This window comes from Mobula birostris, chromosome 10 (genome assembly GCF_030028105.1).
Source record: "Mobula birostris isolate sMobBir1 chromosome 10, sMobBir1.hap1, whole genome shotgun sequence".
NCBI lineage: Eukaryota > Metazoa > Chordata > Chondrichthyes > Myliobatiformes > Myliobatidae > Mobula > Mobula birostris.
In genome coordinates this window covers 130,291,301-130,363,389 of record NC_092379.1, presented here as the reverse complement: position 1 = coordinate 130,363,389, position 72,089 = coordinate 130,291,301, and the positions used below count along the sequence as shown (strand labels likewise).

Below are 72,089 nucleotides of genomic sequence, written 5' to 3'. Positions count from 1 at the left end.
GGAGAGGCTACACCTTGCCCAAGGGTGACCTGCAGGCTAGCGAAGGGAAGGAGCCACCCGCACAAGTAGCCGAGGGGTGTTTAGCACACTGGCCTTCAGCCAGGGCATTGAGCATAGGGGTTGGGAAATTACATTTTAGTTGTCTAAGTCATTGGTGAGTCATTCTCCAGGGTAGGGAGGAGTCCAAATTGAGAGCATATAAATTGAGAGTGAGGGGGAAAAGATTTAAAAGGGACCTGAAGACAATTACTTTTTCACACACAACACGGTGAGTATCTGGAACGAGCTACTGAAAGAAGTGCTTGAGGCAGGCCCAATCATCTCGTTTAAGAAGCACTTGGACAGGTACATGGAGAGATAGAGCCTAGAGGAAGCTGGGCCAAATGCAGGGCTTTGGGACAAGCTGGTTTGGGTGCAGTGGTTAGCGTAGATTGGTTAGGCTGAAAGGCCTGTATCCATTCTGTATATAATTCTCTGTGATTCCATGAACATATCAGACATGCCAGAAGCATATTTACTCTGTCATTCAGTAATTATGATATCTGTATACCCAAAAGTCAGTCCTCATAACACTAGTTTTGAATGTCTGAGATTTCTCTCCTCAGAAGTTTTTAGACCATTCATGTGAATTACCTTGTCCCAGCAGATGTGTTTGAATATTCAGGTAAGTCATGAATATAAAACGTAAGTCAATGGAAGAATCTGTCTCCCTCAAAATATTGAAGTAAACTCTGTAATTGTAACTATTAAGATAGTATTCGATCAACTGTTATTACCTTTGTACATAAGAGTATAAAGTCTCAATGTATTTTGAGTTCAGCAGGATTCCACTGATTTTCCCAGGAGAACATCTTCTGTGAGGTCTCTTCCTGGATGTCCACTTGTGCTGAATAAAGCCTTTGTACATCTGCCGCTCCACTTTCTGTGTGCCTCATTCACGGCCACGGTGGCAAGATGCTGGTGAGTCAGCGTCGGGAGCATGTCAGTTCAGGGCCAGTTTCTTCCCACCACTACCATTGGGCAGGAGCTACCTTGGGTCCCACACCACCAGGGTCGGGAGCAATCAACCGTCCTGCAAGTATCAAGCTCCCGAACCAGTGTGGATAACTTTTCTCACTACAACACTGAAATGATTCCACAACCCATGGACTCTACAACTCATGTTCTCAGTATTATGTATTCATTTTTATTTGCACAGGCTGTCTTCTTTTGCTCATTGGTTGTTTTAAAGTCTTTGTTTATGTATATTTTTAAATAAATTCTATTCTATTTTTTATTTTCCTATATATAACTGTAAGAAATGAATCTCAAGATAGTATATAGTGACATATGTCCTTTGATATTAAGTTTATTTTGACTTTGACTGGTACAAGTATGTAATGGTGCAGTGAAAACCATACTTGCAGTCACATCAGAGGCAGCATATAAGCAGCATTCACAAGAACAACATAAATTAAAATTACGCACTATTTTACAAGAAATAACACAATTAGGACTAAATAAAATGAAGTCTATTTAAATTTAGTGCCCAGTGGTCACATTTTGGTCTGCACTGCAAACGTATAGTTTTAGTCTGTATGTTTAAGGAAGGTTGTACTTGCTAAGGAGAAAATGCAGAAATGTTCCTTAGGTTGATTCCTAGTATTAAAATGTTGAGAAACAATGCCACCTCGAGCAGGTTTGGCGTGTTTTGGTTGGAGCTTAGAGGAGGATTAATAGGGTGAGTACAGAGAGGGAAATTCCCCTGGTGTGAATATCGAGAACGTGGGACATGGTTCCAGAATAAGAGGTTTCCATTTATGATGGCGGTGACAAGTAGAGCAGCAGAGTGGTGTAGTGGTTAGCACAATCGCTTTACAGTGCCAGCGATCACTGATCGGGGTTCGATTCCTCTCTCTATCTGTGAGGAGTTTGTACGTTCACCGAACGACTGTGTGTGTTTCCTTCAGGTGTTCTAGTTTCCTTCCCCATCCCAAAGATGTACGGTTAGGGTTAATGAGCCGTGGGCATGCTATGGGTTAGGGTTACGGTTAATGAGCTGTGGGCATGCTATGGGTTAGGGTTAGGGTTAATAAATCATGGGCATGCTATGGGTTAGGGTTAATGAGCCGTGGGCGTGCTATGCTGGCACTGGAAGCACGGTGACACTGTGGGCTGCCCAGCGCAATCCTCGCTGATTTGATCTGACGGGAAACAAAGCACATTTCACTGTATGTGTTGATGTACACATGACTAACAAACAAAGAAAGCTAGTTTCTTCTCTCAAAGGGTGGTGACTCTTTAGGATCCAGAGTAACAATCATTTTGTTCTCCTTAACACATGTGTACTGAAGAATGATAATAAGCAACCTTGTACCTTGAAACTTGAGAACGTGGTGGAGGAGGACGTACTGAACGTATTCAGGGTGGAGATTATTAAGCACTTCAGCTACAGAGAGTCAAAGAACATGGAGAGAGCAGTGGTGAAGCTAAAATGGGATCAGACATCATTGCATAGAAGGGTTGAATCGGATCAAAGGGCCAGTTAGCTACTCCTGCTCCTATGGCTCATGTGGCAATGGAAGTCCACCAGAATGATTCTTGGGAGTGGGGATTTGCCGTTCAATGGGCATTTCTGTAAACTTTAGATGAATGAGAGGTGATATCATAAAAACTTAAAAAGTTCTTAAAAGGCAGGTGTAGACAGAAATTTTCACTTGGTAAGAATTGTCCAGAACCAAGGGTTATCGCATCTACAGAAAGGGATAGGCCATTTCAAACTGAGTGAAGGAACAATTTCTTGGAATTGGGATTGGTTTGTTATTGTTACATGCACCGAGGTATAGGGAAAAGCTTGTCCTGCACACTGTTCATACAGACCAAGTGGTTACATAGCGCATTGACGTAGAACAAAGTTAAACAATAACAGAATAAAGTATTACAACTACAGAGAAAGTGCAGTGCAGGTGGACAGAAAGGGTCATAATTTCTCAGGCAAGGACATGTTTGGCACAGCTTTGTGGGCTGAAGGGCCTGTGTTGTGCTGTAGGTTTTCTATGTTTCTATCAGGATGATTATGAGGTCAAGAGGCTAACATATCATTCGAAGGAACTATGTCTGTAAACTATGCGGGGTAAAAGTTGTCCTTCAACCTGATGGTAAGTGCTTCAGGCTTTTTTTTTTTATCTTCTTGCCAGTGAAAAAAGGAAGAAGAGAGAATGTCTGGGGCGTGCTGGGGTTTTTGCTTATGCTGGCTGCTTTACTGAGGCATTGGGAAGTATATCCAGAGAGCACAGCTGTAACGGGTAAACCGTTGCTTGTCATATGCCTTGCAGTTGTCTGCGTGCTCCAAAGCCAGAGTGGAGAGCCTGTGAGTTCGCTGTAAATTGTTTAATGTCATTTCCAGTACACAAGAGTAAGGGGAACGAAATAATTGTTACTCTGGATCCAATGCAGCACAAAAAAAACCCACAAAAGATAAAGAACACGATACAGTAATAATAATAAAACACACAATAAAAATAAATACATAGTATTGTGGTGAGCATTTGGTCCATAATGATTGAAGAGGAAGCTTGTTGAACTCAACAACCATTTTATTGTGATAGACACAAAACAGACTGGGCACCAACACCCGGCGAGTGAACCTAACCTGTCTCACACCGACGGGGGAGGTGACACCCTGGTTACAGTTAGGGTGACCCACAAATACACAAGCTAATAGCTGTATAACCCAAGCTAAAATGTAACAAAAATGAACCTGAACTTCCCACCAGAATCCCACAAAAGCATTTTAACACAGGAACAATAAACAGTACTGGTCATCAGAAATGTAGGGGCGGGCTGTCGGCTTTGCCCCTCCAGAGTGTCACACTATGTTTTCTACTCATAGATTGATCATATGTCCATAAAGTGACACTAGGCTGCACATATGGTGACTGATAGCAAATAATAAAACAGTGGAGGAGTTAGTGGGTGGAGGTGTTGATCAGCCTTACTGCTTGGGGAAAGTTACTATCCTTGAGTTTGATGGTCCTGGCGTGGATGCTACGTAGCCTCCTCCTGGATGGGAGTGGAGCAAGCAATCCGCCTACAGAGTGTGTGAGATCGTTCATGATGTTACTAGCCCTTTTCTATATGTTTGTCCTTATTGGTGGCTAAGCCGGTGCTGATGATGCGTTGGGCAGTTTTGACGACCCGTTGTAAAGTCTTCCTTTCTGCCGCGGTGCAGTTTCACCCCATGCGGTGGTGCAGCTTGTTAGGATGTGCATCTGTGGAATGACCTGAGTGTGGATGTGCAAAGTCCAGCTCTCTTCAGCCTCCTCAGAAAATAAAGGCACTGGTGAGGGTTCTTGACTGTGTAGGATGTGTTCTGAGACCATGAGACATTGTGTGTGATGTGCACTCCCCGGAATTTGAAACTGCTCAGTTTCCACTGTCGCCCAAATGGCATAAATGGCAGTGATCACTCCCCAATGAGCTCAATGCCTGTTATATATGCATTGAAAGGGAGAACAACACCACACCTGTGTGAATCCCCACAACACCTGGTGACCCTGAGATCTCCGTCTTGACAGCTGCGGTCCGAACATCCTCCAAGAGGGTAAATCCTCATGAAGCACCAGGCCCTGATGTTTACCTGGCAGTGTACTGAAAACCCGTGCCAGCCAGCCAACTGGCTGGAGTGTTCAAGGACATCTTCAGTCTCTCAGTGTGGTGGCCTGAGGCTCCCTCCCATCTGCTACAATAGTTCAGCAATCGTTCCGGTGCCCAGGAAGAGCAGGATGAGCTGTCTCAATGACTATCTCCCAGTAGCAGTTACGTCTACTGTAATGAAATGCTTTGAGAGGTGGGTCATGGCTAGAGTTAACAGCCGCCTGAGCAAAGACCTGGACCCACTGAAATTTGCGTACCACCACAACAGGTCAACAGCAGACATGGCCTCATTGGCTCTTCACTCTGCTTTGGAGAACCTCTGGAGCACCTAGACAACTGTGAGACATGTATTAGGGAACTCATTGTCGACTACAGCTCAGCATTGAACACCATCCTTCCCTCTCTACTAACAACCAAGTTCCAAAACCTGGGCCTCTGTACCTCCCTCTGCAACTGAACCTCATCAGGAGATCACAGCTAGAGCAGACCAGTAATAAAATATCTCCCTCACTGACAATCAACATAGGTGCGCCTCCGGATTTTTGTACTTGATTATGGAATGGGACCTCAAACCTGAAATCACTGCCTCAGAGGCAAAAGTGCAAACAACAAGCACAGACGATTTAATTGATTGTCCAAGATTGGAGTTCTTCTTCCAAAAGTTATACTTCATGTTGGATCTATTTTAGTCTTAAATCTGAGATTGGTAGGTTTTAGCTCATGCAATCCACTATGTGGCCACTCTGTAAGGTATACCTGTGCATCTGCTTGTTAATGCAAATGTTTAATCAGCCAATTATGTGGCAGTAACTCATCAGAACATAAGAACATAAGAAATAGGAGCAGGAGTAGGCCATTGGGCCCATCGAGCCTGCCCCGCCAATCAATAAGATCATGGCTGATCTGTCCGTAAACTCAGCTGCATCTACCTGCCTTTTCCCCATAACCCTTAATTCCCCTATTATGTAAAAATCTATCTAACTGTATCTTAAATATATTTAGTGAAGAAGCCTCAACTGCTTCCCCAGGCAGAGAATTCCACAGATCCACCACTCTGTGGGAAAAACAGTTTCTCCTCATCTCCATCCTAAATCTTCTCCCCTGAATCTTGAGGCAATGTCCCCTAGTTCTAGTCTCACCTACCAATGGAAACAACTTTCCTACTTCTAACTTACCTATCTCTTTCAAAATTTTGTCTGTTTCTATAAGATCCCCTCTCATTCTTCTGAACTCCAGAGATTATAGTCCCAGGTGACTCAATCTCTCCTCATAAGTTAACCACTTCATCCCTGGAATCAACCTGGTGAACCTCCTCTGCACTGCCTCCAAAGCCAGTATGCAGACCTTCCTCAAGTATGGAGACCAGAACTGCACACAGTACTCCAGGTGCGGCCTCACCAGTACCCTGTATAGTTGCAGCATGACCTCCCTGCTCTTGAATTCAATCCCTCTAGCAATGAAGGCCAACATTCCATTTGCCTTCTTAATAACCTGTTGTACCTGCAAGGCAACTTTTTGCAATTCATGAACAAGCACTCCCAAGTCCCTCTGCACAACAGCATGCTGCAATCTTTCACCATTTAAGTAATACTCTGTTCTTCTATTATTCCTTCCAAGGTGGATGATCTTGCATTTACCAACGTTGTATTCTATCTGCCAGACACTGGCCCACTCAGTTAACCTATCTATCTCCCTCTGCAGACTCTCCACATCCTCTGTACAATTTTCTTTTCCACTCAGTTTAGTGTTACCAGCAAATTTTGCTACTCTACACTCAGTCCCCTCTTCCAAATCATCAGTGTAAATGGTAAACAGTTGTGGGCCCAGCACCGACCCCTGCAGCACCCCACTCACTACTGACTGCCAACTGGAGAAACACCCATTTATACCAAACTCACTGCCTTCTATTGGTTAACCAATCCACTATCCATGCCAATACACTTCCTCTGACTCCATGCATCCGTATCTTATTTATAAGTCTCTTGTGCAGCACCTTATTGAACGTTTTCTGGAAATCCAAGTATACAACATCCACCTGTTTCCCTCGATCCATTGCACGCACTATGTCCTCAAAGAACTCCAGTAAGTTTGTCAAACAGGACCTGCCCTTTCTGAATCTATGCTGCGTCTGTCTAATGGAACCACTCTTTTCTAAATGTTTCGCAATTTCTTCCTTAATGACAACTTCAAGCATTTTCCTGACTACAGATGTTAAGCTGACTGGCCTATAGTTGCCCGTCTTTTACCTACATCCTTTTTTAAAAAGTGGTGTGACATTTGCTGTCTTCCAATCCGCTGGGACCTGCCTAGAGTCTAGAGAATTTTGGTAAATGATTACCAATGCGTCTACTATAACCTCCGCCAATTCCGTCAGCACGCTGGGATGCATCCCATCAGGACAGGGGTGCATCTACCTTTAGGCCCTCTAGTTTTCTCATCACTATCTCTTTAGTGACAGTGATCTTATCGAGGTCATTTCGTCCATAACAACATTCTTTGGCATATTAGGCATGTCCTCCACCGTGAAGACCAACACAAAATAGTCTTTCAATGCCTCAGCCATTTCCTTATCACCCAATATCAATTTCCCCTTCTCAATGCATAAAAGCATGCAGACGTGGTCAAGAGGTTCAGTTGTTGTTCAGTTGGGGAAGAAATGTGATCTAAGTGACTTTGATGGTGGAATGACTGTTGGTGCCAGATGGGGTGGTCTGAGTATCTCAGAAACTGCTCATCTCCTGGGATTTTTAATCAGAATAGTCTCTAGAGTTTACGGAGGATTGTGCGAGAAAGAGTTTTGTGGGTGAAAATGTCTTGATAATGAGTCAGAGAAGAATGGCCAGTCTGGTTCAGGCTGACAGGAAGGTGACAGTAACTCAAATAACCACACATCAGAAACATGTGCAGAAGAGCATCTCTGAACACCCAATGCATTGAACCTTGAAGTGGATGGACTACAGCAGCAGAAGACAACAAATGTACACTCAGTGGCCACTTTATCAGGTACCTCCTGTATCTAATAAAGTGTCCTCTGAGTGTAGGGCAAAGGTGAGGATGAGAAGATAATATCTATAGATTTCCCATCTTCTCAGCTGCTGCTTCAGACGTAGTCAGTTCCTGCACTTTAGAAATCCATATCACCTCTCTCTCCGATTAACTCAATCTTTAAACAATTCCGTCTTGTTTTAATTCAGGATGTGTTCAGATAATGTCATAATTATTTTAATTTCCTGATGAATGATGTTATACAGACTGGTTTCACTTCTACTTTCTTAAAATGCTGATTGAAATGTCTTGAGAAAAGACTTTTCAACAATGCTTTATGTCCATTTAATCACTTCCCATTCACATGACAGCCTGTCCAGAAGGGGAATTCACTCCCTTTAGATTCAGGTTCATTTCTCTATCACATGCACAAGATGATGAGAGGCACAGATCAAGTGGACAGCCAGAGACTTTTCCCAGGGCGGAAGTCACTAATACAAGGGGAAGTAAGTTTAAGGTGATGGATTGGAGGAAAGTTTAGGATGATGTCAGAGGTAGTTATTTTTTACACAGAGAGTAGTGGATGCGTGAAACACACTGTCAGGGATGGAGCTAGAGGCAGGGAGACATTAGGGACATTTAAGAGACCCTTTCATGGATGAAAGTGAAATGGAGGGCTATGTAGGCAGGAAGACTTAGATTGATCTTAGTGTACATTAAAAGGCTGGTGCAATATCATGGGCTGAACTGTATGTACTGTGCTGTAATGTTATCTGCTCTATGTACATCAAAACATACAGTGAAATGTGCCATCTGCATTAATAACCAATACAACCTAAAGATGTGCTGGAGGCAGCGTCTAAGTGTCACCACACTCTCTGGTGCCAACACAGCAGAATAACCCCGAGCAACAACAAATCAAACCCCTTTCCCACCCACTCACAGACACAGACCAGCCTCCAATCCCAGGACAGGCCACAACTGTGTTCTAGGTCCATCTACATTATTATCGACAACGAGGGATTCTTGTGGTGAATGAGAGCACATAGTTACAAGGTTTGGGGCAGTCCTTTGAAACGGAACTGTGTGGGAATATCTCCTGACAGAAGGTGATGAATCTCGAGAATTTTCTACTCTGGTGGGATGTAGATGATAGATCATTGTAGGTACATTTTTGAAAATCAGGGAATTGAGGACTCTGGAGCAGAGGTGCTAAGATGATCTATGATCATACTGAATGATGGGGCAGGCTTGAGGAAGCAGATGGCTTCCTCCTCTTGATGGTTCCTTGGTTTCCAAGTATTCCAAGTACTTTTAGTTGGGAAATAGGTGGACTTAGGAAGGGGATGGGGAATTTCTGTACAATTTTGTGTTGTGTTTTTCATTACTCCATAAGTAGGTATTGTTGGTGTGTGTGTGTGTGAGAATACCAGTCTATCTATTGTTTAGCTTATCTAAGTTTAAATCTGTATATGCCAGATTTGTGCAACAACAACCAAAAATGCTGAGAACACTTTGCAGGTCGAGTAGTATCTCTGGAGAGAGGAAGAGTGTAATTTCAAATCGACTGGTACCTGATCTGTGGAGTCGTTCCACCATTTTTGACTCGTCTTTCATTCAATTCTCCCTCGCAGTCAGGTCACCTGGCTATAACTGGTGCTGATTCCTTTGCATCCAAGAGGACCACAATCCAGAGTTGGGTTTGGAGGCTTGTGTGCCTCAGAGACCCGGAGAGCTATGTCGGCTGGAGTCAGGGCTTTATGCTTGAGCTTTTGGTCGGGTCACCCATGCCAAGCAGGTCATAAGGGTAGAGACCAGATTAAGAGCTGTTCTCTGGTCTTCCAAAGTTAAGGGGATCAGCTCAGGACTGCTAAAAGAAAACTGTTCCGGAAACTGCAATGAAGAATCCTTCTACATCTGAGTGGCCAAACACAGACGGAGATGGAGGGCCCTTCATTGCTGCCCTAAACGCCAGCGGTGTAACGGGCAGCAAGAAAGTAAGCGACACAGACGGAAACCACACTAGTAACAATAGGAGAATGATAAAAAATAATCTGCCGTTTACATCATCGACTGAAATGAAAAGAATACACATTAACTTGTTTCCAGTGTTCTAATCTAACTTTTTTAATCGGTGCTCTTAACCTTTAAACCTTTAGTACATTCCATGCATTTTGAGGACTCCGCCGAACAATGATTAGATATCAGCAGCACTGGACTGACTACGAGTTGAAGTCCTGATGCTGGTTTGGGCCCGGGATTCCCAAACTTCTCTTGTGCCATGGAGCCTTACCATTAACGGAGGATGGGAGCCCCTGCCAGATGCTGCCTGACCTGCTGAGTTCGTCCAGCGTTTTGAGAGTATTGCGGGAGAACCATCGCCTGCTCGTTGAGATCAGTCTTCTTCCTGCGCAGTTCATGATGAATTTACACAAAGCAGCCCCTCCCCCCCAACAACTGGTCTTATAAATTGTTGATATGGTTTTATCTTGAGATACGAGATTGTTGACGGTGACATGGAGATTTATTTTAGAGCTGTTTCCTGGACAGGGCATCTGAATGAATTTTCAGTTCTGCTTTAGTAGAACTCTCGTGACCGGGTTCCTCTTTAAAGAGTCGGGGGTTATTTTAAACTTATGTTAATGTCACGGGAGGGGAGCTTAAAGCAAAAAAAAAAACTGTTGGGGGAACTCAGCGGGTCAGGCAGAATCTGTGCAGTGAGTGTTTTATTTCAAAAACATTTTGTTCATAATAATACATGTATGGAGGAACAGATAGGTTACAAATCCCTTTACGTTCTTGGTGTCATTTGGTTGATAAGCTCAGCGGTGTTAACGCGTTATTTTTACCTATCGCCGTTGCCGCTGATGTGGATGGGAGCGGACGTTTGACAATACGGGTTGGAGCCCCTCATAGGGACTGAAAGCAGGAGGGAACTTCCACCAGCCAGGCCAGGCTCTCTTCTCGCTGATGCCATCGCGAAGGAGGCTCAGGAACCTTGGATCCCACACCGCCAGGTTCTGGAACGGCCATTACCCTTCAACCATCAGGCTCCTGAACCGGTTTCGCTTACCACAACTCCGAACAGATTCCACAACCCAGGAGCTCGCTTTCAAGGGCTCTACAGCTCAGATTCTCAATATCATTTATTTACTAATTTTTAAAAATTATTTTTGTATTTGCAATATTTGTCTTCCTTTGCACGTCGGCTGTCATTGATTATGTGTAATTTTTCATAAATTCTGTTGCATTTATTTTCCTGTAAATGCCTGCAAGAAATAAATCTCACGGTAATATAAGATGACATATATTTACTTTGAACTTTGGAACGCGGCCAGTATAAAGAACGTGAGGGGAAGGAGCTGAGTTTGGAGTTGGGAACAAGGTTCACTGAACAGTCGATATAAACACTCCCAGGATTCTCTCTCCCTCTTTCCTCTCTCTCTCTCTCTCTCTCTCTCCTCCCTCTCTCTCTGTCTCTCTTTCTCTCCTCTCTCTCTGTCTCTCTCTCTCCTCCCTCTCTGTCTCTCTCTCTCCTCTCTCCCCCTCTCTCTCCCTCTCTCTCTCTTCTCTCTCTGTCTCTCTCTCCCCCCTCTCTCTCCTCTCTCTCTCCCCCCTCTCTCTCTCTCTCTCTCTCAGATTTCTGAACGTTTCCTGAAGGGTATAAATGGTGGTGATGGATTCTGAAGGAGGTAATGTATCTGGGAAAGGAATAAATGGAAAGATGAAAAGGTGACAGGATTGGGGCTGAGAGGAAAATGGGATTAACCATGATAAAATGACAGAGCAGACTCGATGGGCCAAATGGCCTAATATGCTCCTATATCTTCTGATCATAAACACTACAACCCTACCTCACCGTTCCATTCTATTGCACTGTTTACTCAAGTTGTAGTTTACAGTAAACTTCCTGCAAAACAGATTTATCAACAGTGTCTTATAGGTTCAGTAAGGGTCGGTATCAATATATTCAATATCGAATATTGAAAACGCCGAGACAGAGTGAAAGTGGGGTGGATGTTTCCAATCGTGGGTGAGTCTACGACCAGAGGGCACAGCCTCAGTATAGAAGGGTGTCGCTCAGAAAAGAGATCAGGCGGAATTTATCTGTGGAATTCATTGATAAGGACTGTTGTGGAGGCCAAGTCTTTGGGTATATTTAACGCGGAGGTTGACACGTACTGTACTTGATCAGTAAGGGCGACAAAAGGTGCGGGGAGAAGGCAGGAGAATAGGTTTAAGAGGGATTAAACAATCAACCGTGATAGAATGGCAAGGCAGATTAGATGGGCCGAATTGCCTTATTCTGCTCCTATGTTTTATGGTCACGGGCAATAGACCCAGATATAAAATAAGATAAAATTTCATTTATCCCAAAGTAAATTGTCGCAAGGTTGCTCAGTCAGAAATATAAGTTAGCTGTCTACAACAGTAACACAGTACGTTGCCACTCTGCGTAAAGAAAAAAAAGATCTCCTTTAAACTTTCCCCCTTTTAATTTAGATGCATGTCCTCTAGTTTATGAGAAGCAGAAAGTAGAAGCGAGAGCCGATTTGAGGAGACCAGCGGGTGCCTACGCCTGTTTGGCCTTCCGCGTGATGGAAATTCCGCGGGGGGCGTGCCGTAGCGCAGGGTGCAGCGAGCTGTGACTCAAGGCTCATTTGTTCGCTAATTCATTTTGGACTTTGGACTCTCCGAGCACGATCCTTACGCGGTAGGACTCCAGCGGGCTCGGGATGTTTGAGAAGATCGAGGCGAGCCGCGGTCGGTTCCTTCCAGCCACCAAGGGAGTACACCTGGCTCAGACCCCCGAGGGAGATCGGCTGGTGGCTGCGGACCGCGACTGGGACACGCTGCCCACCAAGGGCAGCGACCGCCACTGTCCGACCTACGGCCGGGTCTTGGAGGACGTCAACCGCCTGTCCAACCTCCTGGGTCGCTTCTTGCAAGCGACGGACGAACTGGTCGGCGCAAATGCGGCGCGGACGCAGCCGCTGACGGGGTCGCTCGCAGCTCGCCGGATCTCCCGCCGGATCTCCCGCCGAAGTTTGCGGCTGGAGCGGTGCGACTCCGGCGTGAGCGCGGGGGCTCGGGCGCAGAGCAGGAAAGTAGCGGCAGATCAGCGGCTGGATGGAGAGGACCCGATGGACGAGGGTCTGGCCGAGCACGAGTGGATGATGGCAGCGGCCGGAGGCGATCTGGAGAAGCTGGCCGCTCTGCTGGACTCGGTGCCCGGTCTGTTGAACAGGAAAGATCCGGTGACGGGGCTGACGGCGGCGCACTGGCTCGCCAAGCAGGGAAACGACGGCGCGCTGCGGGAACTGGTGCGCCTGGCGGAAGATCGCGGCTTGAGCCCGGACCTGAACTGTCGGGCCGGGGGAGGGGGTCACACACCCTTGCACCTGGCGGCCATGCAGGGACACCAGATGGTCATCAAGCTACTGATCGGCGCCTACAACGTCGACGTGGACGCCCGTGACTTCGGCGGTAGGAAAGCCTGGCATTACCTGGCCAGCGGGGTCCCCGGCAAATTCCGGGAGCTGGTCGGGGCGGAGAACCGGGAGCGCCCGCACGGGACGGCAGACCACTCCAAGAAGTGCGCCCGGTCGCAGGAGGCGGAGGAAACTCAGGTGGACGGTCAGTTGAAAAAGCCCCAATTCCCTGTAATCGCCTCATTGCAGAGAATCTTACAAGCAAATTATCGGCGTTGGTGGAAACGCACCTCGTTTTAGACTGCGTACACTATAGACGCGGTGTAGACTGAGAACCCGGCACTACTAGATTTTCTATAGCACCAACCATGTTCCTATTGACGGGGCACCCCGAAGCACTTTACCTCTGCGAAGGAATCTCTGCCAGACAGCAAATGAGCCAACGAACATTAATGTCTAAAATTTAACGTGACAGTGCGTTTGAATTGCGTTCGAGCACAATTATTTGCTCTCGAAATAATGATATATTTTCCTGACATTTTATAACATAATGGTTTCCATTTTCAAATGGTAAATTTAATCAAAAAAAGCTTTTAAGAGTCCTTGCACGATGAGGTGTCACATCTATACTTCCCACAAGTAACTACAGTATGTGTTCTGGGAGTAGTACTGGAATTTCTTAGTCGTTATTTTTATGTGCAATTTATAAATAAGGAAAATAATAGATTTGGTACCTGGTGACGATGGTAATTGTGTGATGATGCTACTGAATTGATAAGATTTAATACTAGATCTTAGACTATATTTATTTTCCCCACTCACCTACCTTGTCCCTTGCCTGGTTTCGCCTATCACCTTCCAGCCTGTACTCGTTCCCCTCCTTCCAGCTGCTTATTCTGACTTCTTCCCCCTTCCCCTCCCGTCCTGATGAGGGTCAACTGTTCATTCTTTCTACAGATTCTGCCTGGTCTGCTGAGTTCCTCCAGCATTTTGTGTGTGTTACTCAGGGTTTTCAGCATCTGCAGAATCTCTTCTCTTTATATTTATTTTCAGTATGTTTTCCAAAAAATCGGTTTAAATTTTACTTCATTCAGGAACTTTTGTACTAGAAATCTCTATTTTGTACCATAAGTGTGTAGCTGACGATCTTTTTCAAGATGGCTTATTACTATGTGTAATTTGATTGTGTGATTGAGTATCAATTATAAAGACTAGGATTAATAATGGAGACAATAAAAGCAACTGGAAAATGAGATTTATTGTGAAATATTTTGTTTAAGCTAGTTGCAAAGTGCTGGTAGAGACATTATATACTAGATCTGAAATAATACAATACTAAATTTTCAAAATATTGTGGGAAAATTGTAGTTTCACTTTCATATTGGATACAAACATACTGAAAAACAGGTTTTAAAAAATACCATCACAACCAATGGTTTACTATTTCTGCTCCACTCCACAGCCCTCTGTCCTGAATCTTGGCCAGTAATTTCTGATTCGTCGTGCTTCAGTCTGTTTAATTTTGCATCGAGTGTGGTGTTAAGCAGCTTGAAGATATGGGATGCAAGTGATCTAATAAACAGAGCAAAACACACAACATGCTGGAGGAACTCAGCAGGTCAGGCAACATCTATGGAAATGAATCCATGGCCAAGGCTATTCACCCCAAAATGTCGACTGTTTATTCCTCTCCAAAGATGCTGCCTGATCTGCTGGCATTTTGTGTGTGGGGCTTTGGATTTCCAGCACTTGTGGAATCTCTTGTGTTTGCAATTTAATAAACAGCTGGTTTAACTTTTTTTTCAGTTTGATAAAGGATATGCTAATTAAATTTGATCAGTTTTTTTCGTCCATTGTATGCTGAAAAGTCTCAATTGTATTGCATTTTCTGATTTTTAATTTCATTTTTTTTAAATTTAGAGATTCAGCTCAGGACTGGCCCAGTTTTCCCTGCGTCTTAAACTTTTTACAAAATTCCCAACCAGGGTGCAACATTTTTGATAGCTATCCATGTATCACATTAAAGATGAAAGATTAGCTTTATCTGACACCTGTGCATTGAAACATACTGTACAATTTGTTGTTTGTGCCATTGACCAACACAGTCGGAACATTGTGCTGGGGGCAGTCCGCAAGTTTCAACACGCTTCCAGCGCCAACATAACATGCCCATAACTATTAACCCTAACCTGTACGTTTTCGGAAGGTGGGAGGAAACTGGAGCACCCGGAGGAAACCCACACAGTCACGGGGAAGAACATACACACTCCTTACAGCCAGCGCTGGGAATTGAAACCCGATCATGATCACTGTCTCTGTAAAGTGTTATGCTGACCACCACGCTACTGAGCCACCTGGAACGCTGCCTATCACCCTCTGTCCTACATGCTGAAAAACAGGGAACATGTGCTTAAATCACAAGTGTACTTGTTGCATTCAAGAATGCAATGGGTTAATTTTGAAGAGGCCAGTTGCCAAGCATACTGGATGATTTGCGACATAAGCATTTCATTCAAACGCAGGATGTGGGCATCATTGACAAACCCAGCATTCACTGTAAATCCCTTGTTGCACTTGTGAATGTGGTGGTGTGCCACACAAATCCTGGAAGGTTCGCAGTGCTGTTGAATGGGAATCTTGTTTTTACTTCAGACGCAGTGAGGCAGGAACAGATTCCTATTTACATTTCAGGATCTTATGACTTGGGACATTACCAGGTGCTTATCTTTCGAGTGATCTAGGTTGTGGGAACTGCAGTTGAAGAATGAAATAAATACAAGCCCTGTGTATTTACATTACAACTTCTGCACTGAGATGCAAGCTACACAACAATTCTATCTTAAGTTCGTTTCACTTTAGCTAGGTTTCCCAGGCGAGCTGTATGCACCTTCGTGCAGTACCGCTGGCCAATAGTTAAAACATTTAATGATTCTTGCCTCTTCAAAATAGTTATTCTATAAAGACTGGTGTTAAATAAGGATAAGCACTATATTCGAGAAACACACTGCTGTTTCAAACTAGATCCGTCTAATCACAAATAGCTACTTCATACAAGTGATCGTAAACATGGCGCCATGGTAGCGTCGCGGTCTGAGCGACGAAGGGTCTTTGTCCCGTGATTAGGTCAGGGTTTCATCGGGGTTGTGGAGTGCGGAAGAACCTACTCCGTGGAATGGAAAATGTTTTGCATTGGTGCCAGGTTTGGAACATCAATAACTTCGATCACTCCAGCCATTGCAATAAGATTCTGCATTAGTTGCAAATACCAACTGACATTTATGGATTGAACTGACAGGACCATTTAGCCACTGCTAACATTTCAGATATTTTGGACTTTCTGTCTTGTGACTAAATATTATTGGTATTCAATGGATATGTTAGTTTCAAAAATGCTTTTATGCAAATACATTATGAAATTAATTTAGTTAATATTTATTTAGAGACACACACAGGTCCTCCCAGCCCACTAAGCCCACATCACCTGGTTAACCTACCAACCCTGACATCTTTGGCATGTGGGAGAAAACTGTAGTACACAGGGAAACCCATGTGGTCATGGAGAGAAGCTACAAACTTCTTACAGACAGGGGGAACTGAACCTGGGTTGCTGGTGCTGTGCTAACCACTATGCCTTATTACCAAACTGACCAAAGAAGCATCCTGCTCTGTCAAATATTTATTCAGCTCCACTCTAAATACTTGCAGTGACCTAGCTTCTATCACCTGCTGGGACACAGAATTTCAGAGGTTCACCACCCTCTGAGGAGTGAAAACAAAGATGAGTTAAGTGAATCCATAAAACCATAAGATATAGGAGCAGAATTAGGCCATTCAGCCCATTGAGTCTGCTCTGGTATTCCATCATGGCTGATCCTGGATCCCACTCAACGCCATACTCATGTCTTCTCGCCATATCCTTTGATGTCCTGACCGATCAGGAAACGATCAACTTCCGCATGGCCCCCACTGCAGTCTGTGACAGAGCATTCCACAGATTCACCACTCTTTGGCTAAAAAAATCTTCCTTACCTTTGTTCTAAAAGGTCACTCCTCAATTGTGAGGCTGTGCCCTCTAGTTCTGGATACCCCCCACCAGAGGAAACATCCTCTCCATATCCAGCTTATCTGATCTTTTCAACATTCCATAGGTTTCAATGAGATCTCTCCTACATTCTTCCAAATTCCAGTGAGTACAGACCCAAAGCTGCCAAACACTCCTCATATGTTAACCCCTTCTCTCCCAGAATCATTCTCGTGAACCTCCTCTGGACCGTCTCCAATGACAGCACATCCTTTCTGAGATACGGGCCCTAAAACTGCTGACAATACTGTGCTGCCTGACTAGTTTCTTACAAAAGCTTAGCATTATTTCCTTGCTTTTATATTCTATTCCCCTTGAAAGAAATGCTATTATTTTCAATGGAGAGAGACTGCAGAATGTTCCTGACATATGTGCCTGGCAGACAAGAAGTAATTTGAAAGGCAAATGATATCTTTATCCTTATCCATCAGCACTGGTGCACCAAAAGGCTGTGTGCTTAGTCCCCTGCTCTACACTTATGACTGCATGGCGAAGCACAGCTCCAACGCCATATTCAAGGTTGCTGACAACATCACCGCCATAGCCAGAATCAGGTGGTGATGAATCAGCATATAGGAGAGAGACTGAAAATCTGGCTGAGTGGTGTCATAACAACCTCTCACTCAGTGTCAGCAAGACCAAGGAGCCGACTTCAGGAGGAAGGGACCAAAGGTCCATGAGCTAGTTCTCCATAAAATTAGTGGTAGAGAGAGTCAGCAGCTTTAAGTTCCTGAGTGTCATTATTTCAGAGGACCTGTCCTGGGCCCAGCATGCAAGTGCAATTACGAAGAGAGCACAGCAGCACTTCTATTTCCTTAGAAGTTTGTGAAGATTTCGCATGATATCTAAAGCTTTGACAAACTTTTGTAGATGGGTAGTGGAGAATACATTGACTGGCTGCATCACAGCCTGGTAAGCAAACACCAACGCCCTTGAATGGAAAACCCTAGAAAAAGTGTCCATACAGCCCAGTCCATCACAGCTAAAGACCTCCCCATCATTGAGCACATCTACATGAAGTATTGTCACAGAAAAGCAGCATCCATTATCAAGGACCCCCACGACCCAGGACAAGCTCTCTTCTCGTTGCTACCATTGGGAAGGTGGTGCAGGAGCCTCAGGAGTCATACCATCAGGAACAGTTATTACCCCTCAACCATCAGGCTCTTCAACCAAAGGGGACAACTTCATTCAACTTCAGTTGCCCCATCATTGAATGTTTTCACAGCCTAGGGACCACTTTCAAGGACTATTTCATATTCTCAATATTTCTTGCTTATTTATTTTTATTATTATCTTTCTTTATTTGCACAGTTTGTCTTTTGAACACTGATTCTATTATGGATTTAGATAGACATACTTTATTGATCCCGAGGGAAATTGGGTTTCGTTACAGTTGCACCAATCAAGAATAGAGTATAAATATAACAATATAAAATCATAAGTAATTAATATGTAAATTATGCCAGATGGAAATAAGTCCAGGACCAGTCTATTGGCTCAGGGTGTCTGACCCTCCAGGGGAGGAGTTGTAAAGTTTGATGGCCACAGGCAGGAATGACTTCCCATGACGCTCAGTGTTGCATCTCGGTGGAATGAGTCTCTGGCTGAATGTACTCCACATTGATTGATTATGTCCACAAGAAAATGAATCGCAGGGTATTTATAGTGACATATATACTTTGGCAACAAATTTACTTTGAATTTTGATTGTAAAGGGGTTAGTGTATAAAAGTAGGTGGCACACTATACTGAATTTTGAGATCACACCTAGGGAACTGTTTATACGCAAAGGTTATGGAGAACAGAAGAAAGAGGAGTTAAAGCTAACACCAAGGAGACCTGCCACTAGAACACAGCATCCATCCAGAACCCCCACCATTCAGGCTATGCTCCATTCTTATTGTTGCCATCAGGAGGGAGACACAGGGGTCTGAGGCCCTATGGGTTTAGGAACAATAAGATCATAAGATATAGGAGCAGAATTAGGCTGTTTGGTCCATCGAGTCTGATCCACCATTTCATTATGGCTGATCCATCTACCTGTCAGTTCCAATTTCCTGCCTTCTCCCTGTAACCCTTCATGCCTTGACCAATCAAGGACCTATAGACCTCTGCCTTAAATATACCCAATGACTTGGCCTCCCTGTGGTAATGAATTCAACAGACTCACTACTCTCCAGCTAAAGACATTCCTTCTCATCTTCATTTTAAGTGGGCAGTACTACATACTCTCCACATCCACTCTATTGAGCTTTTCAACATTTGATCAGTTTCAATGAGGTCCTCCTTCATTCTTCTGAATCCCAGTGAGTACTGGACCAGAGCCATCAATGAGTTCTCATATAGTAACCCTTTCATTCCCGGGATTATTCTCATGAACTTCTTTGAATCCTCTCCAATGTCAGTACTTCCTTTCTAAGAAAGGGGCCCAAAACTGCTCACAATGCTCCAAGTGAGGACTTACTAGTGCCTTATAAAGTCTCAACATTACATTCTTGCTTTTATATTCTAGTCCACTCAAAATGAATGATAAAGTTGTATTTGCCTTTCTCATAACTGACTCAACCAGTAAATTAACCTTTAGGGAATCCTGCACGAGGTCTCCCCAGGCCCTTTGCACCTTGGATTTTTGTATTTTCTCTCCATTCAGAGAACATTTTAAATCCTTCTGCAGCCTCCCTTCTGAATCATCCACATTATCTACCCCTACACCTATTTTTGTATTGTCCACAAACCTCACCACAAAGCCATCAATTCTGTCATCCAAATCATTGACATATAATGTAAAATGAAGTGGTCCCAACACAGACCCCTGTTGAACACCATTATTCACTGGCAGTGAACAGAAAATTCCCTCTTTCCCATGGGCTCTTAACTTGTTCAGCAGTCTCATGTGTGGCACCTTGTCAAAGGTCTTCTAAAAATCCAAGTACACAACATCAGCCAATTCTCTATTGTGTATTCCACTTGTTATTTCTACAAAGAATTTCAACAGATGTATCAAGTAAGATTTCCTCTTAAGGAAGCTATGCTGACTTTGGCCTCTTTTATCATGTGCCTCCAAGCACTCCGAAACCACATCCCTAACAATCAACTTCAACATCTTCCCAATCAGAGGTCAGACTAACTGTCCTATAATTTCCTTTCTTCTGCCACTCTCCCTTCTTGAAGAGTGGAGTGACATTTGCAACTTTCCAGTTCCCAGAATAATGCCAGATCTATTGATTTTAGAACAATCTAATTAATGTCTCCACAATTGCTTCAGTCACCTCTTTCAGAACCCTGGGGTGTACACCATCTACCTCGGGTAATTTATCTACCTTCAGACCTTTCAATTTTCCATGAACCTTCTCCTGAGTAATGACAACTTCACATGCTTATGTCCCCAACACTCAGACTTTTGGCATACTGCTAGAGTCTTCCACAGTTCATCCATCATTTCCTTGTACCCCATCTCCAGCAACATTTTCCAGTAGTCTGATATATATTCTTGCCTCTCTTTTACTCTTTATATTCACGGTTATGCCATCCTCCCTTTAGAACACTTCTTTGGGATCCATCTACCCTGCGCTTTCCAAATTGCTCCCAGTAATTCCAGTTATTGCTGCTCTGCTGTCATCCCTGCTGGGGTTCTCTTCCAATTAACTTTGGCCAGCTTCTCTCTCATGCCTCAGTAATTCCTTGTACTGCACTGTAATACTGATACATCTGACTTGAGCTTATCCCTCTCAAACTGCAGGATGAATTCTTCAATATTATGATCACTGCATTTTACCTTAAGCTCTCTAATCAATTCCAGTTCATTGCACAACAGCAAATCCGGAATAGCTGATCTCCTAGTGGGTTCAAACACAAGCTGCTCTTAATAGCCATCTTGTAGGCATTCTATAAACTCCCCCTCTTGGGATGCAGCACCAACCTGATTTTCCAAATCTACCTGTATAATGAAACACCCCCATGACTATCGTAACATTTCCCTTTTGAAACACATTTTCTATCTCCTGTTGTAAACTTTGTTGCCCACATCCTGGCTACTGTTCGGAGACTAGTATACGACTCTCATCAGTTTCTTAGCTCTACCCACAAGGATTCTACACCTTCCAGTCCTTTGAGACCTCTAAGGATTTGATTTCATTTTTTTTTTTTTAAAACCAACAGAGCCACGTCAATCTCTGCCTACCCGTCTATGCTTTTGATAAAATGTGTATTCTTTGACATTAAGCTCCTAGCTATAATCTTCCTTCAGCCATGACCAGTGATGCCCACATACTTGCCAGTCTGTAACTGTTCATCTACCTAATTCCATATACTGAATCCACTCATACCTTACAAGGCACAAAATGGAAGACTGTGTGGTGCGCCACTGCTCACACGGACAGTAGATGGCCGTTGACTCACAAAGAGTTCATCCGCCCTTTGACAGGTTTTGTTTTTAGTCCTGCTGGGTGCCTACACACCCTCCTCCCCTGTTAACTATAGTGCACCGGGGGTGAGCTGGTTGAGTCACTGACAACCCGACCAGAGACAGGTAGTACTGGGCCACGTGGTACCCGTAGCAAGGCAAGGCCTGAGTCGACGTAGTAGTAGTAGAATCCACTCAGATATAACATCTTCAGTCCTGTATTCATCACCCTTTTCAATTTTGTCCCCCAGCCTTTTACATTGCAACTCATCCCACTGATTGCAATTTTGCCCCATCATCAGCCTGTTCTTGCTAGCAGTATCACTATACGCTGCCGATTTGTATACCAACTGTCCCATCCCCCTTCCAAATTAGTTTAAATCCTGCCTGCTAGGATATTGGTCCCCTTCAGGTTCCTTTTGTACAGGCCGTACCTTCCCAGAAGAGATCCCAGTGATCCAGAATCTGAACCCCTGCTCCCTGTACCAGCTCTTCAACCACACATTTATCTGCCAACTGCTCCCATTCTTACCCTCACTGGCACATGACACAGGCAGCAATCCAGAGATTACTACCCAGGCAGCCCTACTTTTCCCTTTCTACCTAGCTCCTAAAATTTCTCCTCAGGACCTCCTTCCCTTTCCTACTGATGACATTGGTGCCAATATGTAGCAAGGCTTCTGGTTGCTTACCCTTCCCCTTTAGAACGCAGTGGACCTGAGACATTCCTGACCCAGGCACCTGGCAGGCAACATAGCATCTGGGTGTCTCTGTTCCTCTAACTATGGAATCTCCTATCACTATTTCAGTCCTCTTTACCTCTCTTCTCTTGTGAGCCACAGTGGTAGACTCAGACCAGAGACCCAGCTCCTCCCCATTAGGTTGTCCCCCCAACAGTATCTAAAACTGTACTTAGAGGAAAATGGCACAGGGGTACTCCATACTGGTTGCCCATTTCCCTTCCTTCACCTAACAGTTATCTAGTTAACTTGCTCCTGCAACGAGGGGTGACTACCTCCCTGTCTATCACTTCCTCATTCTCCCATATGAGCTGCAGTTCCAGTTCCTTAACACATTCGCTGAGACGCAGATGTGGTTATCTAGGAAGCTGTAGGTCTCCCCGAATTCCCACATCTTACACAAAGAACATAACAATGCCCTTGGAGTATCTCTCACTCCTCCATGCCCAACAGATGAGGATTGAAGAATAAAGAAACTTACCAGATACTTACCTTGCCCGAGCCTGATGAGCTAAAACCCCTGCCTTACTTTTATTTGCCCTTGCTAATAAATCCCACTGATTAGCCGCAGTTCAAACTCCGAAAACTGCCATGAAGCGCTGCTTTTTAAATCTTCAATCGTGGACCTATGTGACATCACTTCTGCTGCTCACGCTCCCGTTCACTGATTGGCTGCTGTTCAGGTTCCTAGGTTCCTGAACCAGCGTGGATAACTCCACTTACCTCAACTCTGAACTGATTCCACAGCCTACAGATACAAGGACTCTGTAAATTACAATCTCAGTATTATTTATTTATATTTGCACAATGTCTTATTTTGGCATATTGGTTTGTTGGTCTATTTTTTCCTCTCTGATATCGTATTTCTTTGTTCTACTGTGAATGCCTGCAAGAAATTGAATCTCAAGGTAGTATATGGTGACATATGTGTATTTTGATGATACATTTACTTTGAACTTTGAAACCAGCTTTGATCTTCCAATGATTAGCAGACTCAATGGGCTAGCTGGTTTAACTCTGCACCTGCTTTGATGTTCAGAAACACAGAAAACATGCAGCACAATACAGGCCCTTCGGCCCACAAAGCTGTGCCGAACATGTCCCTACCTTAGAACTAGCTAGGCTTTACCCATAGCCCTCTATTTTTCTAAGCCTGAGGAGTTTATTCAAGAGGAAAGCACTTCCCATAAGAATTTACTTTACGAAGAGACGTTTCTTCATTTTCACCTTTAGTTCTTTCCTCAAATGTTTTAAATTAATGACTTCTACTACAGAAACTTGCTTCATCATATTTGCTTATCAAATACTTTTACCACTTTGAATATTTGCTTTATGATCTTGTCTATCATCTCATCTCTCTCTCTCTCTCTCCACCAGGCTCAACTCCCTCATCCCTGATGTAATCCCAGTAAATCTGAGTCTTAATTAGAGATTTGTTATGGTTAAGGAACAATAAACAATAATAATAATAGTTTTTTCAAACACCAACTGCGAAATGCAGCAGCAAGTGAAACCACATCGACACTATTGATCATCAGCAAGAGAAACCCATCATTAAGATAACTGATAGACCACAAAGGAAAAGCTATCAGTCAATCCACTAAATTGCTCTACATTCTGAGAACTGTAGTCTGCAAGGAATATCATTCCCCTCCTACTACAGCTAGTTTCAAACAAACCTTAAATCAGTCAATTTTACAGATGACGTCAATGATTTTAGTTTTAATATTTTCTTCCCATTGTCTCTTAATGCAAAGGAAAAGAAACATTACTTGCTTTTTGGGAAGTATGTTTTTGATTTTCAGAACCACAATATCTGCAACATGCTAAACAAAGCAGCACCTGAATTGTGTTGTGGCTTGCGTCTCTCTGAAAGAATCCAGTCACAGGAGTTGGAGATTACTGAGAGTTTAAAAAGGGAGAGTCAACCACATTGGCTGGTCTAGTGTGACAGACAGGCTGGAGACAACAACGATGTGGATTTCCTTTAGGAAAGGGACATTAGATGTTGTTTTAAGCTTAGATGGCTATGTGGGAAGGAAAGGCTAGATTAATCTTAAGAGTAGTTTAAAAGGTTGGCGTAGCATCGTCAGCCAAAGGGCCTGTATTGTGCTGCACTGTTCTGTGTTGTAACTCTGGGTAAAATCAGGCCATTTAAGAGGCAGAGGTGGCTTAATGATGCATGCAACTAGAGATTTGGGCTTCCGTCAGCACAAGGTGATTGGGTTGGCTGTAGGCAGTCAGTTCAGGAGCTAGCAAACCAATCAGCACTTTCCAACTAGAACCCATGGTAACCACCAACAGTTATCTGGAGTAAATCTGGGGCATAAAATTTACAGTTCCCTCCACAGAATATCAGGAGTGAAAAGGACACATAACTTTGCAGCAGGTGGTATATTAAGAATACATTGATGAGATTCATTGTATAAACAGGAACTGCAGACTATAATATCTAATTCAATGTCAAACAACATTTAGATGTTTCACAGTTGGTATGACTGACACTATTTTATCTTTAAATTCCATATTTATTTAATGATGACTTCAAAACTACCATGGTGGGATTCAATTTCAAGTTCTCTGGATCAATAGTCAAGACTCCCGGATCCTAATCCCATAAGAATTACTGTGTCACCAAACTTCTCTGCCTAATGAGATCTAGGTATGATATTCATACAGGTTTATATGTTTCATGATATGAGTGAAGCAAGGCATAGTCGTGTGGATGATCAGTCTTTTCCCCAGGGAAGAAATGTCAAATATCAGAGGGTATAGGTTTAGAATGAGGGAGAAGCTTCAAGATTTGCCAGCCAAGTTTTAAAAAAATGGAATGGCAGGTCCCTCAAACCACCAGCAGGTGAAGTTATAGAAGCAGTTATGATAGTATTTAGACAGGTATAATAAAAGACAGGGACTTGAGGGATATGGATCATTGCAGACGGAGCTAGCTTCGCATTATGGTTAGCACAGACAATGTGGCCTGAAGGGCCATTCATGTGCTACACTGTTCTTTTGTGTAGGGGACAGTTAATAGTATCTGTACAATAGTTTTCAAAACAAAGTTCATTGGCTTCGTTAAAAGATCCTTCTGGAGTCTTTCAGGAAGTGTTTTGCAAGTTACTATAGAGATAAAGACTGTATTATGTGCTGGGTATTACATGGATCACCAGGTGCTAGGATTATTGCACTGCAAACTTCTATTACTGATAACCCAATAACCTTTGGCTTCAAAGGATTTTGATAGAACAAATACGGAGAAACCATTTTCACCAGTAAATGGATGGGAACCAGAGTAACAGTTTTAAACAAGTGGACAAAATGCTCAAATTCCTTTACACTCAGGACTGGAATACTACAGAAACAGATTTCACAGCAATTTTACAGTATTACTTGAAGGAGGACTACTTTCAAAGGCCATAGGAATAAAGTCTATAAATGAAAACAGCTCTTTAAGATTAAGGTATATGCTGCCTCCTTTTGCAAGATTCTATAGTAGTCTAAAATGCCATTAAACTACTGAGGATTGGATAAATTAAGACTCAACACCTTGGCATGGGTATTTATTGATCGCAAGTGTTCAACACTATTGAAAAATACAAACAAACACACAAGAAACAATAGGAAAGAATATATTGCCTTGAGAATGTAGTAAAAGTTTCAGCTTTCTATAGATGGAATTATTACAACAGCTCTGTTCTTGGAATGTACAAACAGATTTGCAACATTTGTTTTAAAAGTAAAGCCAAAAAAGTTTGATACAGGCTTAGCATTTGTTTTTGATTTCACCAATACCTCAGATCCTGAAGAACAATATCTATGAGATACTAAACATGAAATGATGGAACTGGCAATGTTACAAATCAGGATCAAGAAACAGGCTCCAAAATTTTCTTTCTCATTTTACTACACATGATCCAAATCCATTTACTTGGTAAATCACTAACAATCTTAAAGGATTAGTTACCAAACAGGTTTGTTCTTGTTCTGTCAGCCACACCGCTCTCTCAAAACAAAAACTCAAATCAACATTTTCCCAACTCAAGGATCTGATTACCATTCTAGCAACTGTTTAAAAAGCACACACACACACCCCTCAGATTTCCTAATACAACAGACTCCTGGTTACCAAGCTTACTGGCACCCTCTATCGGCTGACTAGGGAACAACATCGTAGGGGACTTCCCAAGGCACAGGAAAGAAAGAGGAAGTTGCACAGAGAGCAGATCGATTCATACTTGTCCCTTAATGAATCATCGTTTTCAACTACCCTCACGTTCATGATCGAACACAATTTGGATCATGAGCACTGGACTGGCACAGCAATACTAAAGTACACTTAGATTTTAAGCACAAATCACTGGAACCAGTTGATTAGATTTAAAACTGAAGTATTACATGATCTCCAATACAAATTGCAACTGATATACCTTAGACAGGTAGAAAGCTAATGATACAGCACCTATGACAAGTATGAAAGAACAATTTTATTTTACTCCCTTGGGCCTTTTCATTGATCTTCCCACCACAGATGGAATCTATAAGGCCACAAAGAATTTGGTCTCTCATATTCTAACCTGCAATGTGGAACTAAAATTTATATCAACTTACGGCTCAGGTAAGTTATTAGCATTTTCTGGTGTAATTCTGCTGTAGCCACCAGAACACATCCTTTCTACTTGCCTCCCCTGAAGTAAATAATGGGATATCATTAGCTCATTATCAAAGCTGTTGGCTAGTACATTTTCAGAGTTACTAGCATCAGTCTAGTAAGCACATCTAATTTACATCCCAGTTATCTCCAACTGTAGCAATCTTGCACATCAGTAACCTGTCACAACTGTGATGGCAAAAGAAACCTCCATTCTTAATATTGGGAAACTACCAGTTTCAAACGTTTTAATCTGACAAGCAAAACGCACCATTCTCACTCTCCAAGCTCATCTCCAATAAGGGCACTTTTGAATTTCCCCATACGGCTGGCATACTGTGATTTCTCAATCACTGAATGGGCAGCAGCCTTTTCATTCCTCGCTTGCCTTTTCAGCAATGTTTCCAGAAGCCTCAGGCTCTTTTTTCTCCTCGCTTTCTTCTGCTGGCTTTACGCTGCTTTCGCTAGACTTTGAAAACGCCACTAAGCGGCTGCGGCTCCGCGCCCCAGGCTGGTACAGCTGCATGGTAGGGCGGTCCTGGAAAGAAACAAAAGACATAAAGCACAGAACTTGAATCATTAACCGTTTCTCCCTTTGTAGATGCCACTTGATCTGCTGAGATTTTAGTCTTTAGCCCAATATTGTAAGAACTATTTGCACGTTTTATAAAGTGTTTACTCTGTACACCATCCTGCAAAATAATACAAGTCCAACTGTTTTGTTCATTGTAATGGATAAAAACGATTTAGATAAATTTCCTACAAAAGTTATGGCAGAACTTTAGTAACGGAGAAGCAGTAAAAGGACCACGTGAGTTCCAATGAACTCAGTTGACTGATCTGTGAAATTATAGCAATATTTCAGTGGTTTGATGTTCAATTCCTAGATTAAAAATCCATGATGTAAAGACTGAGTTACATTAGAAAATATTCAGAGAGCTTATTCAAGAGAAATATTCAAAAGAAAGTTGATAAATGTCACTCAGTATTGTAAGTAGAGCTATGGCCCATTAAAAGCATTCTGACTGGTTGCATCATGGCCTGGTATGGAGACTCCAATGCACAGTTTCTTCACTCACGCTCTCCCCACAAGGACATATCCAAAAGGCAAGTGTCTCAGGAAGATGACATCCGTCACCAGGGACCCCATCATCCAGGTGAAACCCTTTTCTTGAAGTTGCCATCAGACAGGATATACGGGAGCCCAAAAACCCACACATCAAAGTTCAACAACTTCTTCCCCACTGCCATCAGGTTCTTGAAATGAACTGACCTGAAAAAGTCCAATTCTACTTAGAATTATATTCCTGCTCTCTCCCACAATGTACATGTTTATTTTGTCATGTATGGATAATTGATGTCAATTTAAGGTCATTAACTTGTGTAATGCACCGTGCTGCTGCAGAAAGCTGATTTTCATGGTGTTTATACCCTGTCTATACAATACAATAAAAACTTGAGTGCAAACCCTTGGTTTTCCAGGGGAATTCATGCTTGCCTTTCATAGACAATAATAAGCACAGTGAGTGTTATTAGCTGGAGGAACTGAAACAGCATCTAACCTCACTGAAGTATATCAGAATTACGTTTAATATCACTGACACAAGTTATAAAATTTATGTGACAGTATTACAGTGTAATAAATAAATACTAAAGAAATATACACAAAAAATAAGCAGTGCAAGAAGAACAAAAACAGTGAAGTGGTGTTAACAGGTTGGTCCATTATTCATTTAGAAATCTGATGGCAGAGAATAACATGGATGTCACAACAGCAACCAAGTATAGGTAGAAATAATGGGACCTGGTTTGTGCAGGAGGAATGAGTTCCCAATGAATTTTACATTCAAATTGGTATTCTTTACTCGCAAGGGCGACAGCTTCTCTGGGAGGTACAGCCAAAGTCCAGTTCAGATCCAAATAGGTGGGTCAGCTGCACTCATCAAAACCAATTGAAATCAGACTGAATTATCTGCAGTCACAGACGTGCCAAGTTGGCATGTTGCTTTTCTGGTGCTGGGGTGTGAGCTGTGTCATTGAACAGTTGCACAACATTCTGATTGGAGACAGGAATCAGCCAGAGGCACAGCGCCTACAAAAAGTATTTCAGTTCCCTTGGAAGTTTTCATATTTTATTATTTTACAACATTGAATCATAGTGGATTTAATTTGGCTTTTTTAACACTGATCACCAAAAAAAATCTTTCATGTCAAAGTGAAAACAGATCTCTACAAAGTGATCTAAATTGATTACAAATATAAAACACAAAATTGCAGAAGAATCTACCCCTTTAATATGACACACCAAATAATCACTGGTGCAGCCAAATGGTTTTAGAAGTCACATAATTAGTTATATGGCCATCTGTTTTTGGAGACCCGTGTACAGTCAAGGTGTTTCAATTGACTGTACTAAAAATACACCTGTATCTGGAAGGTCCAACTGCTGGTAAGTCAGTATCCTGGTAACAATTACACCATGAAGACAAAAGAAAACTCCCAGCAACTCTGCGAAAAGGTTATTGAAAAGCACAAATCAGGAGATGGACACAAGGAAATTTCTGAGTCACTGAACATCCCTTGGAATACAGTCAAGTCAATCATCAAGAAATGGAAAGAATATGACACAGCTGTAAACCTGCCTAAAGCAAGCCACCCTCAAACTGAGTAACCATGCAAGAAGGGGACTAGTGAGGGAGGCCACCAAAAGACCTATGACAACTCTGGAAGAGTTGCAATCTTCAGTGGCTGAAATGGGAGAGGCTGTACATAAACAATTGTTGCCTGGGTGCTTCACTAGTCACAGCTTTAATTGAGAATGGCAAAGAGAAGGCCACTGCTGAAAGAGACTCAAAATCTTGGCCAGAATTTGCCAGAAGGCATGGGGGAGACTTTAAAGTCAGCTGGAAGACACTTCTATGGTCTGATTAAACCAAAATAATGCTTTTTGGCCATCAGACTAAACATTATGTTTGCCATAAGCCAAACACTGCACGTCATCAATAGCACACCATCCCTACTGTGAAGCATGGTGATGGCTGCCTCATGCTGTGGGGATGCTTCACTGCAGCAGGCCCTAGAAAGCTTGTGAAGGTAGAGGGTACAATGAATGCGGCAAAACACAGGGAAATCCTGGAGGAAGAACTGAGGCAGTCTGCAAGAGAACTGCAACTTGGGAGGAGATACGTTTTCCAGCAAGTCGATGACTCCAAGCATAAAGCCAAAGTTACACAGGAATGGCTTACAAACAACTAAGTTAATGTCCTAGAGTGGCCAAGTCAGAGTCCAGACCTCAATCCAATTGAGAATGTAACCTGAAAAGGGCTGTTCACTCATGATCTCCATGCAATCTGATAGAGACCTATCCACACCAACTCAAGGCTGTAATTGCTGCCAAAGGTACATCCACTAAATATGTACTTGAAGGGGGATGAGTAACTATGCAATCTATTTTGTGTTTAATAATTGTAATAAATTTAGACCAATTTGTAGAAATTTGTTTTCACTTTGACACGAGTCTTTTTTGTTGATCAGTATCAAAAGTCCAAATTAAATGTTCAGGGGATACTTGTGTGGAGTTCTGCATAGGTATATTCCAATGAGACAGGGAAGTTATGGTAGGGTACAGGAACAGTGGTGTACAAAGGCTGTAATAAATCTAGTCAAGAAGAAAAGAAAAGCTTACAAAAGGTTCAGAGAGCTAGGTAATGTTAGAGATCTAGAAGATTATAAGGCTAATAGGAAGGAGCTTAAGAAGGAAATTAGGAGAGCCAGAAGGGGCCATGAGAAGGCCTTGGCGGGCAGGATTAAGGAAAACCCCAAGGCATTCTACAAGTATGTGAAGAGCAAGAGGATAAGACGTAAAAGAATAGGACCTATCAAGTGTGACAGTGGGAAAGTGTGTATGGAACCGGAGGAAATAGCAGAGGTACTTACTGAATACTTTACTTCAGTATTCACTATGGAAAAGGATCTTGGTGATTTCAGTGATGACTTGCAGCAGACTGAAAAGCTTGAGCATATAGATATTAAGAGAGAGGATGTGCTGGAGCTTTTGGAAAGCATCAAGTTGGATAAGTTGCCGGGACCGGATGAAATCTACCCCAGGCTATTGTGGGAGGCAAGGGAGGAGATTGCTGAGCCTCTGGCGATGATCTTTGCATCATCAATGGGGGCGGGAGAGGTTCTGGAGGATTGGGGGGTTGCAGATGTTGTTCCTTTTTTCAAGAAAGGGAGTAGAGGTAGCCCAGGAAATTATAGACCAGTGGGTCTTACTTCAGTGGTTGGTAAGTTGATGGAGAAGATCCTGAGAGGCAGGATTTATGAACATTTGGAGAGGCATAATATGATTAGGAATAGTCAGCATGGCTTTGTCAAGGTCAGGTCGTGCCTTACGAGCCTGATTGAATGTTTTGAGGATGTGACTAAACACGTTGATGAAGGAAGAGCAATGGATGTAGATACGGATTTCAGCAAGGCATTTGATAAGGTTATTAAGTAAGGAGGCATGGGATCCAAGGGGATATTGCTTTGTGGATCCAGAACTGGCTTGCCCACAGAAGGCAAAGAGTAGTTGTAGATGGGTCACATTCTGCATGGAGGTCGGTGACCAGTGGTGTGCCTTAGGGATCTGTTCTGGAACCCCTACTCTTTGTGATTTTTATAAATGACCTGGATGAGGAAGTGGAGGGATCTGTTAGTAAATTTATTGATGACACAAAGGTTGGGGGTGTTGTGGATAGTGTGGAGGGCTGTCAGAGGTTACAGCGGGACATTGATAGGATGCAAAACTGGGCTGTGAAGTGGCAGATGGAGTTCAACCCAGATAAGTGTGAGCTGGTTCATTTTGGTAGGTCAAGTATGATGGCAGAATATAGTATTAATGGTAAGACTCTTGGCAGTGTGAAGGATCAGAGGGATCTTGGGGTCCAAGTCCATAGGACGCTCAAAGCAGCTGCACAGGTTGACTCTGTGGTTAAGAAGGCGTACAGTGTATTGGCCTTCATCAATCGTGGAATTGAATTTAGGAGCCGAGAGGTAATGTTGCAGCTATATTGGACCCTGGTCAGACCCTACTTGGAGTACTATGCTCAGTTCTGGTTGCCTCACTACAGGAAGGATGTGGAAGCCATAGGAAGGGTGCACAGGAGGTTTACAAGGATGTTGCCTGGATTGGAGAGCATGCCTTATGAGAAAAGGTTGAGTGAATGTGGCCTTTTCTCCACAGAGCAACAGAGGATGAGAGGTAACCTGATAGAGGTGTATATGATGATGAGAGGCATTGATCGTGTGGATAGTCAGAGGCTTTTTCCCAGGGTTGTCACAAGAGGACACAGGTTTAAGGTGCTGTGCAGTAGGTACCGAGGAGATGTCAGGGGTAAGTTTTTTTACTCAGAGAGTGGTGAGTGCGTGGAATGGGCTGCCGGCAACGGTGGTGGAGGTGGATACGATAGGGTCTTTTAAGAGACTTTTGGATAGGTACGTGGAGCTTAAAAAAAAAAAAAAAAAAGAGGGCTATAGGTAAGCCTAGTAATTTCTAAGGTAGGGACATGTTCGGCACAACTTTGTGAGCCGAAGGGCCTGTATTGCGCTGTAGGTTTTCTATGTTTCTAAATCCACTGTGTTGTAAAACAATAAACCATGAAAACTTCCAGGGGGGCTGAATACTTTTTATAGGCACTGCACCAATGACTTAACCACAAAAGAGAATCAATAAGGAAATTAGTTTGCTGGAAAAGAGATTCAAAAGGACAACTTCAATAAAATTCAAATATCCATGAGTATCCCATGTGTATTAGTGGGGCAACAGGAGAGGACGTATATCAAAACATAGTGAACTGCATCATTTGCACCAGCGATGTGCTGGGAGCAGCCTGCAAATGTCGCCAACATAGTCTGCCCACAACCTCACACATCTTTGGAATGTGGAAGGAAACCTGAGCACCCAGAGGGAACTCAAGCAGTCATGGGGAAAGCAAACACCTCACAAACAGTGGCTAGAATTGAACCCCGATGTTACTGCTAGCTGTAAAGCATTATGCTAACCGCTACCCTTTCATGCCGGCCAAGGATAGCACAGATGAAGCTTGCAGGGAAGAGGGCATCAGATTCCTGGACTCGTTTTGGTCAACAGGGGTTGGGAGAAGGGAAAATAAACTGGAAAGTCTTGTATCTGTACAAGGTGGACACCCTTGTAGGTGAAAGGGTATCAATGAGAAGTTATTATGGTGGTTGAGGGTGAGGTATAAAAGCTCTGTTTGGACAAAGCTAAAACTTTACCCATATTGCATGTAAGATTAAGTAAGAGTGAACAGCCTTGCGGCAAGTCAATGGTCGAAAACATTCAAGGTGAAGAGTAAAATCTGTTATACTTTTACACAAAACAAGTTAGAACTCCCAAAAACCAATGCCTGGAGGAGCACATTGTGTCCACTTTATAAGATACAAGAAAAACCCGTATGGCAATGGGAAGAATGTACAAACTCCTTACAGATAGCAGCAGGAATCAAACTGATCGATGATCACCAACATTGTAAAACACTTCCCTAACTGTTACACTATCCTGCTATAGTTGACTATAGCTAAATTAACAACAGCAAGGACTTACAAGAATGATGCTATCTCAGTGCAGAAGGCTCAAAGAATGTTTAAGAATTTTACAAGGAGTGTTGAAGGCCAGCTTTGCCTACACTGGGAAGGGTTTGTCGACAACAGAAGGTCCAATGTGATTTAGTCAAGGGTACAAAACTATGAAACTTACTTAGGAAAAATGGTAAGAACACCCTAGAAGTAACAAAATTCACACAAATGATTGTTTCTATTTATCAGGCCCACTCATTTCATTTAAAACACATCTGGATGAGCATTTAGTATCACAAGAGCTGGAAAATGGAATGAACCTCACTGGCTCATTTTCAGCCAATAATAGCACAGGTCAAAATACCAGAAATTCATACTAGGTCAAGAATTTCCAACCTTTAGAGTACCAGGAGGTGCATGTTTTACCTGTCAGTAAAAGAAATTATGCTGTACCTTATTTCTGATTCGTTCTTTTTTTATTGTAGTTTCCTCCTTCTTATCCTCTTTTCCCTTCTCTAATTTGTCGTAACTTGCTGTAATTTCCAAGCTTTCCCTTTTCCTGGCTTTTTCATTTGACTGATCCTTCTCCTTCTTTATATCTTCGTCTTTTTTCCTGAAAGGCTTGTCAGCCTCACACCGTTCCCTCAGCTTCCTGCGGTCGTCCTCTTGGCGTCTCGACCGTTCTTTCTCCTTCAGCCTCCTCTCGCGTTCCCTTTCCTCTTTCTCTCGGTACTCTCTTCCGCCATCGTCCTCAAACCTATTGGGTCCGAACAAAGCAAAATTCATTCAAGTCTCCAAAACAAAAACTTCTAATTAAGAAAACAGTTATTATGTGATGGTGTCAAAATGGTTGCTGTGTCACGTTTGGTGTGGTAGCATAGTGGGTAGTGCTTGTCACTCTCACTTCCAGCTCCACTGATGGCTAACAGCCTCATAAAAAGGTGAGCCGAATGTGTAAATCTCTCCCTGCTAGTACACAGCCTCTGCAACAGTAAGCGTCATCGCTGATAAGGCATGGAAATGGAACTGCTTTCAGGCTCAGGCCGAACTACAGAGGGTGTGGAGGAGGTCTGGCCCCGTACACTTAGTACATAGGCCCACCAGTGTGTGGACACACCCTGGTACTCATGAACCAGATCCTCAGCTATGGGGAAATAGACCCACTGCCTAGGGACAGACGAAGACTATGGGAGTAAACCTAGCCAGCAAATCCAGAGTGGAGCCCCTAAGATGGCTGGGCATCATTGAACATCCTTCCGGCAGCTCTTGCAGCCAAGCTGGTGCCAAACGTATTGCTTCATAAGCTTTCCTTTGGACTATACTAGTGAGGCAGAGGGGGGAATCTTGACAACTGGGCGTCTCAGGATCTCCATACCTTCTGCCCAGGCTTGTGATCATGATCATCACCCATTGTGCTTCCAGACAGACGGATGCCAACAACAACATTACGTGATATGGTGGAAGCTGCTAAGGGTGTACTTGTTGACTATTACTTGCTACCCTGAAGGTCGGTGCAGAGATTCGAATAATTGAGAAGTCATAAGGAAAGGTTGAAGAGGCGCCATGGTTGTGTAGTGGTTAGCGTGATGCTACTACGGTTTGGGGTGGAGAAGTTTGAAGTTCAATTCTGATATCATCTGTACAAGAAGGCCTCCCCATCAAATGCATGGGTTTCCTCCCACAGTCCAAATGTGTTCTGGTTAAAAAGTTAAAACTCAAAGTCTGTCACGAGCCTTGTGGCCCATCAGGCTGGTGCTTATACCGGTTTCCGTGGCGTGAAATGACTGAGAGTACAAGACTCCCCCTGGGATAGGACGCCAGTCTATCGCGAGGTTAACCCCCAGCGTTTGCCGGTACCCATTTTCAGCTGGGTGGACTGGAGCAGTGTGTGGTTAAGTGCCTTGCTCAAAGACACCACACAGTGCCTTGGCCGAGACTTGAACCCATGACCTTCAGATCATGAGCTCAACGCCCTAACCACTTGGCCACGCGCCATGTGTTCTGGTTAGTAGGTTAATATTTCACTGTAAATTTTCCCATGATCAGGCTAGGGCTAAATCAGGAGTTGTTGTCAGCACAACTTGAAGGGCCAGAAGGGCCTAATCCACACTATACAGCTAAACAAATAAAAATAGATTCGGATTTTATTTCCAGGAGTGTAGAAGAATGAGGGAAATTTGATAGAAGTATACAAAATTATGATGGGTATAGATAAGGTACATGCAAGCAGGCTTTTCCCCACTTAGGTTGGGCAAGACTAACTGGAGGTCATAGATTGGGAGTCAGGAGCGAAAGTCATGGAGATAACATGAGGGTCGATTGGGAAAACTCAGGTTGGTAATGGATCTCACGAGAGTGAGCTTGCTGAATGCCTACGAGATGGCTTTTTAAGAGCAGTTTGTCACTAAGCTTACTAGGGGATTAGCTATACTCGATTGGGTGATATATAATAAATGGGAGGTGATTAGGGAGCTCAAGATAAAAGAACCCTCAGGAGGCAGTGATCACAATGTGATTGAGTTCAACTTGAAATTTGATGGGGAGAAGGTGGTCTGACTCAGCAGTATTTCAGTGGAGTAAAGGAAATTACAGTTGCATGAGAGAGGAGTTGGCCAAAGTAAATTGGAAGGAGAAGCTGGCAGGGATGACAGCAGAGCAGCAATGGCATGAGTTTCTGGGAAAAATGAGGAAGGTGCAGGGTAGATATAGATCTTTTGAAATGAATGCTAACCTTGCATTTGCCTTCCTCACCACCGAATGAATCTGCGAGTTAACCTTTAGGGTGTTCTGCACAAGGGCTCCTAAGTCCCTTTGCATCTCAGATTTTTTGGATCTTCTCCCCATTTAGAAAATATTCTAGGAATGTTTGATGGCTCTGGATCTATGTTCACTGGAATGTAGAAAGATTGGGGGGGGGGGGGGGGAGAAATCTCTTTGAAACTTTTTAAATGTTGAAAGGCCTAGACAGTGTAGATGTGGAAAGGATGTTTCCTATGGTGGGGGAGTCTAGGAGAAGAGAAGAGAGCAAAGCATCAGGACAGAGGGGCATCCATTTAAAATTAAGATGTGGAGAAATTTCTTTAGCCAGAGGGTAGTGAATTTGTGGAATTTGTTACCACAGGCAGCTGTGGAGGCCAGGTCGTTGGGTGTATTTGCCAGGAGAATTGGCGTATCTGAAATGCCAGTATTCATTATGGGTTTCTACATGACTCAGAATGAAGAGGCCCGTTCACAGGGCAGCTAAGTCAACCACAATGCTGTAGAAGATAAAGGCCAGCCCAGAAACAAATAGATCGCTTTTCATTTCTAATTTCCAACCTGCTGTGGTGGGACAGGTTCCAGCATAAATGATTAGAAGACCATAAGACATAGGAACAGAATTAAGCTATTCGGCTCATTGAATCTGCTCCACCATTCCATAATGGCCGATTTATTATCCCTCTCAACCCCATTCTCCTGGTCTTTTCCCTGTAACATTTGATGACCTTACCGATCAAGAGCCTATCAACCTCCACTTTATATCGAGCAGACTCAATGGCCAAATGGCGTAATTTTGCTCCTAATGTCTTATGGTCTATGTATACACAATGACTTGGCCTCCACACCATCTGTGTCAAATGAACTACACAGATTCACCACTCTCTAAGAAGTTCTTCCCCATCTCTGTTCTAAAGGACGCTCCTCTATTCTGAGGCTGTGCCCTCTAGTATTAGACTCATTTCCCATAGTGGGCATCCTCTCTATACAGGCCTTCCAATATTCAATAGGTTTCAATGAGATCCCACCCCCCCACCTCCTCATCCTTCTAAACTGCAGTGAGTACAGGCCTAGAGCCATTAAATGCTCCTCATACTTTAACCCTATCATTCCCGAGACCATTCTCATGAACACCCCTTTTGATCTTCTCCATTGCCATCATACCCTTTCTTAGATGTGGTCCTAAACCTGCTCACAATACACCAAGAACAGTCTGACCAATGCCTTATAAAGACTCAGCATCACATCCTTGCTCTTCTAATGCAGTAGTCTTGAAATGAATGCTATCATTGCAGTTGCCGTCCTTATCACCGACACAACTTCAAAGGCACAATTTAATATCAGAGAAATATATACAATATACATCCCAAAATGCTTTTTCTTCACAACCACCCACGAAAACAGAGGAGTGCCCCAAAGAATGAATGACAGTTAAATGTTAGAACCCCAAAGTCCCTTCCACCAGCTTCCCCTTCCCGCTCGCGTGGCAGTGAGTAACAACCCCCCCTCCCCCCACCGGCAAAAAAAAAGCATCGACACCGCCGAGCACTGAAGCATGAGCAAAGCAATAGCAAAGACACAGCTACCCCAAAGACTTCATGTTTCACCTGGTATTCGATATACTGCAGGTTCTCTCTCTCTCCCCAATAAGGGAGAAAGAGGTGTCTCCATTTTCCCTTCAGGGAATCTTACACCAGGACTCCCAAGTTCCTTTGCACCTCTGATTTACTCCGTTTAGAAATTATGATTCTAGTATCGTAACCGCTATGCTATAGCAGCCTTCAAAGTCTATTGCGAGAAAAAGACTAAAGGATGTTTGGCAAAGATTGACAAAAGCAGCCTTTATAAGAGTGTACAGGGAGGATCACTACTTGTGGTTCACTGTACTCAAGCACTGATTTATAATCACAGGTAACGAAACGCATTTACTGAAACAAATAGCAAGACAACAGATACAATTAATTCCATTTAGTCCCACGTACTTTTTTCCTTTATCATCCTTGATGGAACTCTCCAGTCTTTTTCCCTGGGCAATGAATGACCTGTCTTCTTTAGCCCTTTCTCTGTCCAGTTTCTTCAGTTTGTCTTTTGGCTTTTCCATGCAGGAGTCATCCCCTTTTTCTGGCTTCTTCAGAAGCTACAAATCCATTGAGATAGATTCCTGTTACATATTTTACTGGTTAATATAGCAATTCTGTAGATATACTGACATTATAGTGCACCTTTATCTTTGGTTCATCCTTTGACCGATCTTTTTCTTTGTCAAACCCTTTCTCTACCATCTTCTTTTGCTTCTCTGCTTCCCTCCTTTTTCGCCTTTCATCCTCTCTCCATTTTCTTCTTTCTTCTTCGCGAAGTCTCCTTTTTTCCAGCTCCCGTCTCCTCCTTTCTTCTCTTTTTTCCTCTCTTATTCTCTGGTACAGAAAACAATGACACATTCATAAATTAACAGCATGTATGGGGGAAATAATAATAATTTTCAAAATAACAAATTGGGGGGGGGGTGTGAATCTTTACCTGCTTAGTTTTTACATAGTCCAGAAGAGGTGTTGTTTTCTTGGCTGTGAATTAAAAATATTATCCATTTACACTAATGCAAAAACTTCTGATTGCCTGTAAAATTAGAGAAAACGCTGAATAAACCATATACACTGACATGTAGCACAACCCAGGGAAAATTACTGCTCAAGAAACAAGTACAAATGGTTATCAGTACACAGCGTCTTTGTAAAAGACCCAAGATACACAAAAAGCTCCATTAGCATTAATGCTGCATTTCTGAAGTGCATGAATGTAATTGGGGGCAGGTGGTAGCAAGCAGAAACCTAGGACTCCCTAATCATCATTCAGGAATACAACATTAACAAGATACATATTGTTTTAAATAACAGCAACTCAAATCACATGTACACAAGCATTCAATGTTAGGCCTAATTACATATTGATTAAAATTAGCAAAACACATTATTGCTTGTTATTAAATTAGCAAACTTTTACAATTCACCTTAGAAGAATGAAACCTGCCATTACCCTTATATGCTCAAAATTATACCAGAAATCATTATTTTTTTTTATTTAGAGATACAGCAGGGAACAGGCCCTTCCAAATCACAAGACAATTTATGATGACCCTACTAACCTTCATTGGACTGTGGGAGGAAACCCACAGGCACACAGGAAGGAACATACAGACTTGTTTACAGAGGACACCAGAAATCTGATGCCCCGAGTTGTAATAACATCATGTTAACCACTACACCACCGTGGTGGCCTATATTGATGGTTCTTTTTGATTGAAGACAATAGAGCAAACTGCTTTTATTGTAGATCTTCATTAACAATTATTAAAACAAAAAGTTTCATTTATGGAAAAGCGTTCAGTATTAAAGAGCACAAGATTAATTAAAGCAATAATTTACAGAATCATCATTTCTGCAACTCTTTTATAAACAAGTAAATAAAGATTTAGAAGCTTTAGATTTTTTTTGAAGCAGTTCTATTTACCAGCCAGTTCTTTTGTTTTTGCTTCAATTTCCTCCAGAAGTGTTTCAGGATTGTTTGAATTTTTCTCATCATCCATATTATTATAACTCTCCAAAAACTTTTTGTATTCAGGATCTGATAAAAAAAAATACAAAAGAGTGAGCAGAAATTCAGCTAATTTCAAAGCAAACGCAATCAAAATCGAAGCAATTAAGTCAAGGTCTTCCATTTTTGAAAACCTGCTCTATTTCCCTTATCAGAAACACATGACAAACTTTTACTATTTGGACGATAGGATCATTCAGAACTACCATGGAAATATGAACTTTCATCTCCAGATCAGCACATTGTGTTTACTTGGCACTTATTCCCACAGTGGATCAAGGACAAAATAATGCCAATTACTACAAGATACTACATATTGAGGCTTCAAACTAATTTTTTTCCAGACCTATAATACACAAACTTAGTATTCTAGCAAAGAGTTAACCTGAACTTTGTACCTGTGAACACTGGAGTTGGATTCAAACCTGTAATTTGAACTTCAGAAGAGGAAAGAGTTTTAACCTCCAAGTCAGTGAAATAAACAGGAATTTAAAAAATTGAATCTAACACACTACAAATCTTTTCCCCCGTAATTGATATACACACTTTAAAATTGTATCTATTAATAAACTTAGTCAACATGGTGATAGCAACAAGGAGCACTGATCTCCTCACTAGAAAACCCAAGTCTTAAGAATTGGTACTCCCTGATCTCCTAACAAAGTCTGTATTTTAATGCCGCTTTCTTCATCAAAGGCAATTGTTTCCTCAATAGATTCCTCTCCAACTGCTAACAACACTGGCCTACAAGCAACTATAGCATACTTAAGAGTGTTGTGAACAAAATACATAATACAAATTGCTTGGCTGAAAGACAATTAAAACAAGCCACAGAAATATCTGCATCATTGAGCCCCAGGATGAGAACTAGCAACAATCATACTTATTTACGGTGGTTCATGCTAGGTCATTTGTCTCAACGTTAAACAGCAAAGCATTCATTAACCAAATTCATACCATGTAAAGCATTTCACTAAAGTATTTGAAAATCAAAACAGCAGGTGCTGGAAATAAAAAAAAAACAAAATACTGGGAAGGTAAACACGAGGAATTCTGCAGATGCTGGAAATTCAAGCAACACACATCAAAGTTGCTGGTGAACGCAGCATGCCAGGCAGTATCTCTAGGAAGAGGTACAGTTGATGTTTCGGGCCGAGACCCTTCGTCAGGACTAACTGAAGGAAGAGCTAGTAAGAGATTTGAAAGTGGGAGGGGGAGGGGGAGATCCGAATGTTTTGATGTGTGTTGCTAAAATACTGGGAAGGACAGGTTACATCTCTGAAGAGCAAAATATTTAACATTCCAGGCCTATACTTTTATGCTGTTGAAGCTTTAGTAATTATTTCAACAGAATAAGCAGCACCAACCCAAAATGTCAATCCCCTTTTACTCTTTCATAGCCTTCTGAGTGTTTCCAGTATTTTCTACCAAAATCTGTCGTTTTTCAAACTTGAAACCAGTGAAGGATTGTTTTTTCAACATTTGTCTTTCATTTAAATCATTTCCCCCAAGATAATGGAATAAAAATGAGTACAGCACAAAAGTAGTATCATGATGGATTGAAGGCACAATTTGGAATTCTTCATTTCCTTGATAAAACCCCTTGCTCTGAGATAAATCCAAAGTCTATCTTCTAGCCGAAAATAAGGAAACACTTGCATTTCCACAGAGCCTTTCACATCCTTTTTAGAATGTGTCAAAGCACTTAGGAGCCAGTTATTTGTCACTTTTGGTAATGTAAGAAATGCAACAGCCACATGTACACATCACTATCAAATTGCATTTAGAGTTTAATCTAAAACTGATTATCTCTCTGGGGTCAGTGTAGTCTGGGTAGTCAAAATGCAATGGTTAACTACTGAACAGTTAATCGATGGTTGGCTCATGATTCATAAAACACCAGTTCAATCCCACCACAGCAGGTGGGAATTAAAAAAAAACTAGAATTTGAATCAGTAATTGCAACAAATAATTATCTTAAGTGATACTCTAACACACCTGGTCCATCAATGTCCCTATCTGTTCTGGACCACATGCAACTCCAGACCAACAGATATGGTTGCTATTTAATTTGTCATTGCAATAAATTTGTTCAGCCTAGAATGCACATATTTTTAAAAATGCATTGACTGAGGATCATGAAGCAGAAAAGGTTAACACACTAGAAAGAGCTTGCATTGAGCCACAGGATACTTTTATGTCTGCCAGTGATAACTTTTGAGGCATAGCCCAAAAATTTACATGCTTGTATCTGAAGTTGGTACAATCGGGATACCCAAGTTACACCTTAAAAATCTACCTGAAATTCAAAGCACACAAACAAAACAATCACATAAAAACAGTTTACAAGCATTTATATTATATAAGTAAGATAAACACTCCATACCATCACTAAAATGTATACTGTCCGTACCATCTTCCACAGTTCCTGCTTTTGCATCCTTTTTCTTGCTTTTCTTTTTTGGAATTTTCTGAAATGGGGCAAATTCTACAATAGCAGGGTATTCCTGACCTATTATCAGGAAAAGAAGAAAAGGAAAGCCAAGACATAGAATACAAGTAAAAGGTTTAACTATTAAAATGAGATCAGATTAAAAATTTAATCAAATACGAACTTAAGGTAACTGAAACGTAACTATTAGTATGGAGGCTGGAACAATTTGTCCAAAATTAATTTTTCATTTGATCTTGAACAGTCATGACAGGCATTTGAACCAAATCTGCTCAATAGCAAAGGATACCTTTCAAAACAACTAAATCAACTTTGTGGCTGTCTGGATGGATATCTTCTATTTAGAGTGAAGTTATGCTTCACTATGTGTTCTACATTCATAGCCAGAGCCAGTTCTTTAAGGTTGTTATAGCCTGGGTGGTAATGGGGATAAATTCCCACTACCTTTTAAATGCTCCCAATGGCATTCGTCTCAAATAGCCTCTGACACTCAAGTCCAGCTCCTGGCCTTCACATGTGGCTTAACTACTAAGCCCAGCAAAACCACTGCTGACAGAAGGGGAAAAAAGGCAGGTCACTGGTGCCTTAAAACCAGTCACTTCAGGCAGATGGGGCTCTTCAGTTGTGGTTGGCAGCTCACCAAGGAGAACAAAATCTCTGATCTCAAATGTCTGCTGTCTCGCCGCTGAACCCACTCATAGGGCAGGCTTTAGGAGTAAACGCCGACAAAAAATCCAGAGCTGTGAGTCCCTTGTTGAGTTCAATGCCGACTGGTAACTCCTGTGACGTGGCTGGCCTCTGCTGTTCCTTTCGACTCAACAGCTGTGTAGAGAGAGGGAGTCTGCTACACGGGCAACAGCTGCTCTCATTATTGTACTGCCCTGGCTTGTGTATCAAGTAGGCAGCGAAGATGTTAATATCCATGGTCAACCCTGACCAAAGGAAGGTCTCAACACTCATAGACAGAGGTACATAGCAAAATAGAAAAGAAACAATGTAATTTTATTTGATATTCCTCACTCTTTTGCTAACGGAACACCCAGAGTACCAAACCTTTCATGGAAAAGCATCTTCCCTTTGCAGGTGGTACTGCAAAGAGAAACCTTCCTAGGCAAAATAATGCTACATATCATCATATTCCAAGAGTGGGCAAGTAAAAAATACCAGTATTTATTAAACAACACTATAATTCCAAGGTTGTCAAGCTGAGTGGTTGTGGGGACAAGCTCCCACTACCTAAAAGTGTTCCTCATGGCATGCGCCTCAAATAGCCTCTGACAACCAAGTCCAACTCCTGGCCTTCTCGTGAGGCTTAGCCTCTAAGCTCGGTGGAACTGTTTCTACTGACAGGAGAAACGGCGAAGGCAGGTCCTGGCGCCTTAAAACCAGTGCTTCGGGTAGATGGAGCTCGTCAGCCTGGGAAGGCAGTCCATCTAAGAGAGAAAACTCTGATTTCAAACCTCCGCTGCCTTGCAGCCATACCCACTCACGGGAAAGGCTTCGGGAGTAAACCCTGAGGACAAATCCGGAGCTGGAGTCCCTAAGGCAGTCCGACGTTGCCTTCAACCTCGTTCTGGCAACTCCTGTGGTGACACTGGTGCCAAGCTGTATCAGCCCTTGCCCTTCCCTTGGACAACATTGGTGTTGTGGAGAGGGGAGACTTGCTGCATGGGCAACTGCCAGTCTTCCATACAACCTTGCCCAGGCCTGCGCCCTGGAGATTTCCAGGCGCAGATCCATGGTCTCACGAGACTAACGGATGCCACCGACACCATTATAAGTTAAAAAAAGAAATTACTATTCACACAGTGGATTCCAGTTAATTCGGCTATCAGTTAATCAAGGCAGCCGCTTATTTGGGACAACTCTTAAAGAACAAAAACAAGTGCAGAAAAATAGCAGGACTCCCTTCATTTATTTGGGATGGTATGCTGCTTAATTAGAGCAGGCAACTGTAACCTAGCTTCAGCCTCCTGCACACCACGTGGCTGTTAGATACCACACTGTGTTTAGGGTGAATAGTGTTTAAATATCATCACTTGCCATGTTTATGTTAAAATGTGATTTTTGTTACTGATAACTGGCGAGTAATAAATTGTCAGATAACTCAGAACTATTTTGCACATTGTGGTTTCAAGTATTCAGGCTTGGAGATGATAGAAAGTCAGGAGTGAAAAGGAAATAATTTCACCACTTCAACGAGTTAGAATTTGGAGGTATCAACGATCATCTTAAATGTTACAATTAAATCGAAGATTTGGAGGATGCAATTGTCAAAAGCACCATTTGAAGGCAGTCCACTCTCTGCACTAGGTAACACACACAAAACGCTGGAGAAACTCAACAAGTCGGGCAGCATCTATGGAAATGAATAAGCAATCAATGTTTCAGGCCGACACCCTTCTTCAGGACTTGGAAGGAGGAAGACAGCAGAATGAAAAGGTGTGGGGTGGGGGGTGGGGGAAGAGATGGAGGATAGCTGGAAGGTGAAGCCAGTTAGGTGGGAAAGGTCAGGGGGTGGAGGAGGAATCTGATAGGAGAGGACAGTGGATCACGGAGGGGGAGGGAGGAGGGGACTCAGGGGAAAGTGATAGGCAGGTGAGAAGAGGCAAAAGGTCAAGGGGGAGTTTTTTCTTAATATTCATGCCATCAAGTTGGAGACTACTCAGACAGAATACAAAGTGTTACTTTTCCACCCTGACAGTGGCCTCATCCAGGCACAAGAAGTGGCCATGGACCTACCTGTACGAATTTTTGGCTACCAGGAAGTTTGCTTGTGATGGATAGAGCAGAGGTGCTCGACGAAGCAGTCCCTCAATTTAAGATGAGTCTCACCGATGTAGAGGAGGCTGCACCGACACAATAGATAAACCCAGTAGATTCACAGGTGAAGTGTTGCCTCACCTGAAGCAACTGTTTGGGGCCCTGAATGGAGGTGAGGACGGTGGTGTATGGCCAAGTATAGCACTTTGGCTGCTTGCAGCTATAAGCACTAGAAGGGAGATTAGTGGGGAGGGATGGATGGACAAGGGAATCCTAGAGGAAGCAATCCCTGTAGAATGCTGCAGGGGTGGGTGGAAAGTAAAGATATGTTTAGTGATCGGATCCCTTTGGAAATAGCGAAACATGGGGAGGATGATGTTTTGGATGCAGAGGCTAATGGGGTGGTAGATAAGAACAAGAGGAACTCTATCACTGTTAAGGTGGTGGGAAGATGGGGTGAGAACGGATGTTCAGAAAATGGAGGAGAAACAGGTGAGGGCAGCATCTATGGTGGAGGGACATTCTTAAAGGAGGAGGACATGAATTAAAATAGAAAGCCTCACCCTGGGAATAGATGCAGTGGAGGAAGAAACTGAGAAAAGGGAATAGGATTTTTACTGGAGATAGGGTGGGAAGAGGTATAATCAAGATAACCTTGGGAATCAGTAGGTTTATTACAGATGTCAGTTGACAGCTTCTCTCCAGAGATGGAGAAAAGGGAGGGAGGTGTCAGAGATGGACCACGTGAATTTAAGGGCAGGGTGGGAATTAGAGGCAAAGTTGGTAACATTGACTAGCTCAGCATGGGTGCATGAAGCAGCACCAATGAAGTGGAGGAAGAGATGGAGGATAAGGCTTCAAACATGGACTGTTTTACGTAGCCAACAAAGAGGCAAGCATAGCATGGCCCATGCAGGTGCTACCCACGACTACCACTCCAGTTTGGAGAAAGTGGGAGGAGCTGAAGGAAAAAATATTTGAGTGTGAGGACCAGTTCTGCCAGACTGAGCAGGATGGTGGCAGAGGGGAACAGGTTCGTTCTTTTGTTAAAAAGGGGTGGAGAGCTTTGAAGTCTTCTTGATGGCACATAAAAGTGTATAGGGACTGAGCGTCTATGGTGAAAATGCGGCAGTCAGGACCAGGGAATTGGAAGTTACTGAGGAGATCAAGAGCATGAGAAGTGTTGAGGATGTAGGTGGGAAGGGACTGAACCAAGGGGGACAGAATGGAATCAAGGTATCACAATTTCAGTGGGGCAGGAGCAGGCAGAGACAATCGGCCTACTCAGACAGTCTGGTTTGTGGATCTTGGGAGGAGGTAGAAGCGAGCAGTGTAGGGTAAGGGAACTATGAGTTTGGTGGCACTGGATGGGAGAACTGAGTTTAGTGGGGTGTCTGGGTTGATATTGTTAATTTACAGTCAAAAGAACACATCAGCATACATTGAATGAATTCCTCCATTGATAACTATAGGGAACTAATAATTTTATAGGAACGTAGTTTTGGTAGAGCTCTAATTTATTTTGTGTTTCATTTAAATACATAATGTGTTACTCAAACAGCAGTTTGTCTTTTTTATATCCTTTTAACTATTTCCATAAAAGTTAACTGGGTCAGCTGCTTAATTGGGCCAAAATGTACCGGTTCTAATGTGTTCTAATTAACTGGAATCCACTGTACTTTTGAGGATACAAATGAGGTGATTTAACAGATGCAAATTGTGCAAAACAATTGAAGTGTTGTTAACAATAGTTAAAAGTACCATACCTTTGCTGTCAATAAAAACATAACCATCAAATTGATCCCTGAAGAGCACAATATCTTCTTGGTTTTTGAAGTTTATGTATGCTCTAGAAAATATGTGGGGAAACAAACTGTAGAGAGAAAGAGATTTTGTGTAAGAAACAGCTTGAAAAGGGTACTTTTTAGCTCAATTGTTTTATAGAAATGACTGGACAGCACTTATGACCTAGCATTTCATTTAATATCAAAGATTTGGATTAACTGTAATATACCCAACCTTGCTGATAATACAAAGCTACAGGACTGTGGGTTCTGAGGAAGATGAACAGAGGCTTCGTGGGATTAGAGACAGTTTAACTGAAAGGCCTGATGAATTATAATGTGGAAAATTGCAAAATCATCCACTTTACCAGAAGGAAAAAAATTAGGTGCAATATTATTTTTAAATTGCAACAGATTGAAAAGTGTCAATATTTAGAAGGAACTTCTTGTACACAAATCACTGAACATGAAAGTAAAATGATATGGAAAGAAGAATGAGAGGTGACTTGATAAGAGGCATAGATAGAGTGGTGAACCAGAGACATTTCGGATGAGGTGTTTGGATGAAAGTATGGGGAAGGATGTCAGAGATAGTTGTTTTTCCTTTCTTAAAGGCAGAGTAGTCGGTGTGTGGAATGTGCAACCAGGGCTGCTGGGAGGGGTAGATACACTCAGAACATTTAAGAGACTGTTAGATAGGCATGAATGAAAGAAAAATAGAGGGCTAGGAGGGAAGGGAAGTTAGATTGACCTTGTAGTAAATGGGGCAAAAGACCTGCACTGTGCTGTAGTGTTATATATTCTTTATGCTGGCCTTTACTGTAGGGGATTTGAGTATAGAGCAGATATATACACTACTCTCATTATACAGGGCCTGGTGAGACCAAATCTCCTAATATTGGGCAGAGTATTGTTCTCTATGGACTGTCTACATTTCTCACCGCCTTGGTAAAGTAGACAATATGACTAAATATCCCAGGCACCCTGGACACCCTCGTTTCTTCCTCCCTCCCATTGGGCAGAAGATACAGAAGCCTGAAAGCCTGTCTTTAAAACTATTAAATGGTTCCCCAGTACAATTATATCTTTTTACCTGCACTGCACTTTATTTTGCTCTTTTATTGCTTTCCCCTCGTACTATGTCAACACATTGTAATCAATTGATTCATATGGACAGCATGCAAAATAAGTTTTCACTGTACCCTGGTACGTGTGACAGTAATAAACCAATTTACCTCTACCAACTATACACCAATGATAGAAGATACATAGTGCAAGTTCACCAGTGATATCCAAGGAGAAGAGCTGAAGTACAAAGAGATTAAGCAGACTGCATCTGTATTATTAAAGTTCAGAAGTGAGAGGTAATCTCATTGAAAAGGTAGAAAATTCTAGTTGGGCTTAAAAGGCTAGTTGCTTCCCACATCAGTGGGGTCTAGAACCCAGGGTCAGATCCTCAATACAAAAAAGGTGATTGATGAGAGGAAACATCTTTAGTCATAATGTAGCAAACTGTGAAAATCGTTACCAAGGATGTAAAGTTATATAGCATGAAACAGGCCCTTGGGGAACAATTTGATGACCAAGTTGCCTACCTGAGCTAGTCCCATATTCCCCAAACATTTCTATCCATCTACCTGTGGAAATTATACCCACTTCTACCATTTTCTCTAGCAGCTCATACCATACACCAACCATCCTCTAAGGCAGGGGTTCTCAAACTTGTTCATGCCATAGACCCCCATCATTAACCAAAGGGTTCATGGACCCCAGGTTGGGAAATCCTGGTCTATGGGAAGATTTGTCCCTCGGGTCCTCACTAAATCTTTCACCTCTCACCTTAAACCTATGCCCTCTCGTTTTACACTCTTCTATCCTGGGCAATATGGCCATTTACCTTATTTAGGCCTCTCATGATTTTATCTATCTCTACAAGATATTCCCTCAGCCCTGTATGCTCCAGAGAAAACAGCCTCCCCCTATCAGTCTCTCCTTGTAACTTAAGCAACTCAGTCTCAACAACAGTGAAGGAATATTGAATTTAAGGATCTCAGGGCCGACCTTCCACAATACTGTTGTTATCGCCACAGTTGTTGTTCTTAGTGATCAAGGTTGAGGAATTGACTGGTTCAGCTAAGGCAACTAGCCAAATAACATGTCAAAGACAAAGCAGAGTTTTGGATTTCGAAGGTAAATCAGAGGATATGGAGACAGTACAGGAAAATGATACACAAAGTTATTGAATGATAAGACAAACACAAAAAGAGCTAAGTAGCCTACGCTTACATCTGCTTCTCATGTTGTTATGCTAAAAAGACTGTGCTTTTGATTTCAACGTTCTACACAGCAAGAAAATTCTCACCACCACCAGTCATATTTTATACATCCACTAATCATAAATTCAACTCCAACTGAGAAACAAAATGCTGAGACTTATTCACACTGATACAATCTTAAAAAAGTAATTTGCTGGACTTTCCCCATGAGATCAACAAAGAACTCATAATACATTGCATGAAAGAGTGCATTTCGCTAAATTAGTCATGGAAATAGTCAAAACTGCCTCAATGGCTGATCATAAATCAAGCTGATTCTTGTCACAAAGCTCTGCGTTTCTATTTAAATTGAGAAGTGCTACAATGAGAGGGCCAAAAAAAAAAAAATCATTCTCAGTCAGTAATAGATGAATTATCAGCAAGATCTTTGCTGTCCAGAGATCTTCACTTAAGATTGCCATTGGGATCAGCCTGACAAGAATACAGTAATCTGGAAGATTTCATTCTATACTTAAAACACAATTTGTTTCAATTATGCTGTTAATTATACCAGTGGGATCCCAAAATTGCTCTGCAGTCTGACAGGCTTATATCTAACTGATGTAGAATTAAACTGAGTCATCAAACAATTAATATAGCACCACTTGACCAATATCACAAGTAGTCATGAGGGAATAAACATAGGTGCTGAAAATCTAAAATAAAAACAGAAACTGCTTGAGAAACTTAGCACATTGGGATACATGACAACTGCCTTGCTGGTGACAAAAATACTGCAGAGTTGTGGACGCAGTACAGCACATCACAGAAACCGGCCTCCCCTTTATAGACTGTCTACACTTCACTGTCTCAACAACTAGTATAATCAAAGGGCCACCCAACCCAGATATTCCTTCTGTCCTCCTCCCCAATAAGCAGAAAAATGAGCTGAAAGCATGTACTACCAGTCTCTGCAAGTAAAGGGTTAACATACAAGGAGCGTTTCAAGGCTTTGGGCCTGTACTCACTGGTTTGGAGACTAAGGGGGGCATCTCATTGACAGGCCTGGAGATGATGCTTCCTATAATGGGGGCAGAAAGAGTCTATGACCAGAGGTCACAGCCTCAGAATAGAGGGACATTCATTCAGAACAGAGCTGAGGAGGAATTCTTTAGTAGAGAGTGGCAAATATGTGGAATTCACTACCACAGATGGCTGCTGAGACCAAGTCACTGGGTATATTTAAAGCGGAGGTTCACAGTCAGGGCATCAAAGGTTACAGGGAGAAGGCAGGAGGCAGAAAAGGGGGGGGGGGGGTAGGAGCCACGATGGAATGGCACAGCAGACTCGATGAGCCGAATGGCCTAATTTTGCTGTATGTCTATGGTTAAGGACAACTTCTGTTCCGCTGTCATAAGCTTATTGAGCGGTTTCCTAGATTAATAAGATGTATTCTTGACCTTAGTTTACCTTGCACCTTGTCTACTTGCACTGCACTTTCTCTGTAGCTGTAACACTTTATTCTGCATTGTTATCGTTTTATTTTGTACTACCTCAATGCACTGTTGTAGTGAACTGATCTCCAAGAATAGTATGTGAACCAATACATCTACAGAAAGGGAAACAGAGTTAATGCATCAGGTGAACATGTCAAGATTCAAGAATGTTTAATGTCATTTCCAGTACACAAGTGTAAAGGGAAACAATTTTTTCTACTCTGGATGTGATGCAACTCAAAAAAACATAAGATAAAGAACACAATACTAATAAATACATAGGATAGCTTATATATATAGATTGACTGTATGTCCATAAAGTGATGCTAGGTACATGACAGCTTATACATAAAGTGACTGACAGCATTTCTAGCCCTTATTACCACAGCACATCAAATCTACAGATCCACAAGACTTTTGAGAACAAGCTCTAACTTTTAACGTGGTAAGGAAAGCTTGGTCTATTTCAAAAACAGTTCATACAATTCTGTTATATTAACATTCACCTCGAGTTGGTAGAAAAAAACTCGAAGTAATCATGTTCAGGTAACGGGGCGAGCTGTTCCTCCAACTGTTCTTTTGTCAAACTAGGAGGTAAACGGCGAATCACCACCTAATTGGGAAGGAGAATTATAATCAATTACATGCCCATAACACAGTTTGTTACTGCAACTTATGAAATATCTTTCAATTCTGGAACAGATTACTCAAATCAGATATCCATCATTCCTTTCAATTTACGAGTAACTAGTTCTTTCAATGGCCAAAACGCGGGTGCCTGACAGCATAGCAGTTGGCACCACACTATCACAGCCTGGCGCGTCGGAGTTTGGAGTTCAATTCCAGAGTCTACTGTAAGAGAGTTTGTACATCCTTCCCATATGTGTGTTTCCTCCCACAGTCCAAAGCCGTACCAGTTAGTAGGCTAATCTGTCATTGTAAACTGCCCTGTGATTGGACTAGGGTTAAGTCAGTGGGTTGCCGGGCATGCAGCTTGGTGGGCTGGAAGGGCCTGTTAAAGTGTATCGCTGGAAAAAAAAAACAAACCAAGGATCCCGCAGTCCATATTACAACAGATGATCTGAAGCCCCTGTTCCCCTTCAGGATAATCAGTAGATCACAGGCTACCTGTGGAGAAACAGTTACTAAAGTTACTATTTGGTAGTATAAAATAGTTAACCAATAGTTGCATCATGCTCAGTTAAACATAGCAAAGTCTCTCCTAAAATGATTTTTTAGTTGAAACAGCAAATACTTACAACATTGTGACAGTATTATAGAGCAAATCTAAAGTAGCTGGAGATTCAGCTACAAGTATAGATTAAGCAACACACACAAAATGCTGGCAGAACTCAGCAGGCCAGGCAGCATCTAGGGAAAAGAGTAAACAGTCAATGTTTCAGGCCAAAACTCTTTGCCAGCCCTGCCCGAGGTTTTCAGCCTGAAATCTCAATTGTATTTTTTTCCCCCATAGATGCTGCCTGACATGCTGAGTTCCTCCAGCATTTTCATATGTGTTGCTCAGATTTCCAGCATCTGCAGATTTTCTCATTTGTGGAAGTATAGATTAATTCAGTTTTAGGAGGCTTTTTGCAGGCAAGTATCAGTTATGAGCTCAAAACAATCTTTAGAATTAAATACTTATAACAATGAGGAAACTTGCTCATTCGTGATGTGCCGCGTTGTATGACATGGGCGACCGTTGTCTTTCCGCGACCGTGATTGCTCTTGGCAAATTTTTCTGCCTTCTTCTGGGCAGTGTCCTTACAAAACAGGTGACCAACCCCAGCCCAGCCTGGTGTCAATGATCACATGAACAGGACTTGAGACATGCACCTCCTGCTCCCACGGCTTCACGTGACCCTGATCAAGGGGCTAAGCAGGTGCTGCACCTTGCACAAGGGTGGCCTGTGTGTGAGCGGAGGGAAGGAGCACCTTACACCTCTTTCGGTAGAGACGTATCCCCACTCTGCCACCCATATTCAGGAAATTCAGGCCTCTGGGAAGAAATTATACAATAACAGCTCTACAGCTTTCGTTTTGACAACATGGGCTTAATTTACAAAGGTCAACATGTGATTGAAATACTGAGAGATAAATACAGAGCAGCAACACAGGACATTTCCATTATAATATGTGGGATAAATGCCTGCCACACCCGTGGTACAAATCAGTGTTACTGTGGGCAATAAATGGCTGTGGATGCCTAGTGATCGGTGCTTGACCCCCAGCTTTTCACAACATACGTCAATGATTTTTGTTTAAAAATGACACAAAGGTGGGATATAGGCAGAGAAAGCAACTCTGGTGGGATATAGGCAGAGGGAACAACTCTGGCGGACAGGCAAATGCATGTCAGAAGTCTGTCAAAACATGAAGGATATCTATTCTCCTAAAAAGATGCAAGTATTAATAGTTTGGGAACAGAAAAAGTGTAATGAGACCAGGGCATCCATTCATATGCAGCAAGCAATTGGGAAGGCAAATAGATATTGAACTTCATTGTAAGATTTGGGATGGGGGAGGAGAGAGGGCTGCTTTGCTGAGATGCCCTCTGGAGTCTCTGTTCCTTTCTAGGATAAAAAGATATACTACATTGATCCCTCCAATGCAAAAATAACATATATTGAGAAAACTGGGTAAGTTAATTGGATAAGTTAGGCGTACATTCACTGTAGCATAGAATATAAATCTCTATAAACGTATAAAGCTCTAATTGGAGTAGATACAGGGAGAGTACTCCTAATGCCAGGAGAGTCCAGAGAAGGGATCAAAACTTCAGAATACAGAGTATGCCAACAGAACCAAGATTAGGAGAATTGTCTTCATTCAGAGGTAGGCAAATCTCTAGAATTCAGTACCACTGAAAGCAGTGGAGTCCGAGTCGTTAGATATAATCTAGATGGAGATAAATACATTTCTCAAACATATGCAAAAATAAGGAATACAGGCAGAAAGCAGAAGAATACTGAAGTAGATGATTAAGCATCATTATCGTGTTGTATACGAAGGCCTAAACAACTGAAGAGCCTTCTCCTACCCCTATTTTCTGCTCAGCCGCAGCACGGATTGTGCGTAGAGACAGTGGCTGTGAAAGAGGTGTGTGTTTAAACACCCACCCACAACAGACAGGAGTGTGTCTGCAATCAGACACCTAGCCAGACCACACACAACAGCGTACTGAACACTGAAATCCAGCACAGTGTGAAAAAGTACCCAGTCATATCACGGGCAGCGCGCTGTGACTGTGTGTCAGCAAACACCGAGCCACTGAGAGGACTTTGCAGCCTAATCCCAACTATGTCCCATTGAGGCCCACTGTTGCACAAACCTTAGTCAGCGCCTCTTTCTTCTCCTTCTTCTCAACTCTCTCCACCCGCTCTTCATATTTAACCTCCGTTTTCTTGTCCCTCGGCTTGGTATTCTCTTTATCCTCTTTCATCACGATGAACGCCACCTCACGCAGGCCTCGACCCCGAATTCAACTTAACTCAACTGGGGCCCCGGCTCGCCGTCACGTCACTCACCGCAACCTCCTTTTCTGATTGGCGGGTATGAGGACGGGAGGCGGGAATAGTCTCGGCAAATTGCCGCGAGATTTGAACTGGGGCGTCTATGGGCTGCCCTGCTGGTTAGTGAGAGAGGTTTGTGTTTGCCATACGCACGTTAGAAGTTAGGGGAAAAAGCACCAGTTTGTAAGGAAACGCGCATACAGCAAACGTCAGTTTGGATTAAATAATCTCATCGAAAGCCCGTCGCAAAGTCTCATCAATGCGCATGCTCATTATTTTTAGCGAGGGGGAAATGTCCTTGGTACGCATGCGCAATACTCCTCACAAGGAACCAATTCTGCGCATGCTCGTCCGGTTCTCCTCGAAGCGCATGATTCCGCCTTCTGCGCATGCTCAGTGTGTGTAGAGGTCGGAGGCGCTGGAGGTCGGTGGTTGCTGTCGGCAGGGATGTGGTACGAAATCCTTCCTGGCCTCGGCCTCATGGCTGTTTGCTTGACTATTCCTGGCCTCTCCACCATCTATATTCACAGGTTTACCAACGGTGGCAAGGTAATCGTTACTGCAAGACGGTGTCAACTTATTAGGGATAAAGATAACGTTTAAAGATAACATTTAAATAGTACCGCGGGGCACCCTATAGCTTTTAACCTACGGTCACTGTTCCGGCATTTATAACTCCTTTAATTTATTTAACATTAATTGCCTATATCCAACCGGCCTTGTGAAGATACTTAGAGGGTCGCTGTACAGGGAGGTGTATGCAGATGGTGATTTGGGTAGTGGGTTTCAAAGTTCCAAGTAAATTTATTATCAAAGTACATACTGTATATGTCACCATATGTAACCATGCGATACGTTTTCTTGAGGGTGTACTTAGAAAATCCAAGAAACATAATAGAATAAATGAAAGCCGCTCTTAACATAACGGGCAAACAATGTGCAAAAAGACAACATGATGTGCAACTGCCGAGGAAGTAATGAATAAACACTAAATATTGAGAACGTGGGGTGAAGGGTCTTTGAAAGTGAGTCCATAGGTTGTGGGACCAGTTCAGTGTTAGGGCGAGTGGAATTGAATGAAGTTAACCCTACTGATTCAAGAGCCTAATAGTTGAGGGATAATAACTGTTCCTGAACCTGGTGGTGTAGGTCCTGAGGCCCCTGTACCTTATTCCTGATGGCAGCAGTGAGAAGAGAGCTGTTGGTGGGGTCCTTGATGATGGACGCTGCTTTCCTGTGACAGTACTCCATGTAGATGTGCTCAGTGGTAGGGAGGCCTTTACACAATGGATTGGGCTCCACTTTTTGGAGAAATTCCATTCAAGGGCATTGGAGTTTCCATACCAGGGTGTGATGTAACCAGTTAATGGAGCTCTCCACCTCACATCTATAGAAGTTTGTAACAACACACTCAAAATGCTGGAGGAACTTAGCAGGCCAGGCAGCATCTGGAAAAGAGTAAACGGTCAACGTTTCAGGCTGAGACCCTTCATATAGATGTTTGTCAAAAGATATCATGCCGAGTCTTTGCAGACTTCTGAGGAAGTAGAGATGCTGCTGTGCTTTCTTCATAATTGCACTTGTGTGCTGGGCACAGGACAGGTCCTCTGAAACGATAACACTGACAAATTTTAGATTGCTGACTCAATGTCAATAAGACCAAAAAACTGGTTGTAGATTTCAGGCAAGGGAAACCAAAGGTCCATGAGTGAGTAATCATTAGAGGTGGAGAGGGTCAGCAACTTCAAATTCCTGGGTGTCACTATCTTTGAGGACCTGTCATATAAATATAATTGTGAAGAAAACATGATAGTGCCTCTGCTTATTTGGGAGTCTGGAGATTTGGCATGTCATCAAATTCCTGTAGATGTGTGGTGGAAAGTGTGCTGACTGGCTGCATTACAGCCTGGTATGGGAACACCAATGCCTTTGAGCAGAAAATCCCTCAAAAGCTAGTGGATTCAGCCCAATACATCACGGGTAAAACCCTCCCAACCATTAAACATGTCTACACGAAACGTTGCCATAGGAAAGCAGCACCTATTATCAAAGATCCTCACCAACCAGGCCATGTTCTTTTCTCCTGCTGCTAAGGTAGAAGGTACAGGTGCCTCAGGACTCGCACCACCAGGTTCAAGAACTGTTACTACCCCTCAGCCATCAGGCACTCGAATAAAATACACTCATTTAAGGACTCTTTTTATCAGCCAGATTTTCAATCTCTTTCCTGTATGCTGATTTACCACCACCTTCGATTCGGCCTCTGACAGCGGTATTGTTAGCAAACTTAAATCGCAGAGTTTGGACACAATAACAAGTAATGATGTTGGGGACTGGGAGTGGAATCTGCAGGTGATGGTGCCCTTGAACTTCGTGGGTGGAGAGGTCATGGGGTTAGCCTGCAGTACATTTTGCTGATGGTGTACGCTGCAGCTACTGTGTGTTGGTGGTAGATGGTGTTTTTGAATGGTTGATGTCGTCCAATCAAATAGCGATAGTGCAGATAATCCTGAGTTTTTTGAAAGTTGTTGGTGCTACACTAGCTCCGTTAGTTCGCTAGAGGCCATCCTTCGTTTTCAGAGTACCCAGTATGCTCTTAAAGCTATTCTTTCTCACGGACCCATTAGCTTCCTTCTGATTCTATTCCCTCCCTCCCCCCACCAATATTAGGAGTAACTTAGAATCCTGTTATAGTATACCTGGTCAATTTGTCATGCTGTCTGGAGGATGCTAGTGTTGTATCTGGACTGGAATTTCTCACTGGAACAGCTAGTTCTGGAGCTTGCGTCCTCGGTGCTTATTGCCTGTTATGCTGCTGGCGGTTAGGGCAGCAATGAAGGTCCTCCATCTCTGGTTGTGCTCAGGATTTCCTTCATCATGTCCAAGAGCACCACAAGCTTGTCGGTGGTTTGGAGGTTCGCATGCCTCAATGACCCAGTGAGCCACGTTGGCTGGAGTCAGGGCCTTATCCTTTGGCTTTGGTCGGGTTGCCCATGCCAAGCAGTTCAGAGGGTAGAGGGCAGTCTCAGTGATTCACCGGTCCTCCAGGTTCAGGGCTAACAAAACTGTTACGAAAACAGCAATGAAGAATCCTCAGTGCTACAGCTGGGATATTATCTGACTCTATAATACTTCTCTGTTGATGGATTGAAGTTATTTGTTGCACATTTCTTTGATGTAGCTATCCTAAAAAGTACAAGGAAAAGACCGTCAAGAATGAACATCTCAGAGATGGTGTATTTGTTAAAGCGTGTCATTACTGACATGAAAGTACAAAAATATTCAAAGTTGTACCATTAAAGCAAAGAGAAATTAATAAAATAGAAAGAATAAAAGGATCAAAAAATAATGACTTGAATTTGGAAAGGGCCAGGTTAAACCAGTCTAATCAGACTATGTGTATTTCATACATTGTATTTAGGGGCTAGTCAGGATAAAACTGCAGTGGGCAATGGAGTGACAGGTCACAAAGCACACTGATGGATGCAGAGACTGTATCTTATCTGGCCATCCATCTATCCCATATTAGTTTTCTGAAAGAGTCATCAGCTGGGCTCAATCCCCTGCCTTGAAGTTGACATTAGTTTTCCTTTCTTAAATATGGCAAGATACTTTATTCATCCTTTGCATTTGAACATTCGAAACATCTGTTAGAATTTTAATGGGTGATCTTAAAAATCTCCCCTCTCACTCTCAACTTGTCAGCTTAACCTTGTTTTTCTTGATAAAGTATTTCAAGACTCACTACCTTTATCAAACCTCTTCTTTACCTCCTGTCTGGAGAAGGTGGTCAAAATGGAGGTGTTCTTTATGCAGAATCTAAAGAGAATTACATAAATATTCAAGGAAAATGGTAGTACAAAGTAATTTATTTATTTAACAGATGCTGCTGTATAACTCAGCTCTTTCAGCCGAATATACTTAAAGTTTAAAGTTTACTTTGAATTTTGAGCTTTAATTACTTTCTGCTGACAGAGCTGAGTTCTTCTACATTGGCATCTGTTACACTTAAACAGTTAAACTAGCATGACATTGAAACTTAGTTTACATTAGTTCCATACGTAATGGACTTATTCCTTTCTTCTCTGTGGAACGATTTAAATTTTTAAAGATTAGCTTTATTTGTCATATGTACGTAAGACTTAGGAGCAGAATTAGGCCATTTGGCCCATTGTGTCTGCTCTGCCATTGAATCATTTTTCCCCTCCTCAGCCCCACTCTGTAGCCTTCTCCCCATAAACTTTGATACCGTGTCTCATCAAAAACCTATCAATTTTGCATTAAGTGCACCCAAAGACCTGCCTGTGGTAATAAATTCCACAAATTTACCACACATAGGGACATTGAAACACAGCAAAATGCATCGTTGCATCAAAGTGTAAAATAGTCTGAGGGTTGTGCTGAAGCTGTCGCTGTGCTTCTGGCACCAGCATGGTGTCCCACAGCACACTAACCCTAACCAAACATCTTTTGAAATGTGGGAGGAAAACTGCGCCATCACAGAGGGACGTGTCCTTGCAGACAGGTGAGAGTTAAACCAGTGGTAAGAGGCACTGTAAAGTGCAGTCCCTATGCTAAAAGATTTTAAGCATAATATTTCCTTAGATTAACTGGGATTGAGAATGTCCTACATGGCTAGTCTTGGATTGAATCCTTACAGTGAGTAGTATGTGAAATGCAATCTCTATCTTCAAAAATAAAATTTGAGATTTAAGTCACATGACCCCTTAAGCTTTATATTCAGAATTGCCATGGTTGACTTCTCTAACTCTCTTTCATGCACTTCCCTGCTTAATCCCCAATACTTTGCTGAAAAACTGCAGGTCTTCATTTTGATTATACACAGTGCTCTTTGATGGGAAAATTACTTCTTGTTTAAGTTCTAATTGGCTGGTCCCTTACTGGATCCCCATCCTCTCCATTCCCCTCTTAACCCCTCCCTCCCCCCAAAACAGTAAAGTTCCTTTATTTCAATTGCTGTACATAATTTTGTTCAATGAATTCAAGATTGTCTAATGTCATTTCCCATGCACAAGTGTAAAGGAGAACAAAATGGCTGCTGCTCTGGATCCCATGCAGCACAAAATAAACACAAAAGGTAAAGAACACAATAATAAAAACACAATAAATATAAATACGTAAGATGACTAACAGGAAATAATAAAGTAGTGGCGGAGTTAGTGGGTGGAGGTGTTAATCAGCCTTACAGCTTGAGGAAGGTAACTGTTTTTGAGTCTGGTGGTCCTGGCATGGATGCTATGTAGCCTCCTCCCTGATGGGAGTGGGATGAACAGTCCATTAGCAGGGTGGGTGGGATCCTTTTCCTGTATCGTTCTGTTTTTATGTCCTTAAAGGTGTGTGGGTGGTGCTGATGATGTGTTCGGCAGTTTTGACTACCCATTATAGAGTCTTGCTGTCTACCGCGGTGGAGCTTCCGTTGCAAGCAGTGATGTAGCTTGTCAGGATGTTCTCTGATACACGTCTATAGGATGATGTGAGTATGGCTGTGCAAAGTCCAGCTCCCTTCAGCCTCCTCAGAAAGTAGAGGTGTTGGTGACCTTTCTTGACTGTGTAGGATATGTTCTGGGACCATGAGAGGTTGTGTTTGATGTGCACTCCCAGGAGTTTGAATATGCTTGCAGTTTCCACTGATGTGCAGCATTCTGATCTAATTGGGGAGTACGTGAATTTTTTGCAATCTCAGTGGAAGAACGTGTTGTGAAAGTTCAAGTCCTGATGACTAAAAAGTCACTAGTTGTTACCTTAAAATCAAATTGCAATATAGCATACAATGACAATTAATGACCTTTTAATCAAAATCTAATTCTATTAACATTTCAATGATTTTTTTATGCTCAGGAAAAAAGAACTGCTCGGTTACCATATCAATGGATTCTGTTAGAAAGGGACAGAAGAGTGTCTGGTGGCAAGGTCCATTTCAACTCAAAGGTAAATTCTTGAGGAATATGAATGCTGAAATGCATTGACCTCAAAGTGAATCCACTTAAAAGTTCATCTTACAATGCAGGTTATAAAAGTGGCAAATTATATGTATGGTAGATCTAAACAATAATATATTACTTTGATTTTGTTTATGTAAAATAAATGTCCTAATTAATTCTTCTGTTTTAACAGGGATTAGAAAACATTGACTGATGGGGTCTTCATCTTGAACACCATACTCGTGAATCTGGAGGAGAAGCATTATTGAAGTGTTAACTTTAATCTTTGTTTCATAATGTAAACTAAATATTTTACCATAAAATGGAAGGTATAAACATGAACTGGATATGTAGTTTGAGTTTTCTATTGCAGATAGCTTTGGGAAGTGTAGAAAGTAGCAAGTGTGGAGATGAAAATGAGTGAGTTAGAACATTGAAAATGTTGCTATGGGGTATTGATCTATTTTAAATGTTTCTCCATTTTTGTCAGTTTGAACTTGCTTTTCAAAGTACATTTGTTATCAATGTGCCATATACAACTTTGAGATTCGTCTTCTTGCAAGCAACCAAAAACAAAGGAACATACTAGAGTCCACAAAAAATTCCATATAACAAAGATCATCAAACAACCAATGTGTAAGAAAAGAACAAGTTGTGCAAACTATTTTTTTAAAGTAAACAAATAGCCAGACATGAACCGCAGAGTCCTGGAAAGTGAGTCCATAACCACAGAGCCAGTTCACTGCTGCTGCGGGTCCAGGAGCCCACTTGCTGCTGGCCACAGCTGCAAAGTCAGCCCAGCACTGAGGCAAGTAAAGCCTCACAGAGTAGTGAGCTGTTCACCAGTTTGTTCTTTGCCCTTGCCCTCGATGCTTTAACCTTTTTAATCTGGCTCGGTGCTTCAATCAACTAAACATTGGCTTGTTTTTTGCTCTCGGCCTGGGCCTTGCCACTTCACTCCAGTCCCAAGTCCACCCAGTAATGACCATTGTGGCCATAGCTGCATTCTCAAGAGTACAGTTCGCCGCATCCTTCAGGACACCACAAAAAACTACAGTTTATACAGATGGTTCACAAGCATACCAAAGGTTTCTACATAGTTGCAGTTTGAATTCTTCATTTGAAACACTGAAAAGTTGCAAATTCTATTGGCATATCATGAAGAGAAAAATTAAGCTTAATTAGAGTTGAGGCAAAATAGTGAACTCTTGAGTAACAAACACAACATACTGGAGGAATTCAGCAGGTCAGACAGTATCAAAGAAATAGAAGAGTTGATGTTTCAAGCTGAGACCCATCAGGACTGATGGTGAACTCTTGTATAATTATGTAGTAGAGAAATTACAGAAAACAACTTAAAATCATATTTTATATTTCTATATCTATCACACTGGCAAAGTAAAATGATCATGGTTTAATAGAATTATGGAAATTGTTGAAAATATCTATATTGATGTCTTCAGAATGTAAAAAAAGCTCTGTTGAAGACATTGCAGACGAAATTCTGCATGGATGCTTGTTTTGAACCTGATAAAGCAGTCATCGTCATCATTGTGTGCCGTGTTGTTTGACATGGGTGATCATAGTTTTCATGACCATGATTGTTTTTGGCAAACTTTTCTCAGAAGTGGTTTGCCATTGCCTTCTGGGTATTGTCCCTCTCATTATCCTCAGGGATTGTCTGCTTGGCGTCAGTGGTTGCATAACCAGGACTTGTGATATGCTCCCATGGCTGTACGTGACCCTGATCAGGGGTCTAAGTAGATGCTACACCTTGTCCAAGGGTGACCTGTAGGTTAGCGGAGGGAAGGAGCACTTTACACCTCCTTTGGTAGAGATGTATCTCCACCCCGCCACCTAGATATAGAAGTAAAATGTTAAAATCAGTGTGTCTATCATACTGATATCCATATATTCTGGAGGAAACGGTAAAAGCAAGTGACCCTTTGAAAATGGATGGAGGGAACTTCATAATACAGTTCAAAGTTCAATGTAAATTTATTATCAAAGTACATATATGCCACCGTATACAATCCTCAGATTCACTTTCCTGCAGGCATACTCAGCAAATCTATAGAATAGTGACTATAATAGGATCAATGAAAGCTCAACTAGAGTGTAGAAGACAACAAACTGCAAATGCAAATCTATATTAATGGTAATAGATAATGAGAACATTGGATAACAACATAGAGTCCTTACAGTGTGATCATTGGTTGTGGGAACACCTTGACATATGAGTGTAGTTATCCCCTCTCGTTCAAGAGCCTGACGGTTGAGGGGTAGTAACTGTTCTTGAAGTTGGTGGTGTGAGTCCTGAAGTTCTTGTACCTTCTACCAAACAGCAGCAGGTTGAGATGATGCTTATTATTGCATCTTAGTACAGGATTCAAGTACAGCATTTCCACTCCACAAGCTCTAGTTTTTAAGAACGAAGCGGAAAGCTGGAAGTGCCGCTTAAAATCAGGTGCAAGATTTTTCCAGTGTTATACTTGTACAGCTAAAAGCTAGATGTCTTCTGTCCTTTGATCTTGTGTTTTTTTCCCACTTCTACATGCCCAGAGAGAAATGAGCTGGACAGAATTGGTTGGGTTACCAATGAGCGACCCAGGCATGCATCTTTTATTTAGATCAGAATTAAGCCATTTTATGCATTAAGCTTGCTTTGCTGTTTGACCATTAGACAGAGGAGCAGAATCAGGCCGTTTGGCCCATCAAGTCTGCTCCACCGTTCAATCTTAGCTGATTTATTTTTGCTTTCCACCCCATTCTCCTGCCTTCTCCTCATAACCTTTGATGCCCTTACTAATCAAGAACCTATTAACCTCCACAAATACATCTAATGACTTGACCTCCACAGCCATCTGTGGCAATGAATTCCACAGATAATGATGGCGTCAGCTTAGCTTGTCCTGGGCCTCAGAGTAATGCACTCGTTGACTGTAGGTGCATTTTAACTGTGATTCCTACATCCAACTGCAAGTGTGGATTTTTAAGAAGATCAAGCATGCCAAAGATAAGTGATTAATTTTAGCCCAGGTTACACAGGAAAATGGTTAAAGCACAATGTGCAGAGTCTTAAGCCAGCACAGCTTGATGGTTTGAGGAAAGTACACTAGTAAAATGCACATGAAATGAAAAAAGAACATACAGGTCAAGCCAGGAAGGGATTTTTAAAAACATTTTAATAAACTTCTTAAACTTAATCACTTTTCAGACAACTCACAGATCTGAAGTAACCTGTTAAGGGCACTTGTGCTCATGAATCCTCAGGTTGCATTTATCTGCTTGCTGTATATTATTATTAAATGTTGGGTCCAGCGATTAGGGAGGAACTAGAACAGTGCAGTGATGATGCTAATTACATAGGTGAACACCACCCCACAGCACAATTTCCAGAGCTGGAGAAGACAATAGACAATAGGTGCAGGAGTAGGCCATACAGCCCTTTGAGCCAGCACCACCATTCACTGTGATAATGGCTGATCATCCACAATCAATATCCTTTTCCTGCCTTCTCCCCATATCCCTTCACTCCACTATCTTTAAGAGTTCTATCTAACTCTTTTTTGAAAGAATCCTGAGAATTGGCCTCCACTGCCTTCTGAGGCAGAGCATTCCACAGAACCACAACCCTCTGAGTGAAAAAGTTTTTCCTCAACTCTGTTCTAAATGGTCTACCCCTTATTCTTAAGCTGTGGCCTTTCGTTCTGGACTCCCCCAACATCGGGAACATGTTTCCTGCCTCTAGTGTGTCCAATCCCTTAATAATCTTATATATTTCAATTAGATCCCCTCTCATCCTTCTAAATTCCAGTGTATACAACCCCAGTCACTCCAATCTTTCAACATATGACAGTCCCGCCATCCTGGGAATTAACCTCGTGAGCCTACACTGCACTCCCTCAATAGCTAGAATGTCCTTCCTCAAATTTGGAGGCCAAAACTGTACACAATATTCCAAGAATGATATAATAATTAATTTTTCATACATTAAGTTGATTAGAAAATATCTTGTGTCCATTAATGGATAATATACCTGCCATGATGAAATGGAATATCATGATTGATGTATAATGAAATGGTCTAATGGACTAATTCTGCTCATGTCTTATGAATCATCAGGTATATACTTTGTGCAATTCAGGAAGTGTTCATTAGTGAGCAGATAGTTGAAAGGAATGGAGAACATTCAAGGAACACCATCCTCAATTGTCTCTGCTGTCTTGTTTTGTCAAATGTAGTTTAATTTTTTTAACTCTTAAATCAAAATTGAATAGCTTAAGACTTTATTCCCTGTAACGTAGGAGAATAAAGGGAGCTCTTATGGAGGTATACAAAATTATGAAGAGTGTACGGTAGATAAGGTAAATACAAGCAGGCCCGAGGTTAGGTGAGACTAGAACTAGAGGGTCATGGGTTAAGGGTGAGAAGTGAAATGTTTAAGGGAAACCTCTTCACTCAGGGTAGCTGGCTGGTAGTGAAGGCTCCCGAGTTCGAACCCAGCTGGCTCCCCAGGAACACTTTCCATCCGTGCTGGGTTGAGCGTTGAGCTAGCAACTCGACCTCGTAAAAAAGAAATTGCCTGCTACAGAAACATCAACAGCAAAATGTTGATGGCCTATGCGCTCTCGTGAGCTTAAAAGGCAATTTCCTTCCTTTTCTTCACTCAAGGTGGTGAGTGTGGAATGAGCTGCCGGTAGAAGTGGTGGATGTGGGTTTGATTGCAATACTTGAGAAGCTTGGACAGGTATGAGAGGGATATGAAGGGCTGTGGTCCGGGTAAGGGTGAGGTTTAGTAAGGTGAGGTCACTAATGATACATGTGCTCTATATTCATCTCCTAGGAAACCACAGTTGACCAGCAATGAGTCAGTCACATCGCGCTAACTCTCCCAGAGGCATCAGGGAAGAAGAGTTTTTGCCTCAACCATAATGCTTTATTTTGTCAGAGAATCTAATGCTATAGTGTTTGAACTTATTAGGATCAAACATTGCAGAAGGATTAAAGAGATGCTGCCATCCGTGAGCACCAATATAAATCCCCATTCTTTTGCAGAAGGAGGAAGATGATTGGTAGGTAAATAGGCATGCAAAAGGCAGTGGTGTACAGTAAGATCAGGAGTTATAGTATTTCTGCTGACACCATGTATATAATCAGTTATACAACACTAAACCTAAAGGTACTGCCAAATTTTGACCAACTTTCAAGGAAGGTACCATAATGCAATAACAGCAAAAAACATGAGCATGTTATTGATCATGTTTTAAATTTATTATTCTGAAAGGTTATATCATAAAACTTTACCAATTTGTCACCTTCGTCTTAACTTTTTTCCATATGCAGTATATTGCCTCCTGTTTGATTTTATATAGTTTCACCTCTGTCAAGTCTCTATTGGTTAACAGATGCCATTGTGTCTAATTGGTGGTATTATAAAGCACATGGTTCCTTTCGTTTGATTGGGAATCAAAGAAAAACTATTTCCATTCTCTATCTGATTTGAAACGGTTGCAACGTACACACAGTGCCCATGTTATTAGGTTCTTCCTAATAAAGAGGCCACTAAGTTAATGTTCACAGTCTTCTGCTGCTGTAGCCCATCCACTTCAAGGTTCAATGTGTTGTGCATTCAGAGATGCTTTTCTGCATACCACTGTTAAACGCATGGTTATTTGACTTACTGTTGTCTTCCTGTCAGTTTGAACCAGTCTGGTCATTCTCCTTTAATCTCTCTCAACAACAAGCTGGGTTTTTTTTGCATACAGAACTGCCGCTCACTGGATGTTTTTATTTGTTTTTCACACCATTCTTTGTACACTGTAGAGACTGTTGTGCATGATCAGTACTTTCAAAAATACACAAACCACCCTGTCTGGCACCAACAATCATTCCGCAGTCAAAGGCACTTAGATCACATTTCTTCCCATTTCTGATGTTTGGTCTGAACAACCACCGAACCTCTTGACCATGTCTGCATGCTTTTATGCATTGAGTTCCTGCCACATGATTGGTTAATCAGATGTTTGCATTATTGAGCAGGTGTACCTAATAAAGTGGCCACTGATTGTCTATTTATTACCAGACTTATTACCAACAGTGATAGATTTCCAGAAGAGTGATTTTCCATTTAGATTTTTAAATCTATTATCACATAATAGTATATACACAATCTTAACAGCAGTGGAACAGGCTGACGCAGGAGGACCCATGCAACCAAGGTGGAATTGTTCTGGGGAGATGTGTCTAAGTGGGTAACAGTAGTTAGTGGGTTTCTAAAACACTGAAATAAAAAAATAATAGAATAAATTCATGATTGACAAAATTTGTATTAGAAAAGAACAATTTTGACCTTGCTGTTTTGGACTTAATGCTGAGACTTTATAAGACACTAGTCAGGCCACACTTGGAGTATTGTTAACAGTTTTGGGTCCCATATCTCAGGAAGGATGTGTTGTCATTGGAGAGAGTCCAGAGGAGGTTCACGAGGATGATTCTGGGAATGAAGTGGTTAACATATGAGAAGTGTTTGGCAGCTTTGGGCCTGTACTCACTGGAATTTAGAAGAATGCATGGGGATCTCATTGAAACCTACTGGATGTCGAAAGGACTACACAGGGTGGATGTAGAGAGGATGTTTCCTATGGTGGGGGTATCCAGAACTAGAGGGCACAGCCTCAAAATTGAGGGGTGTCCCTTTAGAACAGAGGTAAGGAGGAATTTTTTTAAGCTAGGGAGTAGTAAATCTATGGCTTGCTCTGCCACGGGCTGTGGGGGAGGCCAAGTCCGTGGGAATGCTTAAGGTGGAATTTGATCATTTCCTGATCAGTCAGAGCATCAAAGGATAGGGTGAGAAGGCATGTGTCTGGGGTTGAGTGGGATGCAGGATCAGCCATGATGGAATGGCGGAGCAGACTCAATAGGCTGAATGGCCTCATTCTGCTCCTTTGTCTTATGGTCTTATTCCAAAGCATACGTGTTAGTAGGTCAGTTGGTCGTAGGAGTGTAATTGGGTAGTGTGGGCTGTTTGAGCTGGAAGGACCTGTAACCATACTGCACCTTGGAATAAAATAAGATTACAACCAGGCTATCGTGTTAGTACAGCTGTCCAGTTCATTGAGGCAAGCTATAGAAACAAGACATCATAGACATTTTGCAGGTAATAAATGGATGGGTATAAAAATCTGTGTTTAAAGCAGGGGTTCCCAACCTTTTTATGTCAATTCTATGAAGTAAGGGGTCTGTGGACCCCAAGTTTGGAACCCCTGCTTTTAAGCTATATTTCCATATTTTCTCTCTACTGAAAAAAGCAATTGCATCTCTGCGCTATTTGTGCTGTCTATGGCTCAGTTAATAGTAGATGATTGCTGATTCTAGTCTGAGGAGTTGAATACTAAAAGCTGCCGCCATGTGGTACAAGGGGATGCTGGACTGTTGGTTGTGGCGAAATCGAGAGAAGTAATGTTCAGAGCGGTGCATTGAAATTAGTTCATTATTATCGGTGAAAAGATTGTCTGGCATACGGTTCATTCAGATCAAATCATTACACAGTGTGTCGATGTGGAACAAGATAAAACAATAAGAAAATGCAGAATAAACTGCAACTGCTACAGAGAATGTGCAGATCAGATAAACAAAAAATTGCCAGATCATAATGAGGTAGATTGTGTGATTGAAAGCCCATCTTATACTAGGGAACCATTTAACAATGGCGTAGAAGTTCTCCTTGAGCCTGGTGGCAGATGCTTTCAGCCTTCAGCATCTTCTTCCCGATGGGAGGAGAGAGAGTATCTGGGGTGGGCGGGGTTTGCTAATCCAATGGTTTGCATTTTCCGGGATTGTGTTGACATTCTTGGACCTGTGCTCATCCAGAGAAGTGGAAAGTAACATCACTAGCTCTAAATTTGAGAACTTCCTACCAACAACACTGTGGTGGTAGCTCACCAGCAGCATTAAAGCAGTTAAGATGGTGGCCCACCAGCACCCTCTCGAGGATGACTGGGGATGGACAATCAATGGTGGCCTTGTCACTCCTGCTCGTGTCCTAAACAGTGAGTGAATAGGTCAAGACTGCCACCACCACCCAGTGCGATCCACAAACGTACGGTAACCGAACATTCTAACCTTGTGCTTTGGCCAAGCTCATTTCATCTCAATTCTGCAGCAAGCAGGCAGCTGGTCTAATGCATAAATATGGCTCACTCGTTTGTTCTTATACTCTGTGAGAAAGCTCAATATATTCCATTGAATGATGTACTTGTCCCTGTTCATTAGACTTACAATAGAGGCATATTACATTTCTCTTAGCAGAAAATCAGGAATATGTTATTGCAGCAACTTTTACTGGAGGCAGTAACTCCTCCATTAAGCAGAAACATACCTTGTACTGGTTTTCCAGGTTGATGGCATACAGATAAGCGTTGGACTGTGGCACAACTCCAGCGTGTTTGGGCACTGATAAGGGGACGTCATTCGGGAAGCCTCTGCTCAGGCTGGGAAATGCCACAATGAGAAACTTTCTGCAGACCATTTCTGATACTTTATGCCTGATGCTTCCATGAACAAGACTGCAAACCTTTTGTGAAACCTGTTGGATTGTTTTGCTATTAGATTCCTGCAACAGTATTTTGCTGACTCATTCATGGTTAAAAAAAATTCTTTAAGCTTTCATCTCCTTTCTAAGCCCAGTTACAATTATTCTCAGTGAGGTATAAAAACTTCCCCTGGGTTTATGTCGTTGGCTTTCTTTTCAAAGATTCGAAGTACTCTCATCATCAAACTATGTATGTGGTATTAAACCCTGACATTCATCTTCCCCAGACAGCCACAAAACAAAATTTGAACATGGGACCTGATTAAGGTAAAACATCAACCCCTACCCAACCTGCACGCAAATGGCAACAGAAAGACAAGCAAAAAGCAGAATATAAAACACAAAAACAAAAGGAGTCCAGACGTATTCAGTTCAGCTCAGTGTTCTTTATCTGCAGCTATCCTGATTCAAAATCACCCAAACTAGCAACAAAAAAGGAGTGTCCAGTAAAACATCATAATAGGAACTACAGAGTCCATCCATAAACCACGTCAAATAAACCTTGCCCAAGACCCAGGACTCCGGCATCATTCTATGTCAACATCGAGGGAGAGAGAGACCATTCGAACATGGACTTTTCCCTCAGGAGCAGTGAGCGAGAGGGAGAGAGAGAGACCATTCGAACACGGACTTCTGCCCCAGGAGCAGTGAGAGAGAGAGGGACAGAGACCATTCAAACAGGGACTTTTCCCCCAGGAACAGTGAACGAGAGGGAGAGAGAGACCATTCAAACACGGACTTTTCCCGGCAGCAGCAAGCAAGAGACTGGTAGACAGCGCTGAACACCCACTTGCCTTCTGCACTTGCCTTGATAATTTTAATCTTCCTCAATGTTTTAAATCAGTGAGAAATGGAGTCGGTCATGGGCTTGCACCTGTGGGCTTCTTAGCTTCGAGGCCACACGTTTCACTTGAAGCATCACGGAACACCCCCAGAGACAGCAAAGCAGAAATCACACAGAACACCCACCACCAAAATGTAATCACAGGCTCCAACAGTAAAATGTAATTACAGGCTCCAACGGGAGCAGAACCACATTTGAAAGATTCAAAGCACATTTATTATCGAAGTATAAATCATACACATTATCGAAGTATAAATCATACACATTGAAATTTGTCTCCTTACCAGCAGCTACAAAGCAATAAACTTGAATAACCCAATTTCAAAAAAATATAACCACTGCACAGAGAAAGAGGGGAAACACACACACACACACACACACACATCATGCAAACACCAGAAGCAAGCCAAGAGCATTCTGAACCAGATTGTGTCCCACATCTGCTCCCGGAGCAGTCGCCAGTCCATCACACCAGAGGGGCAGCTGGATGAGTTCACAGTCTCAACGCAGTGGAGAAAGGAACGAACATTCGTGGGAGAGTGAACGATATCAGCCCAACTCTTGCCTCTGTTCCCAACATTCGGGCTTCCAGTCTAACCGGGCTGACATTTAAATTGTCCATGCACTAGACAGTGCCACGTTCTAGGACCCAGATCCCATCTCCCCAATATGCTTGGGCCGCCCAGCCTGAAGCTGCTTTTGATCTCACCAAATCGGCTTGGAGCTTGGAGTGATCCAACCTTGCGCCCAGGCTGAGTGGATGGACATTGAATCTCTTCTGCATTGACTCCTAAACCAAAAGGCACACTCCACCTCTGGCAGTGATACCACCAGCTCCATCTGTGACTCCCTTGCAATGACCCAGCAGGGTTCATCCCCTGAACCAGCCTCGCCTTCACCTGCCCCTTCACTTTCTGTGGCAATAGTTCACCACAATTTGCTTCAGAAAAGATGTTATAAATAATGTTGTTAGTTGATTCTCTTGTCTTACGATCCAGCAGTAAGCTGTTGCACATCTTCAGCCCCACCAAGGAGACATAAACAAAGAAGTTTTGTGAACCATCTGGAGGATGTCACCATTGGTCTCATTGTTCACTGGTGCCATCTTCTTCTGGAGTCATGCAAAGTAACAAAGAACTGGAGATGCTATTAACATTCTGGTGCAAACAAGGGTCATGGGATCAAGTCCCCCCTTCAGATATTCAAGCAATTAAGCGTAGACAGGCAGTGCTGTGCATCTGATGAAATATTAAACAGGGCTCTTCCTCTCTGCCTTCTTGGAGAAGCTTAAAGATCATATGCACTAATCTGAAGACCAGCAAGAGAATTTGCTCCCGTGTCTTGGCTAATATTTCTCTCTTGATGTCAATGTAACATCAGAATCAGGTTTATTATCACTGACATATGTTGTGAAATTTGTTGTCTTGCAGCAACCGTACAGTGCAATACATTTTTTAAAAACTGTGTTGCCATAAGAAATGTTAAGTGAGAGTAAAATAATGAAGTGTGTTCATTGGTTAATGGACCATTCAGAAATCTGATGTTCATTCAACGTCTTCAGGTTCCCGTACCTCCTCCCAGATGCTAGTAGGGAGAAGGGGGTTTGCCATGGCTGGTGATGCAATGTCCCTTTCATCAACTACACATCAAAAGCTGATGTGGTTCTCTCTGTAAAAGGACTCAGAATATTCAGGGGCTTTGAAAGGAGCCATCTTTTGTGCTCTGATTAGACATACCTCCCTATGTCCAAATCTGTATGTGCAGCGCAGTGTTGAAGGATGTTGGACTATTACAGAGGCAGAGAGCATGACAGCACAGAAACTGGCCCTTTGAGCCATCTAGTCTATGCCAAAATATTATCCTGCCTAGTCCGATCAACCGGCACCTGGAAAGTCACCCTCCATACCTTATCCATGTACTTATCCAAACTTCTCTTAAAGTCTGAAATCGAATCCACATCCACCACTTCCACTGACAGCTTGTTCCACACTCTCACCACCCTCTGAAGTCTCCCCCCCATACACCGACTACTTAAACATTTCACTTTTCACCCTTAACCCATGACCTCTTGTTCTAGTCTCACCCAACCTCAGTTGGAAAAGCATGCTTGCATTTACCCTGTCTTTACCCCTCATAATTTTGTTTACCCCTATCAAATCTCCCCTCATTCTCCTACACTCCAGGGAATGAAGTCCAAACCTGTTCAATATTACCCTATAACTCAGGTCCTCAAGTCCTGGCAACATCCTTGTACATTTTCTCTGTATTTGCCTAATATTCTCTTACACTATTCCCACAAATCTCAGCAACTTTAACACTTATTAAAATCTTGATAATCAATAAGAGGTGAACAGTCTATATTTAAATACTCCCAAAAATGACTCACTGGATACCAAGTAGTGATGAGGCTTTCATTGATCGAGGCCGACCATGGATGTCGTGTCCCAGCTATCTACACAATATGCATGCCAGGGCAGTAGGATATGGAGAGCAAACTCTTGTCCGTGCAGCAGGTTTCCTCCTGTCCACACAGCCGATGAATCCAAAGGAATGGCACAGACGGATACGGTGTCACAGGAGTTGCCAGTCAGTGTTGGA

The 72,089-nt window shown here is 42.4% G+C and overlaps 3 protein-coding genes across 3 annotated transcripts; 2 read left to right on the top strand and 1 right to left on the bottom strand.

Annotated features, from left to right (window-relative positions):
• Window positions 1–12,158: 12,158 nt before the first annotated feature.
• sowahd (sosondowah ankyrin repeat domain family d) lies at window positions 12,159–14,305 on the top strand. The gene has a single exon (XM_072271322.1). It carries the CDS (start codon window positions 12,357–12,359, stop codon window positions 13,350–13,352), a length of 996 nt encoding a protein of 331 aa, XP_072127423.1. The 5' UTR covers window positions 12,159–12,356; the 3' UTR covers window positions 13,353–14,305.
• An 11,517-nt stretch (window positions 14,306–25,822) lies between these two features.
• On the bottom strand, window positions 25,823–54,131 carry upf3b (UPF3B regulator of nonsense mediated mRNA decay). Its single transcript, XM_072270977.1, has 10 exons — window positions 53,932–54,131; window positions 51,107–51,213; window positions 46,832–46,938; window positions 42,237–42,362; window positions 39,767–39,880; window positions 38,780–38,823; window positions 38,485–38,676; window positions 38,245–38,399; window positions 33,959–34,262; window positions 25,823–27,464 (listed from the first exon to the last, which is right to left on the bottom strand). Exons 1-10 carry the CDS (start codon window positions 54,040–54,042, stop codon window positions 27,300–27,302), a joined length of 1,425 nt encoding a protein of 474 aa, XP_072127078.1. The 5' UTR covers window positions 54,043–54,131; the 3' UTR covers window positions 25,823–27,299.
• A 367-nt stretch (window positions 54,132–54,498) lies between these two features.
• Window positions 54,499–60,396, top strand: ndufa1 (NADH:ubiquinone oxidoreductase subunit A1). Its single transcript, XM_072270978.1, has 3 exons — window positions 54,499–54,661; window positions 59,972–60,061; window positions 60,248–60,396. The coding sequence occupies exons 1-3, from the start codon at window positions 54,560–54,562 to the stop codon at window positions 60,266–60,268; spliced, it is 213 nt and encodes a 70-aa protein (XP_072127079.1). The 5' UTR covers window positions 54,499–54,559; the 3' UTR covers window positions 60,269–60,396.
• Window positions 60,397–72,089: the final 11,693 nt, after the last annotated feature.

Coding starts and splice junctions, on each gene's coding strand:
- sowahd (XM_072271322.1), top strand. CDS start 12,357: ATGTTTGAGAAGATCGAGGCGAGCCGCGGTCGGTTCCTTCCAGCCACC.
- upf3b (XM_072270977.1), bottom strand. CDS start 54,042: ATGAAAGAGGATAAAGAGAATACCAAGCCGAGGGACAAGAAAACGGAG. Junction 34,263..38,244: donor AAGGATGATAAAGGAAAAAA/GTACGTGGGACT, acceptor CGGACCCAATAG/GTTTGAGGACGATGGCGGAA. Junction 27,465..33,958: donor AAGAACGAATCAGAAATAAG/GTACAGCATAAT, acceptor GTTTCTTTCCAG/GACCGCCCTACCATGCAGCT.
- ndufa1 (XM_072270978.1), top strand. CDS start 54,560: ATGTGGTACGAAATCCTTCCTGGCCTCGGCCTCATGGCTGTTTGCTTG. Junction 54,662..59,971: donor GGTTTACCAACGGTGGCAAG/GTAATCGTTACT, acceptor TTTTATGCTCAG/GAAAAAAGAACTGCTCGGTT. Junction 60,062..60,247: donor AGGTCCATTTCAACTCAAAG/GTAAATTCTTGA, acceptor CTGTTTTAACAG/GGATTAGAAAACATTGACTG.